Raw genomic sequence first — 72,089 nt, 5'->3', positions numbered from 1 at the left:
TATGAGCGTGCATGTGTGTGTGCATGTGTGTGTATGAGTATATGAAAATAGGGGGATTAGTGAGTGGGACTCTACATGTTAGAGGCTTTTGATTAACGAGCAGAATTAATTATGTCTAAGGAAATGCATTAATATGTGGCAAACCTCTGCAACAGCGTAATCTAAAATTGTCCACAAAACCATGGCATTTCTCCGCAAAATTCAGAAGGTTGCACTTTCTTTCACTCATAAGAAAACATATATGTTATAGATAGATAGATAGATAGATAGATAGATCACTTTATTAACCCCAACAATAAATACATGGCACCAGTCATAGACACTGGAAAAGTGCAATACCACAGTGTCCAAAAGGTGCATGCAAAATGCAATATGCAATATACAGTATGTTCAGAGATAGCCTGAAATACTTTTTACTTTTCAAACTGGGCGTAGCCCACCTACAGCATGTCAGGAGGTGCAAAGATTCTTTGCCATTTGTCAATTTCTACAGGAACTTTCATCACTTAGTTTTGTGTAAGCAACCTGGCCACGCCACTCACCGCACTCTTTGCTAAGACACCTGCCTCCCATGCCCGAGGCGGGCACTGGCCAGGTCGGGACCGGGCTTGTCTACTCACCACAGGTTGCCCTGATGCCATAGACCGAGGGCTGAGTCTAATGATTATCGGGAGGTGCAGTGCTTTGCGGTGAGTAAACTTATATTTGCATTTAGTCTATTGTTATGCAATCAATTGTCATAATTTACTCTAGGCTACATATTTGAGGAATGTTATACCTAGAGGGAAGGAATTCAAAATGGGATATCTCCGTTGTCTAGCTTGTATTCCGAGGCGGACATCCCGGGTTCAGAAAGTAAATTTAGCCATTTAGTAAACCAGCTTATCCTAATTAGCAGCCAGGTACATCAGATAATTAGTGATATCAGCTGTGTTAAGTATACAGGTAGACAGAATAGGCTTATATGGCCTTTTACTTTCTGGATCTGGGATGTCCACCTCTGCTTGTCTGCTTGACATAATTGAGCTCAATTTATATTTTGTTTCAACTGCTTAAACACTACATTTTTGCATTTCACACAATTCTCTAAACATGTCTGTAAAATCTGCAAAACTATACACTAATTCAGTGTTTGACTCAGTTTTCAATATCCTAACACACATTTTGCAAAACACACAATTCTCTACCTAACACACAGAAATCTAACAGGAAGTAGCTTGATTTCGTTTTTCATACACAACAAATGCCACACTTATTTGCCAGTTATTCACACTCAGTCCTAACCTCATTCCTTACTGAAAACCATTCGGCCACTGCCTTATAGAGGCCTATGAACAGCATAACAATCATACCGATGGGCGAACTAGTGAATTGGACTTTAGTGTAATGTTCTACAAAAAGTGGACTTTATTTTTGTCCCCACGTAACCAGTATGTGTTGTTATGCCTCCGGAAATGCCTTAGGAATGCCAATGGTTGTCTCTGTAGTTGAAAGGGTCTATAGACCTATGCATAGCCTATACACGCCCACTGCACAGCACCCCCCCACCCACACACTATTTCTGGTTTTACAGTAATATTGCTTACATCTTTTCTGTGTATTTCAGTTGTTTCAGTGAGATGACTCACTCTTGTATGGAAACATCAACCCACGAAAGACAGAAGAGCTTTAGGTTTTGAACAACAGTGTGTACATACAGTAATGTATCCAAAATGTCACATTATCACAAACGTATTTATAATGCGAGGTGAATGATTGCTTTAGACATTTTCAATATTGTGTGTCGTTTTGCTCAAGATTTGAGGCATTTTGCATTTTCTGTGAGATTTTGTGGGTTTCTGTGTGAGTTTTGAAAAATAGACAGAGTTTTGAAAATATGTGTAAACAGTTGTAAAAAACTGTAACATCAGTATACAGTATGACATTTTGGGTAATTCTTCCATATTTTCTAAATTCTAATCCTCAGAAACAGGTCTCCTATCTCAGCCCAAGTCCATTTTAATTTAATTTAAACTAATTTGATCAGATCTCAAAATAGCCTTCTAAAAATACCTCTTTGGTTGGTTTAGGAGAAACAGGCCAGGATAAGAGCAATTTATTTATTTTGATAAGAAGATTGACCAATTTTCTTTTGTCATCAGGCTAGTCAGTGTTAAAGGTTTTAATTCTGAGGCTATCAATACAGATAGGCTACAATACAGTGGTGCTTGTTTACATTAAAACCAAGGTAAGCAGGGTCTCATCGAACCCTCAAGCTCCTCCACTGTTACAGTAATGTGTCCCTGACTTAAGGCAGTTTCATTTCCAGTAAATTTGAGCCTTGCCGATACACATGATTTCATGTTAAACACAGCCATTTTTGATCTTGGGGTCCTGACTAAATGTGAACAGCATTCAGTGATTCCGTAAATGCCAGGATGTTAATTAGAACTTTTACAGATGCCCAACATTATCTAGCTGGAAGGATGTGTTGATTATCAGTCAGATGGTCAGTCATACTTGGCACTTAGTTGGCCTAACAATATGTCCTCATTTTGACATTGACATCTGATGATCCAGAAATGGAGTTAGACGTCATAAGTGAGCAGTAGTGGAGTCAGACAAAGGTGGGGTAAGCAGCAAGCATGGCTGTTGGCCTGGTGCTTCACTGTCTACAAGGTTACACAAGCTGAATCGAACACTTCACTACACAGTACAAATATTTATCATCCATATACAGGGGTGTAGTGGTAAAATAAGAGGTGGGTAAACTATGAATTCTGTGATCACAGTATGGTAGACTGTGTGATATGGTATTGGATTTTTTCAAGGACATGTTTGATGATAGTGGAGGTTATTATCCAATGTCTACAACAGTGGCATTAAATGGCCAGAGTTTATGTGTGATGAGGGTCGTATTATGAATGTGGATACATGTTAACAGTTGCAATTGGTGAATAAACTCTTTTGAGAGGTGGATAAACCCTATTTCTGAAATGTTAATAATACAAAATAAAACATCATCCTCATCATCATTATTACAGTGCATGAAAATGCACTGTACTGTTCTTCCTAGACTTCTTATTATTATTCTGCTTACCACTTTTTCTGCCCGCAATTCCTCTTCAACCGTTTAACTTAGAAACTTCATTCAAACTCTGTAACGTAGGTCTTCTAATGGATCGGGTTGCTATAATTTTTCAACTTTGTAACTTTTATACTTTTTAAACTATAAATTAAAAACTATTAAAAATTACCCCATAGACTTAACATTGGCCTCTATGACATCACAATCGGGTCGTTGAGCAATTAGAATCTTATGCCAGGTGGCCAGCCCCACCTGCAGCAGCCCTCTCTCTCTCAGGCTATTAAGCAGACAATCTCTCTGTGAAGACTACATATCCTGTTAACTGTTTCCTCTGTCCACAACTGTTTCAAAATAAAAGTCCTCGCTGCAATAATACACTATTAAATCATTTAACCATTGAAACTACTCATCTATTGAACTGTTCAACGATTCCAACTGTCAGTTATCATCAACTATGCTTCCATTCAACTACATGAAACCTCCATGTACCTAGCAACCAACATAGCAACCATTAAAATTAAGCGTTTTTGACAGTTTCCATAGCAACCAACATGATTATACTTTCGTAGCTTCTTTATTCCTGATAGTGGGCACCATGGATACCCTAGCAACTACTGTTTCAAAATAAAAGTCCTCACTAGCAAGTTAGCATTGTTAGCATGGTTAGCATTGTTAGCATAGTTAGCATTTTTAGCATAACTGCTAAAAATGATTAGCTAAGTTAGCTAATCAACCTGGTTAGCATTGTTAGCATAGTTAACATTGTTAGCATAGTTAGCATGTTTAGCACAACTGCTAAAATGATTAGCTAAGTTAGCTAATCAACCTGGTTAGCATTGTTAACATAGTTAGCAATGTTAGCATAGTTAGCATTTTTAACATTACTGCTAGAAATTATCAGCTAAGTTAACTTATCAACCTGGTTAGCATTGTTAGCATAGTTAACATTTTAGAATACCTGTTAGAAATTATTAGTTAAGTTAGAACAGGAATGTTTAAGCTTTAAAATGTCTACCTTAACACTATCAACTCTCTTTAAACTATGCAACCACCATGTTTACCCTAGCTACACCTTAGTAGCCATATCTACATTTTTTTGCATTTTCATGCACTGGTAATTCCTTGGAATTGCATTTCTAGTTATCATTATTATTATTATTACTATTATTATTTTATAAAAACGTAACCCCTATATGTAATACAGAATGTTCGCTAGCTAGTGACAGCTGTGAACCAACACATTGAAAAAATTATACAGAAACAAAAGAAAGTCATAAATTCCCAGTGGTAACTGGTAACATAAGTGATGTCATCAAACCTCTCCACATTAGCTACTGTTCAGGCATGATGTATAAAGGTGAATGACTGTAAAAGTAGACAGATACAGTATATACTGACCATGGCGAATGATCACTCACAAAGACAGACAGACCCTACAATATGAAAGGACATTGCCTATAATGTAGAGAAAAGGTCACAGGAGTGAAGGCGATGTGGCCATGACGGCACTTCATGGATTCCTCGTGGTCATGGTGGACCGTTGCAGTGATGCAGCAGGACACTTGCTGAGTCACGGACTAAATATATTAGACTACGGGTGCACACTAGACATTACCAATTGTACAGATATGGTATGTTATCTTACTGCCGTGGCTTTGAGCGGGAGCACAGGAAATGACCCAAGACTAACCATAAATGAGCTGAACAGATGGACAGATGAAGGAAACAGAACCCCTCACCCCTCCACCCCCCAAACTGCACACGCACACGCACACGCACACACACACACACACACACACACACACACACACACACACACACAACAATGTTAAAGAATTTCCTGATATTTCTCAACTTTCCCATCACTGACATACTATTTTCTGGCACTGTCATTTGTCATTATAGTTTACCAGGAAAAAAACACTGAACAGAAAGTGAAATTAAACCAATTCCCTTTTCCCTTCTGCATAATCACTACCAAATGTAACCATTTGGTTAAATTGCATGATTTCAAATAAATACACATTGTCAAAAGTTGTCATCATGTCCATTTATTGTGAAACAGACATTTTTTCTAAAAAAAAAAGGTTCTCACTATATTGCTTTTGCAGGGGGGGGGGTGGGGGGGGGGCGGGCACACACACACACACACACACACACACACAACAATGTTAAAGAATTTCCTGAAATTTCTCAACTTTCCCATCACTGACATACTATTTTCTGGCACTGTCATTTGTCATTATAGTTTCCTATATAGTATATAGGGAAAAAAAACACTGCACAGAAGGTGAAATTAAACCAATTCCCGTGAGCTTTATCTGCATAATCACTACCACATTTAACCATTTGGCTTCAGCACAGATGGACATGTTCACCCTAAACCTAAAATGATGACTCAGACTACAAGAGCTCCAGAAGAAAGGAATGAGTGAGAGTGTGGGGTGAGATATGGAGAAAGCATGTGCCTGGAGTATTGTTGTAGAGTGGGACCGCTTGGAATTTCCTGTGATGTGAGAATTTGGGGCGAGGGGGGCACGTCCGTGAATAACGCTCCGCGGTCAGAAGGAGAGTCCCCTGAGAGCTGGAGTGTGTGTGTTCAGTGGAAGGAATTAGAAAATGATTCAAAATGGCTACATGCCTGTGGGTTGAGGACATGTTGGATGTGGGGTGGATGGTGAGTTGCTGCATGCACGGTGTAGACACGTGTGCGTGCTCCGATAGATAGACACACCCACACACAACCACACACAGCACTCACAGCCTTCGTTTTTTACAGCCCAAGTCACACAACATTCAAATCACATTTCCGGTTAGTCTGTGTCTTTCAGAGATAAGACTTGTACCACAATTGATTTCGTTCATTTACGACTTGACTGTATTCGTTCAGATTTCTGTGACCTCACTACCAGAGGTGGGCACAAATACATCAAAAACTATTTTGCTACAAACTACAAATACTGGTTCACAAAATGTAACAAAATAAAATACAAAATACAGATGTGAAACACTAATCAATAATCATGGTATACCAACTTTTAAAAGAAACTGTAGGGCATATTATTGAAAAGTATACCCCAAAAAGACAAGAAATACTTTTTTATGATTGGCTGGCAAAGGGCTATTACCTCTGTACAATGGGGCTCAAGATCTGGTAAAACAAATGTAATCAGCGTCCCATATCAATGTAAACCATGACTGAACTGACAACAAGCAGACTTTGCAACAGTGGAATCAACTGTAACATTGCAAACTGCCCAACACGTCCAGTACCAATGAATGTAGAACGTCAAATTGAACAGGTCGGCTGATTTTCTCATCACCCATGCTGACCTAAGGTGACTTTTTTTTTCATTTTTTCTACCTTCAGACATGACAAGAAGAAGAAATAACTACCAAGACGTGTCATGCATAGCTGATGGTTAGATAGTATATTTAAGTGAGTGATGAAATTTGTATTTGTTTTTTAGAGAAAAAAGGAAAAATTATTTTTAAGTATTTAAAATACTCCAAATAGAATCCCTGAAAGTATTTTTTGCTACTAACAACATTAGATTTGTTCCAATCCTGCAAAATACAAATTACAATTATTGATTAAATCTAACAGGTGGTTAAACTGGCAGTGCAAACCACAATTCAAGAAAGGCACCGAATATATGGGGACACTGGACAAAAACTCTATTCAACCACCAGGAGGTGCAAAGGCTTTAATTCTAAGCGAAAGTGCCTGTTACTGTAATGGTACCAACAAATCGCGAACCTATTGAGAGCCACAGAATGTGAGCATAAAGCAACCCAGTTCAGTTCTATCACCTAAATGAGACTCAATTCTCTGACATTATCAATGCATGCTCAGAATAATTGATATTGCACTGTGTAACGCTGTTGATCATGGTAGGATCATGACCCTTTAAGTTGTTTTTACTGTAACTAACTGAGTGTAGGCCCAACACACTAAATGGGGTTACATTGACACCAAGGGGCATAACTATGGACTTTCCATCGTGTTGTTTTGGGTAATATATGAGACAGGCAACTTTATGAACACTTTGTTGCAGGGGAACCACTCAGTTTTTGATGATGAAAAAGTACAAAATAAAGGACAAGTCTGGACAAGAAAGTCAGCTCCACTCAGAGGCAATTCTATCATCTCATCACATGACTAATTGTTTAACCAAAAATATTTTGATTCAAAATACGAAGCCATTTTCTTCAACTCAATACAGTTTTTTCCAATTGCTAAAACACAATTTTGAAAACTCATACACAATTTTGAATAGCCTACTCATACACAATTTTGAAAATCCACAAACAATTCACAAAACAACACCCCAAATTGCAAAATACCTCAATCTACCTGTCAAAATGAAGCACAGCAACCAAAACTACATAGGCCTATAGCATTATCAAAATCAAACTTTTGCACCACATGGCACACACTTGCCCTGATGAACAAAATGTGCTATATAAATAAAGTTGCCTTGCGTCACCTTACCTGTGGTCTTTTAAGTGCTTACTTTCTGATTGAAGTGGTATAAATTAAACATTGAGGTGTTTGGCTAGGTGGCACAGGTATTTACCGACAATTAGCTCATGTGTGTTATCTTGGACGGCATTGTTTTGAAACTGCAAACACGTTACTTTATGTCAGATTTTTGTGTCTTACACAGAGAACCGTGTTCAGTGCATGCAAAAAGTGCCATTTTGAATTGCTAAATGTGTGTAAAGCTGAGTATGTGTTTAGACATTTGGAGACTTGAGAGGATGTGTTGCTCTCTCTGTGTCAGTTTGAATAATTGTGCTTTGAATGCCATTTTAGTGTGTTAGCAATTGGAAAAACTGTAAAATACAAATAACAAAATACTATTTTGATACGTATTTTAAATACAGTATCATGTATACTGCTTATCCCAGAGTTAAGTTACGCTGGAATCATGGGAAAGCCAAAGTAGGCTATTTTCATGTTGCATTGATCCTCAGCAGCAAATAAATTGCATGATTTCCAATAAATACACAGTGGCAAAGCTGTCATCATGTCCATTTATTGTGAAACAGACATAAAAAAAAAAAAAAAAAAGTTGTCACTACAGTATTGCTTTTGCAGCATATCCAACATGTAATTTTGACTTATTACTGTTCTGGTGGTGGTGTTCCTTCATCCAAGCGGATATAACAGAGAGACAATCTCGAGATCACATTTTTTTTAAGTTAAATATGCTGCTGTGTTTCCCGCATATGTCAGTAAGGTGTCTGGCCAGAGAGGGAGAGGCAATTGGGCTAAGTAGTCTGTAATATTGTTATACTATTTATATTATATTATTATTTTGTTTTGTTCTAAACTACTAAAACAACTGTTAGTTGAAGCCAAGAAATATTGCAAACAAAGAAGGCCTAGCCTAATTGGCTTTGGTTGTTTATCATATTCTAGTGGTTGGACTGTTCAGTTTCCCCTGGTGGAATGTTTGGACAACGTAGTTGCATCGTCATTAGTTTTTTTCTCAACCGGTTGTAATTTAGCCGTTTTGCTGGAGAGGCAACTTTCGTAGCCGGACTGGTCAGGATCAAGACGGTCATTCCCCGAGAGAAATTCTGTGATTTGTTTGGAAGCCCTTTCTAAAGCCTTAGAGCAGTCAGACTGCAGCATGTAGGGTTTTCTTTTGTTGTTGTTGCACTCTAACAAGGTAGGCCTACTGTAGGTTGTGACTGCTTGGTTCAAGGAACTAACTACTGATGGCTGAAGATTGAAGCAAAGATGGCAGCTTTGAGGTTGGTAGCTGGTGGAAGAGGTGGAGGATTGAATAGTTTTGAAGGTGGAAAAGAGTTTCCAGGTGTGAAGGACAGTAGCAACAGGTAGCATGAGAGATAAGTAGGTGTATTAGCTTTGCACAATTTCCTCTCAGTAGCCCTGAGGCAAACATGCAGTATTCAAGATCTACAATTCATTTTATAACTGGTCATAATTCAATTTCAGATATCAGAAAAGGAATTTCCACTAGTCAACGTGCTGGACATGTAACATGTTTCTACATTTCATTTACAAAATGTACATGCTATATGCAAATATTCCAACTGCAAAACCAAAACATTTTCCTATGAACAGTTTTATTATGGCAGCATTTCATTACCTCACTCTATTGAGATGCCTTTGTTTAGTTCATAGGAAAAGGTGGGGCGGCCATGTTTTGGGAAGAGGCAGCCCCAGCTGTGAGCATTGTGCAATCCATTCCTTCTGCCTGAGCACTGGGCAGCAAAGGGTTGCCTCATTATGAGAACATGTTAGAAACCCACAGAGCTCAGTCAACTGATAACTGTTTATAGAACTCGTGACTTGGGAACACCACAATTCACAAACATTTCCAACAGACCCCAGAAAGGTAAGGGCAATCAGCAAAGAGAGGGGATGATGCTATAGTTTCGAAAGTCTCTGTGGTAAATGATAGTAGCAAACATCAAAAATTGCAGTCGGAATAAATGTGTAGATTTATTTACAGCAAAGGTTAATAATTAATAGGCTACAAAATTAATTTGAAGATGATCCCAAAATTAGTTGCCTGACCAGTTTACTTAAAGGAAAACTCTGCGGAGCTTCCCCTACAGCTTTAGCGTGTATATTTTACAAAACTCCTCAATCGGTCAGTCTGCCGTGCCTTTTCATGAGACTTTACATGACACTTCCTGGAGTAGAGCATGGGTGCATGCCCGATGGCTCCTGAAATTGCAAGCGTGGTTCTACCGCTACAGACCACTAGGGTGGCCGAAAAAAAACATAGTTCGACTGGTAATGACTCATTTAATCATATATAACAGTATGGAACAAATTGATTAACTGAAAAACGTTGCATAGTTTACCTTTAAAGAGCCAAACTAGCATTTATGCTAGTGGTTTGGGAAGAGACTGTCCCTGTGGGCCTTGCACTGTCCACTCCTTCTCATTGAGCACTCTGTAGTTGTAGGTCTTGTAGTTGAGCATGTCCTTGGAGCGGAACACCCTGTTGGACTCGTACAGGTTGCTCCAGTACGGAGGAAGTGGCTCAAACCCACCGAGACCAGCCAGCTCGTCGTTGTAGGCCCACTGCTCTGAGTCAAGCTTCAAGATATGACGCGTGGCAATGCCCCTGGCGCGGCGAGCGGCTTCATCGAGCTCCATGTCCTTCTCCATCTCCTCTTGTGAGGGGAGTGTGAAAGAACCATCCAGCACAGACATGATGAACTGTGTCTGAAGGATTGATGACGGAGAGAGATGAAGAACGCCAACAAAATGACGAACGAAACAAAATCATTGGAGACATACAATATTACTGTGTGTTACTCAACAATATAAACGCATCTGCAAAGGTGTGGAACTGCTTATATGTGTGGGTTCAAAGCTCTTACCTGGATGTGGAAATGTGGGAAGGGGCAGATGGCTCTGCAGATGCCCACGATGAACAGCGATGGATACGCTGGGGGCATCAGGAACTTATAGAGTGGGCTGACCAGGTGCTCCTTCACCTTCACGCCTACTTGCGGATCCAGGAATGGAAAGGTGAAGTTGTACCCAGTGCAGAACAGAAACACATCAGGTCGGGCTTGCTTCCCGTCCCCAAACTCCAGGGTGCCGTCATCGAGGACTTTAGACACGGGAGGCGACTGCCGCACACCAGGAGGAAGGGGGCCTTTCAGGGGCTTCTGGCCGTGACTTAACACCACCTTTTGGTCGATCAACCCAACGAACAGAGGTGTATTAGTTACAGTAATGAACAGAAGTGCACTGTTTAATGAACAGAGGAATATTAACATCGCAATAAAAACACTTTCTAATGAGTCTAATATAATTCAACAGTAATGAAGAAAACTTGTTATGCTTGTAATTCAATAGCCACACCACACACATGTCCAACGCCCTGCCATAGAGGCACATCCTCTGTGGGTTCAACAGTGTGTGTTTTTTTTTTTTTTTTTGCAAGGCTCCTTTCTCTTCAACTCAGGACCTTGCTGTTTGACATTACTACAAAGTAGCAACCAGCTGTCTGTATCACCAACCTCTGCGTTGACGCTGGACAGCTCCATGGCGATGTCCAGTCCAGAAAGGCCAGCTCCCAGCAGCACCACTGACTTCCCAGCAAAAGGCTCAGCGCTGCGATAGGTATGGCTGTGCATCACAGTTCCTGGGCACAAAATTTAAAAAGAAAAATAAAAAAAAATAGAATGTCTGCACACTGGAGTATCCTGCACACAGGATTTTGTCAGGCAAACTATTCTGTCATTTGCCTGAAGGAGACCATGTTGGTTCAAAACATTGTCATTTTTAAATTGTCTTCCACTTTTGTTCCACCTTATTGTATACAGTGCCTTGTCCTGCAACAGGTCTAAACATGGGTCGAATGTGTGCCTACACAGCCAAACTATCAAATATAAACTGTAAACTGTTTACTGCCAAACTGTAAGAGACAGCAGCCAAGAGAAACTCTTGTGCTTTGAAAAAGCATTTTTCTATTTGCAATCAAATAGATTACAGGAACAATGCCAATAAATAGGCTACTCTTTTAATCTCGTTTATGGTTTAAGAGTCCAGTATATGACTCTTTTATGACTCAGTACGTGACTCACTACTCTCTTTTATTATATATATATATGATCTTGTGACATGATTGGGGCTCAGAGGAGTGGAACATCTCCAGAAACTTTCCATGGAGAATTTTTGACATTTTCTGTACAATTTGGCTAGCTACTGTATAAACACATTTCCATATAGTATTTGTTAAATACACTTTAATACCATAGATCAAATATATTTGTCCCAGTAATATCATCAAAACGTGTTGCATATCCAGGTCACAACAGCTTAAACATGATCACAAAGAATAATATTCAAAACAGATCTGCCTATAAGCAGAAATGCTGTTGCAATCAGCAATTCACCTGAATACATTTTGAAAATCTGGCTTGTGCGACATGCAAAACGTACCCACCTGTAAATTTGTCCAGACCAGGGATGGATGGAAAATAAGGGTCAAAGAAGTGCCTGATAAAATTAAACAAGTGGAATCATTTTATCCCATTTCATTTCTCAAAGACATATTTTTCTTTTATAAACAGAAATCCATGCACTAACCCATTACACACTATGACAGCATCAAAGCCTCTCTCGACTGCAGTGCTGGGATCAATGCCATTGCTGGTGGTGACATCCCAAGCTAGGCCATGCCATCCATTTTCTACCTTCACTGGTTTGACAGCATCCACTGTTGTCTCAAACTATAAAAAAAGGAAGAAGGAATCTGATTGGGTAGGCTAAAACTTCACAAGGTTACTTGTGCATATTGCATATATCAAATATTGAGAAAAACTGAAGCATACAATGAAGCAAATTGAGCAGAACCAATGAATGGACAAAGGCAAGCATACTGTAGCAATGGTTAAACTATAAAGGGGTAGACTACTTTTTTCAGCAATCTCTTCATATCATTCCATAGCATTTGGACCAATGAAGTCACGCCTTCTGTCATCTCATTGGTTGCCTCACTGATGTGACAACATCATTCCATGAGCAAAGATCACTCGTTGTTGCTATTTGGCTGATTTTGATTATTATATGATACCATTGTTGCCACACTTGCATTGGATTATTTTGACAGATACCAAGGTCATCCATTATCCCTTACCTAACATACACTTACCATGCCAATCCCTATCTTCAATCCTCCACCTCCTTCTACCAATATCTCCTTTGACTATACTTTGACTAGCACTTATTCTGCACTCTCTTTCTCTGGCAATATTACTCATTTGTTGTGGTATTAATTGTGAGCAAAGGTCTCCTCTGCAATGCTACTTGATGTTAGCCCTCATTTTAGGATAAAATAGATAGAAACACCTTTGGATAAAAGTATCTGCTGAATGAATTAACACACATTGGTAAATGTAAATGATATGATAAACATTACAACACAGTGGATGGTGTCTGAGGACAATCAGATGGCAGTGCAACAAGTTTGTGTAATGAATGACGGGAATGAATGTTGAGCAAAGTGCTCTAGAATCTTTCATTGCATCTGCATCACTTACAACCTTGCCTGGACCCACATTAGTCTGTCCAGTCATCATGTGCTGCTCCATTTGCAGACTGGAGTCATTAGTTCACCTTGGTTACATTTTCAGGAACTAGACCAATAGTACATCATGTCCCACTACCAAATCAAAGGCCAATTCAAGTCATTTTGAAATCACTTTGGAAATGTTTATGAAAATACCTATTTGTACTCAAAGAGTTAAACTTTACAGTATACATTCTGTACATTGTCAGTGTCATGGCATCTTCAGCCATATGAAAGATACTGGACACCAAATGTCAATGGCAAATAAATTCAAAGGAGTTTAGTGTGCTCAAAAAATCCAAAATCCCCTTGCACAGCCAATTAAGTTGAGTCGTTGGGTGCTGATGACCAGGTTTACGATTAATAAAAAAGAAAAAAGGATCACCGCACACCATTGGACTACACTTTTTAAACTTTTATTTTCTGAGCAACGCGTTTCGCCATGCACTTCCTCAGGCTCAGGAGTTTAGTGTGCTTTTAATGTGTTTGTCTTAATGCATTAGGCCTATATCCATAGATGATTAAACACCATTACCTTTATATGATTCCTGATTTTAAAGTGATCACAGTATTTCTCCAAATACCTTCGGACCTCTGTGTGATGGACAAACGAGGAGAGGTGCTTTTCGAAGGGGAAATCAGGAAACGACATCACCTCTTTTGGGATATTTGTTCTGTTGCATGAAGGGAAATAATTGGGTCATACCTCCTCATGATATACTATAGAGTTGTTAAAACATGCAAGCAGGTGTCACACACACACACACACACACACACACACACACACATACACACACACACACACACATATATACATATACATATATATATATATATATATATATTACCTTATTAAACATACATTACATTTTACTGCAGACGTTAAAAACACAACACAAACAAAATACCAAGATATATTTAACAATTTAAGAAAAGTGGCTGATTTAATAATAATACATACAAACATCCAATATATGTGAACCCTTTCCCTTTCACTTTGGGGCCTTTTTGAACCAAATATACAGCAGGTCTGCTCTCTAACTTGGCAAATTAAGAATGCAAATCTTGTTTTCCTCCGACATTCTTTGAGAATTGTTGGAATGTTTTAGTTCATTATCACTGTCAGCCTCGGCATGACATAATGGCATGACACTATCTATTCATGCATTTCTTGATAGAACTTCTCAGAATTCATGTTTCTCTTGATCATGTAAAGGTCATCCAGGTCCCAAAGAGAAGAAACCAGCCCTGGATCACATTCTCATTCCAATTACTATACTGCACTACAGGAATTGGGCCATGAAACTGAAATACTGGCCAATAACATGTTTAGCTTTCAGTTCTAATAGCTGTGTGGCCTGATACCTTGTTTCCATTCATAAGCAGAAAGTGAAGGTTGTATTAAAGGAGCAATTGGCTAAAATGTTGCAATCCACAGAACATACATGGGGGTCAAAAGGGGACACATCGTTGCAGCACGTCTTACTGGGAAATCTGTGACCAGGACGCCAAGGGTTTGTGGTGTACCAAGAGCCACGGTATCCTGGGTGATGGCGTCATTCAATGACAAAGGACAAACCACATCCAACAGGAGTAACTGCTGATGCAAGAGGAAGCTGTCTGAAGGGATGTCTGGGTACTAACTATACTATAAGACCACAGCTACCCAACCGCAGAACTATGTGTACCCTGGCTCCACCAAAACTGTTCTTTTGGAGCTCCACAGGTCAACAATCAAGTTCCGGCTGCTATAGCCAAATTGTCACTCGTGGGTCGTGGCCTTTGGCCAAACGTTACTGAGACGTTATTGTGTTTTAGGGGGAATGAATAAGGGAACGATTTGCATCATGTGGTGACCTGGCCACTGTTCTGGTGTTGCTAAGATGAATCGATGCTGCATGGCCGTTAAGAGGAGGCCTTACTCCATAGGCCCACTAATAAATTCGTCTATAACCAGGTGGTGTTTCAGTTTCAAAGGCCATTCCCTGTAGGAGGAGGCTCTTTGAAATGTTACAGAGATTTGTTCTCATCTGTTTAATGGTCACCCAGAAACCTGTGTGTATCAGAATCCGAATCAGCTTTATTGGCCAGGTTTGCGTAAACAAACAAGGAATTTGACTCTTGATCCTATAATACTATTCTAAAGTATCGCCAACAAACATAATAAATCAGGTAAAAACCAATCCAAACATAATATTTAGACTATGCTTGCTGCATTTGGGATATTTGCTCATGCTTCAACAATGGAATCAGGATGCATGACAATGTGTCCATAATTTGGAATGTCTACAAAATTGAGATTTGGATACCTACAGCCTATGTTTAATATGTTTAGGCTACTTCTATATTTCACTAAATGGATGACCACCCTATCTTTAGGATTCACAATGTAGCCTATATGATGAATAACCATGCACAAAAGTGTTTTTCTGGCAGGTCCTCGGTTCTTACCTGAGATCACGGTACATACTGCTGTGGATTGGCACGCCAGTAGTATAGCTGCCCACCCGTTCCTCGTACACCCACGTTCCCCCAACATGTTTGGTCTGCTCATACACTACCGGCGGTGCAAAAATCTTTGGACGGGACAGAAGGTGCCGGGCAGCGCATAATCCGGCACCACCTGCCCCAATAACGGCGACGCGTAATCCTGACATTTTGCTGCAACAGTTCAAGGCCACCATCAACACTCAATTGTGTGTGATCTGAAAAGCCAAAGAAAAATCGATGAAGATGTTAGAGTTGACTTTTCATTTAAAAATCACGTCAGAGTCTATGGGCTACGTGCACTTTTATTAACTAGCCTAGTTGTAGACAACGGCATAATTTCAAAACATTGTCTCCTCTAGGCTAAGAGCACGGAAGGCTGCTCAAGTAGGCTACCGCATTTGTTTCCAGTGGAGTGGAGTCGTGTGTTTGAACCTGCCGCTATTGTTATTGTGTCTACAGGGACCTGCTAGAATCAGCACATACGATACAATGATGCGTGTGTTAAAATTGTTATTATTGGTCAAACCATACCATTCATCGCACACGGCTACATTGCAATTACCCACCTGAGTAATTCTGAGAAGGGTGATGATGCTAACAGTTTTCTGATTTCGCCATAGGATTAGCTCTCCCCTTGCTCGTGCAGGCTATGTTGTAACTGCAGCTGGCTACTTGCAACAAAACGGGCCCTTATAGCCTTCTGCGTGTCAATTGTATCCCAGTACCATCCAATACAGTAGACCTATGCCCCGCCCATTGTAACAGCTTGACTTCAAGCCAAGTGAACTTAGGCCCACTTCTCACTTAATTTAAATGGCTAATAACTATATGGTAACTGGAAGCTGGATCTCAAATACATGTATGTACATTATTCTACAATTTGTCCTTACACAGGACTATAGTCTGGCAGAATAATAAATTAGGCCTATGTCCTTTCCTCAGTCAATTTGTCCTGATATGAGATTATTTGTGTGCTATCCATGAACTTTTCTGTGTAGCTAACACACACACACACACACACACACACACACACACACACACACACACACAATAGTGACACAACACAGATGAACACTCTGGCTGGGTGAACCCTGTCTGATGATGGTCTGTTGGTCTGATTGGTTGAAGGACTATCCAACAGCGTACAGAGTCATTTGATCTATGCCTCTCATGCAATAAAAATAGAGCGCAGACTCCCCAGACTAATGTCCGATCTTAAAAGATTGAGTCTGGTGATAACATAACCAGACTAAAGTAGGCTATACTTGCATACAAGGAATTTGGTCTCTGCATTTATCCCATCCGTGAATTAGTAAGCACACACAGCACACAGTGAAGTGAGGCACACTAACCAGGAGCAGAGAGCTGCCTTCATACAGCGGCGCTTGGGGAGCGGTGAGGGGTTTAACCAGCTGGCCATGGCTGCATTGGCTGCCCCTTATGCCAGTAAACAATGGAAATGCAAAAATCCCACTAAGTAATTAAAATACAAAATAGTATTTTGTCCTTTCTATGTTATTGAGTAGAAAAAAATGTATTCTAGTGCAAGACGAGTAACATCTAGGTTGCTCAGCAATGCTCTTTTTTTATTTGATTTGATTTATTTTGGATTAGACAGACAACATAATCCAAAGGATGGCATGTTAAAGTGTGAACACTTATTTCCAACATGGTCCTTGGTGGTTGAGACACATATAAGACATATTACAGAACAAAAGAATAACATATAACACAGAATCATCCGATATTGGGAGAATTCTAAAAAACAAAAAAAATCACAGATCACATAAAATTATTCACCTATATTTAAAAAGCTAATTTACTCTATTCCATAAAAATGACTTCACCTGACGTCTAAAACTCCCTCTGGAGTTTAGAATTTTGAGGGAAAGTGGCAAATTGTGCCACAATATGATGCCTGTATAGAAAGCACTTCTAGCTGCACTGTTAACCCTGGGTACTTTACAAGAACGGACACTGGCCCTATTATTATGATTGTGTTGTGTATGGACCATTTCTATGTGAGAGTGTAAATATTTGGGAGCAGAGCCATTTATGACATTAAACATGTGGTTCAGCTTTAACTGCTCAACTCTAACATGTACTGGCAGCAGCCCTACCGCTCACACACACAATACTCCCCGCGCCCCAAACACAAACCTCAGGTTTCATGAGGACTTTGATGATCTGTTGTTTCCTGAGAACTTTAATCATCGGAACACATGGATTCATGGAACCAGTCATTCCCCCACAACATTTCTCAAAGAGTTGCCCCATGTATTACCTAAAACAGCACGGTGTAAAATCCATAGTTATGCCCCCTTTGGTCAATAGCTGAAGTTCAGTTGATCTGTTGAATTCTGTTTTTGCAGATTGTCGGCCTATGTCTTACAGATGTATGGCACGTAGAAAAAAACTGTTGCTCACTGTCCACAGAATCAGTGTAGGGAAGAAGGAATAGATTAAATAGACAGATGTGGAAGGTTTACAAAGTGATGTCGTGCTCCCTACCTTTCAAAATACAAAAATACAGTATTTTATTTTGATATATGGCGTGGCTACTGTATTTTTTAGTTTATTTTGATACACTTACAATAAGGGTCTTTGATATTATATGTATTTTTACCCATCCCATACAGTAATACCGGAATTAATCATCAAAGCCCACTGTCAATAAATATGGTGTCAATGGATTTTGCCACCTTTAAAGGGATATTCCGCCATTTTTGGAAATAAGATCATTTTCCACCTCCCCTCGAGCAAAACAATTGATATTTACCTTTTTCCCGATCATCCAGCCATTCTGTGAGTCTGGCAATACAACTTTTAGCTACAGCCTATATCATTGAATCGGATTAGACCAGTAGCATCTCGCCTGCTAGCATCATGTTTCAAAGTGACTAAGATTTCCGGTAATTTTCCCATTTAAAACGTGTCTCTTCTCAAGTTAGAAAGGGCAATAAGACCAACTGAAAATAAAGGCTGATTTGACATGGAACTACACTCTCATCTGGCGTAATAATCAAGGCAAGTTGCAAACGTACCATGGGCGCAGTGATATCACGCAGCATCTGAAAATAGTCCCCATAGTCAATCTAAACCATTATTGGGTCAAAAGGACAAACTCATATTCTGGGTCACTGTAACCCAACATCCTTGTCAGAATAACCCAATTTTTGGTTGATTTTCTTACCCATATATTGGGTTAAATAACCAACCCATCATGCTAGGTCATTCTAACCCAGTAGGCTATGTTTGCTGTCCAATAGTGACCCAGGCCCTGGGTGAGAAACAACCCAATTTGGGTCGCATTAGAGTGCATAGACAACAAGCAGTGCCTGATATCACTGTTTACTGACTTTGAATGTTGCAGTGCTGTCGTCATCAATTTAGCTTGCCTCTGGCCCGCCTATATCAGATACACCGATGTGATTGGTTTCCCTCAATGGCTGGGGTAAAAGTAACATGCATCATTGCCAGAGTATCTTGCAGACACAATTAAAATTGTGCTCTCGCGAGAACTCTGGATTTCCAGGGTATGTGCCAAGCCCAATGAATAGCTGAATACGAAATTATTGTTTGTGAAAGAATTTGGTCTTGAGAACAAGAGATATTTGCTTGGTGTGCCTGAATATTCATAAGCAGACATCTTGGCATCTGGATGAATAATAATAATAAAATCACGATTGCTAAAGAGTAATAGTCAATAAAATCATAAATTCAGTTTTCATTACTTTAGAGCTCATTTATGTAATGAAGTAATTTAAGCCCTTAAAGTAAATGATTAATTAAAAACTCTCTTGACTTCTCCCGAATCATTTCGGGTCACTGAGGGCACAATTATGTTCTCTTCAGACCTTTCAAGAATTCCCTTTGTCTGTTCAATAAGTAACTGGTAACATATTACAACACCGGCGCAGTCCAGGAATTGTTCACATAAAGTACAAGCTGCCACATCTGGGCCTGTGGTAGTTTTCCATAAGCTGTGTACATAATGCTACTGACACATAATCACTGATAAGAAATAATAAAGGAGTTCTATTGCGCCATAAATCCTCATCTACCTCTCTTAAAAAAACACCTAAGAAATGACTAGCAGATTTCAGGGTGCTATGCTCACCGGTGAACTTTTCCAGACCAGGGATTGATGGAATGTAAGGGTCAAAGAAGTGTACACAAACAGATGACATCAATAATATACCCACAAGAACCTGAAAAACTTTCCCCACTCAACATTTCTGACATTTGTTACATGTGTCTTTTACACTATGAAACTAACCCATTGTACACCATGACGGCATCAAAGCCTCTCTTGACTGCTGTGCTGGGATCAATGCCATTGCTGATTGTGACATCCCAAGCTAGGCCATGCCATCCATTTTCGACCTTCTCTGGTTTGACAGCATCCACTGTTGCTCTAATGTCTTAGAGAGCATGTTTCAACTTCTGTATTTCCCCCATGCTGCAACATCAGAGACAGTCCATAGTTGACACAGACCCTGACCTATAACATAAGCCAACTGGCGAATCATCAATACACAGTGATGATAATCAGGGTGATGTCATTTATGAATCAAGAAGAGTCATTTCAATTGCTGGACATCTTACCAGAGGTTTTACTTAGAGAGATCAGTATTATTGACCATGCACGGTAATGTTTTAAAACCATGTTGGCATTTACTCCATGTTACCTGGATGTGATTCCTTATTTTAAAGCCCCGATCAGGGCTCAATCAAGATTAATTGAAATACGGTTCCTTTAAATGTTTCAGATCATCCAAACTAAGACAAAGACAATGTGAGTAAACACAACATGCAGCTTTTAAATGATAATTTCATTTATTACAAGTAATAGTATTCAAAACCTATATCACCCATGTGAAAAAGCAATTGCCCCCTAAACCTAATAACTGGTTGAGCCATCGTTGGTGGCAACAACAGCAATCAAATGTTTCAAAGTCTAACATCGCTGCAGAGGAATGATGGTTACAAGAACTGCAGTAGGTAGCACAGAACAGCAACAAACATGTTCAGTGACATTTTGAATGGATGGATCAGGGGACACTCAAACAAGAGTTGCAAACACAGAGTTCAATGACATTGGCCACTGACAGGGGATGATGTAGTGCTGATGGTCGATTCTTGAAAAGCAGTCTTTTGGATGGAAGTTCAGGAAACCAGACAGGCCTCAGTTCAGTCTAAAGGCACAGACTCTCTATCCTGGATGATGGGTTCAGGCAACTTCATAGGCACATGAGTTAAAGACAAGATCAGTGTCAGTTGAAGGATAACTATGGCTGCAGTGTGAACAATCATAATGAACCGAGGTGTAGTTTGATATTCGATATTCTACAGATTTTTGTTTTATTTTGTTTTAATGCGGCCGGTTTCACCAGGTTTCACCCAGTGTTTGCAGACAGTGTACAAGCAGATGGCCCAACTACTTGCTCCTAGCCAACCTACTTAGGGACCGTCTGTAAAGTACCTTCTGAATTACCTTCATAGTCTTTTTTTTCTCAATAGCTTTGACATCATGTGACCTAGTGACTCCAAACCAGCGCAGAATAGTAATCCTATATGGGACTAATTTAGGGTGACCAGATTTCTCTGAGCTACAACCGGGACACTTTTGTGCGTGATCAAATGTAACGTCAACATGCGACAGCTAGGTGAAACCTTTTTTTTGTAGCCGTCCTTAAGCCCAAACGGTAGTGGGGGTTCGGGGGTGTCACCCCCGAGAAAATGTCTTAAAGGAACTGTATGTAGGATTTTGGCCAAAACGAGTACTGCAATTACTTTCAAAATACTGTAGAGCGGTGCGTCGCCTCCCCCTCCCCTCTGAGTCGCGGTTGCCAGCTAGCTGCAGCAGGAACGTAGGCTGCTAGCTTTCAATGGCAAGTGCTGTTTTCCTCAGCATAATGACAGAGAAACGAACTCTGATAATGCATTGCTAACGTTAGCAATGACTAGGCCTACTAGCTGCTTTTATTTCCCAAACAATTAGCCTACCTTTTCAATTCAATGACCCACCTCCTCCATATGGCCAACATAACGTTACTTTGCATGAACATGCATAATTTGTTCAACTGTCATGAATAGGCTATTTATGAAATGTCCATTTACAGTAGCCTACAAGTAAGTTAGCCAAACTGATGAATCTTTACCTGTCCAGGAGCAAATTAACAACACGTCTGTCTTCAAATTCTTCTCCGTTTTCAGCCGTCTCAATCTCCTAAATCCTTGTTTTATTTAGACGTATTTCGGATTCATAACAAGGTCTTTTAGGTTCCATAACGTTAGACATTTTTTATCTGACACGTTTGTAGCAGCAGCTGTCTATGGTGGTAACTAGCATAGCTGGCAACCCGGATGGCGAAATACTACTGACTTCGTGATTCGTAGATAAGTGTAGGGCGGCGCATCAAACCAAAACACAACATAACAACATCAACATCAGTTGAGGGCTGCAACTCCACTTTTAAATGACAATATCTTGGCCGGACTACTGTTGTCAGTGATATAAGTATTTGAAATTAGCATGATTTCTAAATGTCTAGTGACATATCAGGGCCATTGTATGATTAAAGGAGCATTTCACCCATTTACATTAAGCTTTTTATTGTTAGAAACCCAGTCATATTTTCGAATGGTCCTGCATCATTCCCTCATTTTCCCCTGAGATGGGAGAAAAAAGCAGAAAATGTATTTTTGGGTCATGTGGATAAAATCCAACAACTCCCAGAATTCCCTGCCTTTCACTGCCTTACCAGCACCCACCAGGAAGTAGACAAGTACACAGAAGGACTCATTAAAGGTAGGGTATGGAATTAGCTTTTTTGGTCATTTTTGCAAAATCACTTGAATACAGCCACTGAGTTGGAAGTACTGAAATGGAAATTAAACATGTCAATCATCTGTGGAACGGGCAGGGCTCGAAAAACTCCAGCCAATAGAATTCTAAACCCCATACCATCATTTCACAGCTCATTTGTCAATCTAACGGTCTTCCTCTTCCTCCTCCTCCTCCCCCTCCCCCCCGCACATAGCACGAAAGCTGTTGACCGCGAGTCAGTGCTGAAACGAAAGTAACTAGGCCTGCTACACGTCCCATAATGTTCCCCTCAAATTGTATGTGTCACTTCATTTCTATACATACTAAGGCAGCGGATACCTACGGAAACTCAATCACCCACGCAATAAATAAGCTATGTAGCAAAAATTACATTTTACCGTGACTCGAAGAGTGTTGTAAACATGAAATCGAAACTTAACCGCTTGGAGCTACAGTGGAATAGGCGAACCAGCGGGCCAGCACTAAACTCGGATATTTCAGAAGATAAACGCCCTGGTAAGAACCAAACCAGATTCTGTTCAAATATACACACCTATGGCTACTGAAAGATGTAAGGTAGCCTATATCAAATGTTATTTTGGTGTATTAAAATGCATTGTTGTTTTAGAATTTCCGAACGAAAGGGCTGGTAGACTAAGGTGCTTTTACCATAATGTAGGCTATAAAATCATCTACCTTGTCTGATTTGTGGAACTATTACCTACAACCCTTTGGAGGTGAATAAAGAATGTAATTGGGGAAGTTGATGTGGGCGATTGTATGGAGACTAGAGCTCATAGTGCTGTAGACGCCAGGCTGGCATTTCATTTAGCCTGGCTCGCTCTCGTGCATAATTTTCGTTGGTGCATGGAGGGCGGGACTTGAGGTTGTATGTATTCAAAATCTGCCGGCCGTTTTGCGAATTCCGTACCCAACCTTTAATGTAACATTTTGGCATTAATGACGATTCTAAAATTAAAACGATCATTGTTTTATGTTGTACTCAATCTTGTGGCCATATATCAATGTTGCTGGTCTTCGAAAGGAATTAGCGGAAGAAAAAAAAAAACGTTAATTAACATACAGTATTTCCATGTCGAATGTCCCGCAAATTAACAGCATATGCTAGAACAGGGTTTCTCAAACTTCTTTGCTCTGGGGCCCTGTGATGTTAGGCCTTGGTGTTCCAAGGCCTGCATAGGCGTCTGCACACCCTCTGAACACCCGTCCATGCCCCCAACTTCCACCGCCCGCCACCATGTACGCCTTCAGATAGCAGGCTTGTGCACAATTCCGAATTTTAGAATTCAATTCATGAATTGGAATTTGAATCGAATTGGCCCCACCCCACAGGAAGTGGAATTCAATTCATGGCAATTCAAGACAATTCCACAGTCACATAACAGGAAGAATGTGTTGAATCTGCATTCAGTTTTGGGAAGGTTACTTTGGAAATGTAATTGATTACTGTTTTCAATAAATTGTGTGTTTGTTGCGATCATATCTGACATTTTGTGAAACTTAATTGTTCAACACTACCCTTAAATTATGTAGGCCTATATGAATTTCTTTGAATTTCAATTCTTCTGTAGGCCTAATTCAAATTTGAATTCTACATCCTGTTTTTGACCTCAATTCAATTAAATTCAAACCCTAGAATTGAATTGGAATTTAGGAGTCATTCTCAATTCAATTCTGAATTTTGCACAAGCCTGATAGATAGATGGATAATTTATCATTATTATTAGGCTATTATTATTATTAGTAGTAGGCCAACGTATAACATTTCAATCTATTGCCATTTTGGGTCCTGAAATGGCATATCAAGCATCTGCCATATCATAAACAGGGGTCTGAAAACTTCTGTTATGAAAAATACATTATTTTGAAGTGGGGGAAATGGGGAGGTATGAAAAAAGGCAGAAATTTAATGTGATTTCAAAAAGGGATTTCTCGTGATTACCGCTAATTATACAGATACATTCTATATGCCATTGGAATCAGTAGGATCTCCTGTTTATTTTGATATTTCACAGAGAAGAATCTGTATGACGCAGAACTGAGTGTGACATTTTATTTTTGTATGTAATTTTCAACGCTAATTATCTCGCGAACCGTTCGTCGTAGAAACTAGTAGCTAGCGTCATTAGAAAGGTCAGGTTATGCAGTTTCATATGATATGCCTGTTATTTCTGTGTGAAAATATCTCGCACCAATATGACCGAGAAGAACGGGTGCGGCCGCATGGTGCGTCTTGAAGGCGGCAGAGAGGGTCGGCCGGCGGCCCGATGGTAATCTTCTCGCGGCCCGGTACTGGTCCGCGGCCCATAGTTTGAGAAACACTGTGCTAGAATACCCGACCTTTAACAAGTATTAGTATCGCTAATACTATTTGTGCAATAACTTGTGAATAACATTAGGATAACTGACCTTGTGAGAGCTAGTCCATTCTAGTTTGAGCTAGCCGGAGCTAGCCCAGGCAAAGGCTAATCGACAGCCAATGATCCTAATCGACGTCCAGGCTTGCTGCAGGCCTTGATGGAGGCATTGATGTTCTGTGCTGTATTACAGCTCGTACAGGTCATCTCGTGCATCAAATTCACATACCAGATCTTCAGAATTCCCATTTGCCATATCAGTTTCAATATCAGCATTCAATGAATTAGTATTTAATATTAAATCGTAGTTACTTATCAGCTTCCTCCACAGACCTATAGCTTCCAAAAAAGATGGCGGCTATATATTTTAGTTTCTGCAAGTGAAGTCCCACCGCTAGCGCCCCCTCTTGGAAAAATGAGGAAAGTGTTAGTAGTTTCATCTACTCGTCAAAGATATAGGACTTCCTGCTTTCAATGATGTAAAATGACGATTTTTACATCATTGAAAGCAGGAAGTCCAACATTGAAAACCGTATTTCTCCCGTCTCAAGGCAAACTGAGGGAATGTTGCACGGCCATTCAAAAACATGACTGGTTTTCTAAAGATACAAAGCTTAATGCTAATCGGTGAAGTGTCCCTTTAATTGAAATACATTTCCTACATACGGTTCCTTTAAATATTGCTGTGTAAATGCACAAATTCTGTGCACTTTCAGTCAGAGATAAGGGCCTGCACTGTCTGACTCCTAAACATTCCTTACCTATTATCTAGCCTATGCATGAAAACATTTTTTTGAAAATTCCAGAATTCCAGGCTTTCAGTAAGGTATGGTTTGCCTTTTTGGTAACGACCCACCCCTCTGGCTCACGGACTAATGATGACTTTCTCTTCAGCATTGTCGTAGCGTAACCTGCTAGCCATTAAAACGAGGCAATGAAACAATATACGTTGACTGCAAATATTGTGCAGACTGTTGCGACTGACTGGCACACGATCACACACACAAATCATACGTCGGACGCTTTATGCTAGTTTCTACATGGGTTTAGGTAGTGATCGGGCTATATTAAAATCACACTTCAATAGTGGTTGGTGAAAACCGGGACATATTAGCGTCCCGACAGGCTTTTGTCAGGACTCGGGACACGCCACTCAAAATCGGGACTGTCCCAGGAAAACCGGGACGTCTGGTCACCCTAGACCAAAGCCATCGATATCTCAAAGTTGCGACACTACCATTGACTCCCGTGTACAAATAATGGCGGCACATCCGGGAACTATTCCATTGAGAATATATGAATATCTCAGGTGTTATAATAAGACTTTTCTACATGACTTATATAGTCGTGTGCATAATAATGCATTTTCATTGAGTAATTTATGTATGTGGAAGTGCAGTTTATAGTAATTTTCATCAAGTATTTACCGTAAATATTAATGCGATCGCTGCTGTCAATCCCGTAGTAAACCAGGGACCGAGGGAACTACTGAGTCTACCCACTATACCACGTGACCGCTCTAATCTGGCTTTAACATGGAAGTCAACGGCTGTCGCAACTTTGAGATATCGATGGCTTTGCCCTAGAGACTAATCAGACACACCTCTTATTATAGCCACTGTATACACGCTGTATTTTATATCAAATTTTAAAGAAAATACATTATTTCCTATATGAATGGTCTCCTTTTTTCAATACCTCCCAAGCCGTGTGACCTAGTGACTCCAAACCAATGCAGAATAGTTATTCTAAATGGGACTCATCAGACACACCTCTTCATATAGCCAGTTGGGGAGCAGTTCCGCCACCTCAGATAAATTAATAATAAATATATTCTTTGATACCAATGATATAGCATAATGATATTGTTAAAATAAATGGTGAGTTAATTTTCCGCGTGTATAGGTGACCAAGAAGCTAGCAATTCTTGTCCAAAAAGTATTGCTACACCACAACACTCAATATGTGAGTCATTGTTCCCCATTGCACTGACACTGGATTATAGGGTTCCCCCACCAAATCCCGGGGACGAACCATTGGTCCGACATCCCATTCGTCCGACATCCCATTCGTCCGAAAATGAACCATTCAATAGAGATCCCATTAGTCCGACATCTCATTAGTCCAAAAAAAAGAGAACCATTGGTCCGACTTCCCATTAGTCCGACCATACACAGTATGATGCTGATGCATGGATGACTTGAAACTGAAAGATGCAAAATTCGTGGAAAATAGGAGACGTCTTTTTTGCAGCATCGTGTGTCTAACAACAGGTGGAAGCCTATCCGTTTACCTTCGGCTGTGTTAATTAAACGCACAAGGTTTTTTTAATGACTAAATATGAAAGACAATAATAAACAGATAATTCTGAGAATGAGGTTCAACGTAGACTACACATCTGAGTGCGTCTCTTGATTAGGCTATACCAATGAAACAATGTCGCTTCCTTCGGTTTAACAGTAAAGAAAGACACACCAAACAATAACCCAGGTCGTGCACAGCGGCGCTTTATTCACACACAATTAAATGTCCCAAACAATCCCAAGCGTTGCAATTCCCCCTTTCATTCAGCCCCGAAAATAGACCTATAAGTCCAAACTAAACGAAAGATGTCCTGTATTTTGCCAGGACCGCGCACAAGAGTCAATAATCCAATCCAGGAAAACGAAAGGGCCGCTGTCGACAAAACGTCCCGGGATGTAGCAAACAAAAAATATAATGCTCAGAAAAAAGGGAAAATGTGATTGCTGTCTCTCTGCTAGACCAAGCAATATGAAAAAACCGAAAAGCAATCGATCTCACCAAATCTGGTGAATGCACCAGCAGGGTATCCGCCGTTCATTCCGACATACCAGCACTCCGACATTGACGTCCAATTGTCGTAGTGGAGGCATGTCTCCTTATGGGAAAAAGTCCCACCACTCCGACATTTTTTTTTTTCATGGTCGCAGTGGCGGTATTTCACTTTTTTTTCAAACAACGTGCCATTCCGACATGAGGTAATTAATAGGCTATTAATGTTACAGTTATTATTTTGCTGTCACTTCGTCTTTTTTATGGCCTAGAAGGTTGTATTTGGTATCTGTGGATAGCTCTAGCTCTCCTCTTTTATCTGACATGCAAGTCATATATTTTTGACCAGGCGTTTCACGAGTAAATCAAACGAAAGTAGCGAGCCGAAGCTATATGACATTCTTATTTGTTTGTCACTTCGTCTGTTTTTATAACACAAAAGGATCGATGTGTTTGGTATCAACGGAAAGCTCTGTTTCTCCTCTTTCATTTGATATGCTTGTCATGTCTGTGCGATGCCTGGTCCCGGAGTAATCCAAGCGAGAGCAGTGGCTGTGTGCGTGAACGCAGAGCAATATAGACTGTATATGATATACTTTGATTTAAATTCATGATTTTATTTTATACTTTATACTTGATCGTACAGACACGTGTCTAGTCTCGTTGGAAAGCCCCGGTTCTGCTCTTTCATGCAATATAGGTCTCATCTCGCTGTGACTAATAATCACGGAGCAATGTAACAGAGAAGAATGGGTGTGTTTTTTGACGCACTTTGCATCCGTCGGGTCTAGGGTCCGTTAAATTGACTTGGAAAAAAATAGGATTTGTAAACTGTCGGAATGGGGGTACTAAAATGTGTCGGATTGGCAGCATGTCTAAATAGCAGCATGTCGAAATAGAGGCATGTCTAAATGGAAGCATGTCGTAGTGGTGGCATGTCTGAGTGGCAGCATGTAACCCACCAGCAGTCTGCGAAGGCTTTTTATCTTCGTGCGTCCTCTGTTTGGTATAACGCACCGGTCCAAACTGCGCACAGTGTTTAACTAATGTGAAAATGCGTTTCCTCCGTAGTCTTTTATTGTTGTTAGTTTCAAACTCGCAGGAAAACATTTACAAACACTCGTTGCCGCAGCACTGAGTACTAGGCTAGGCCTACTGGCGCCACAGATTCAAAATCTCACACACGGACTTGCTACCCTCTTCAGACCGCCCCATCACCTAGCGCATTCGGGTAAGTGCGCGTGCTAATAAAAAATACAAATAAGTACATACAATGATATTACATGAGAACTGCAAAGATATTATATGCAATTAAACAATGTAATATTTAAGAAATGGCACCTAAACCATTGTGGCAGCGACAGTGTGTTGTGCAACATTTTTGGGAAGCCAGGACAACCAAATTAAAACGACATGTTTCTGGAGTGAAACTTTGAATTTAGTCAGACCTGTGTGATAGAAGAATATGGCAAAACTCTATTTCTAGCTCATAGAAGAATGCACGATGGAAATCATTGTGGATAACTTGTAGCCCAGACCATAAAGGTAAGAGTGCATTGTCCTTACGTTTAGCTATGTTGGAATGTAGGCTAATTTGTGGTTTTGTCGTGTGAAAGTTTAGAAGACTGAAACACGTTAGCTTCGATGTTGCAAAAATATAAAATACATCTAATGCTAGATGATGTTCATCGCGGGATGCGAGCCTGGGTCACCTGCGTGACAGTCACGCACCCACCCACTCCACTAGGCCTATCTTTGCTATTGAAATCAAACTAGCGTCAGATCGGTCTAACTGTAAACAGTGGCAGACAGAGTTTTTAGGAAATAGACCAAATTCTGGATTTGTTTATATTCATTGTATGGTCGGACTAATGAGCTGTCGGACCAATGGGCCTCTTTTTTTCGGACCAATGGGATGTCGGACTAACGGGATCTCTGGTCAATGGTTCATTTTCGGACTAATGAGATGTCGGACTAATGGGATGTCGGACCAATGATACGGAACCCCAAATCCCACGTTAACCACTGACTATAGGCGCTTTCCATTAAGCTGGGCATACACTGTGCGATTTTTGGCCTATTTTGCCACGATTTTTGAGTCGTGCTACTATTTTGGGGATCAGGCCGAATTTTGGCTCAGTCGTGCGTCTCACATCGTGTAGTATACATGGGGTAACGAGAAGCAATTACCACCTCACGACCACCTCCCGATCGATCGGGAGAATATCAAACCTGTTTGAAATCCTGGTCGCCCCTCGTGAGTCTATCGCACTGTTGAGGCACTGTTACGAGCCGATTTACCTCAACCTGTCACGCTACACATGCGCGAACACAGATACGGACAACAAAACAAACGGTGTTGCCATAGTCTGCTTATTTTAAGTGACTTTGGGCTTGATTTTGTGTGAAATTGCTGGTTGCACGCAGCGACACCGAGGGCATTTTGAACCTAGGCTATGCAGCTGCGTCGACTCTACACTGTAGGCTAACTGTAGGCTCCTCTATGACCAGCCCAGAAATGTAACAGGGGTTCGGGGAGGGGATGCTATACCTTTTTGGGGTTGTGTCTTTATTATGGCTTATTTTCAGAGACCTGCTGCTTATTTCTCCTCACGTGACCTGCCAACACTGAAAGCAATTAGACAACACGAGCCGCATGGCAGCACAGCTGATAAAGTTCCAGATAAAAGAGTCCGACGAGTTGGATATGGACGTACAGTGTGAGCAGTCAAATCGCATCCGACCATCGGATCGTGTAGTGTGAGAACAGGAATCGTGAGCTGCCCCTGCGAATTCACTCGTACAGTATGAGCAGCAGCTGAATATCGTGATTGAAAAAATCAGTGTATGCCCAGCTTTAGCGAGTTCAGGGTAAAACCGAGGGGGCGGGAACTTTTACAGGAACCTGCTTTCAGCAGTCCTCTCAGTCCTTTGCCTTTCCATTAGAATTGGAGGACCCTGGTCGAGCTCGCCAGCCTCTGGAAGTTACAGGACACTGCTTCACGGTTGCGGCACTAATTAGATTAAAGGAGTCCTAGAATTCAAAACCACATTCACCTTGTTCCTGTTGAATTTAGGCTGCGAGCAGTGTCCAAAGGACAACACCAAAGACTTTACCGCGTCCCCCGCCTGCTTTCGTATGCAAATTGGGAAATAGAAACAGCCGTGTTGAAATGCTCCAATCTGAACAGAGCTCAGATAACACGTAATAGGCGCCCATCCCCCTTTAGATACACCCCCTCTCATTTGCATACCTTCGATTAATAATTCTTGTTAAACTGCTCTTACGATGCTACTATCTAGATATGTGGTCTATGGCAGAGACGTTGTAATGCTAGCGTTATTACAGCTAACTTTGGAGAGTTACTATACTAAGAAATGTACTGATAAAATTTACCAATCTAACACATTCATTCTGTTGGGGAATCTGCTGCACTTCATCTTCGTCAGAACCTTCTTCTGACTCGGTTTATACATGTACGGTTGTATTCCTTATTTAAATCCATTGTTGATAGCTTTATCAAAGACTTTGGCTTTATTTACCAGCAGTAAACGTAGTTTCACTTTGCTCTAGCTTCAGACCGGTGGATTGAGCCAATCAACTTTCAGGACATATCGGCCAATAGACCAATCAGCGCGCATCTCATTTGAATATTCATGAACTTGCTGAGTGGGCGGGAAAAACAAACTGTTTCATTGCAAGGCTTATTTATGACCTTGTATTAGGCGATCTAGCAGTGCTCCTGGGGCGTTTTCAGCCCCACAAATTTACATATGACATTATTTAGGCTCAAAGATCAATTTGTAATGGTCAAAAAATGCGTTCTATGACTCCTTTAACTAAAATTGCATAGCAGCTGCAGAGATATCACACCGATACACCTTGGCTAAGTCTTTATTGTCTTTTACTTACGTGCGGAGACAATAACTTAAATATTCTTACTCCGTAAGAGTATTTACTCCGTAAGAATATTTAGAGGCGAAAAACAAACATTTTTTAATCAGTTTACCCTATCTAACGCATATGCACTAATGTAGCACGTAAGCTCACGCATAGTCTTATTTATCTTAAGCATAGAGCTAGCGCATTAGTGTCTGTTGCCTGGTGGACTAGTGGCTAGCTTACCATATGATAAGGCCTAGGCTACGTGTTGACACTTTTCAAGAATGGGCAAAGCTATGAAGGACAATGCTGAAACAGCACAGGACGGGAGTGCCTCTAGCCTGGGCCTTGCTTCGACTCTCACAACATGAATTTCTGTCAATTAAACCACACACGTCTTAAGGCTGGCTTACATTGCACGATTTTGGTCTGTTTTAACAGTCGGCGACTAAATTTCCAAAATCGGGCGGAAATCTTGGGAGTTGTACTGAAATCGCAGCGCGCTCCCGTCATCTAAATCGTTTAGTGTAAGGTGCCAATCTTAGCGGTTTTAAGTCCGTCGGAGGCAGTCTTTTTCTAGTTTTGCCGTTACGACAATATCAAACATGTTTGATATTATCGGAAGTCTTTTCAGTCGTGGCTCATGCAAATAGTGACGTGAACATTAAAAACCAATAGTAACCTTGCGCGAACATGAAACAGGAAGGGGCAAAATAGGCGACAGCTGTAGCCTTTATGATTATTTGTTATTTCATTTCTTATAATTTATTAGTCGGTTGTTCTACGTGACAGAACAGCTCTATATCTGTTAGTGATGTCACACATCAAACAATGCTGCAGAAACGCGAAAAAATTACTTTGATATGAGTAGGCTATCATGTGATTTCCTGTGAATGATGACGTGTAGCCTATTGCACGATGGAAATAATTTGAAGGAATCTAGCAGCAGTCTTGTAAATAGTGACCCACAGTCTTTGCAAAATCCTAATCTGAGACTGGCCTGTGACTAGACTGTGACTAAAACCTCAATGAATTGTCTTTAGATGTGAGAGGGTCTGAGACAGTAGTTTTTCAAAAATCTTTTCCAAATCTTTGCAAAGTCTGGCAATGTAAGGTAGGCTTTAGCAATACAGATTTATTGATGGGTAGCCTCATGAAAGCCTATTGTGATGTCCAAGTACTATGTTACGGGTTCTTCTTCCACGCATGCAGTGAATTGATTTGGATGAGTCAGACAACAGTTGCCTGTGTTGAGATTAACAATAAATGAATACAATCGCAATTCTAACCAGTAGGCAAAATGCCTATTTTTAGCAGACATTCGTTCATCCAGTCTTGGCTACCTCAACTCAACAAGCTAACATCCTAACTTGTAATGAATTCAGCTGTAACTGTTATCTGCCTTGTTGAAGTGTTTAAAAGAAATGTGCTTTTCGTCTTCCGCTCACACATCGTTTACACCTCGAGTTCTTTCAGGGCCGGCCCTGAAGTACCTACCCCGGGGCAGGTACTCCGTTCGGCCCTGTAAAAGTTCCCGGAACGTTGTGTTACGGGGCCGTTCCTGTAATGGAAACGCGAACAAAAGTTACGAACGTCCCGAAAATCAAGTTCCAGTTCCGATAGTGGAAACGCGCCTAATGTCAGCCCTAAAGACTAGGACTAAGGACTCACAGACTTATTGATCGTAGGTGCTAAGTGAGTGAGTGTGTGAGGCCACATGGGCTCAGATCGGTATTTTGGGATTGGGACAGCACTTCACGAGATCACATGTACCCTGGCGTTGTTTACTAACAAAGACGTTGCTAACATTTGCACCATGCACGTGTGTGTCGTGCGTGCTGTTGTTTACCTGCATTTCCGGATTTTTCTATGATCTCCGCAGTAAACGTCACAAAACTTTGAACTGTGGGTAATTCCCTTAGGTTAAGTCTGCACCGATGCAGACTCACGGAAAGGAAATTCGAATTGAAGTCATGGATTCAGCGGAGTTAAAGCGACTGAAGATCAAGCATGGTGTGGTCTGTACTGCGACAACAAAGCTAACTCAGAAGATCGACAGTGAGTTCGATAAAGAAGAATTATGCTTTGAGAGACTGGAAGAATTACTCGTACAGGTGAAAAACAAAGAACAGATTTTCATTGAGTTTGATAAATATGTTGAAGTGGAAACGGAAGAAGATGGTTTGGAACATACATGGGCAACATACGGCCCGCGGGCTTTCCCTGACCGGCCCGCGTAAGGTCTGTAAAAAAACATCAGTCAAGCGCCTAGCATAGAGATAATGCACGCAAATCACCATCGCTGCTTTTATTTTGAAAGTGACTGCTATTTTTACACCCATACGTCTGTGCGTGCATGGATGCATACGACGTAAACACCCTCACAGATGTGCTGGTGAATAAAGTTTTGCGTCGATAAATGCAATTGCTTTTACATCGGTGCAATAACCCTCCGAGTTGTGTCTCCGGTGTCTGCGTCGCCGACCACCGCAACAGTCAGGATGCTGTGGCTGATTGGTGGCGATAGGAAGTGTTGATTTTAAAACGGTACTGAGAGATAGACAGTTTACAATCGGATAACAACGTCATTGTAACCAAAATATGTTTGAGTTTATCTGCAAAGCTTATGTCAGCGAATTAGTAGCCTAGTATATGGCTACTACCCACAGGTTGCTTGAAGCAGCCGGCTGAACACACAGGGCGAGTTTGACCAATCAGTCGTTTGTATAAAGTTAAAGCAAACACATAGCCTTCTCAAAATTCGTTTGTGAATGTTGATTAACTAGCCTACTATTTTCTGCTCCACATTTTCATAGTCTAATTCTGTAGAGTTCATTTAAATTATGGTCTTTGAAATATTGCTTGAAATAATGGTGGCACAGGGATAAGTTTGTAGGCTACTGCATTTTCATGGCCTAGCATAGAAGCTTTTTTTTTTACATTTGTATACTGAAAAACAACAACATGTCAATGTCAAACAATTACTTTATTTTAAATACTGGACATATAGGCTATGATTGCTGTTTTTACTTGGTCTCCTTCACATTTTCATCTCTACTCTTAATAGTAGGCCTAGTAACCAAAACCATACGATTTCCTGAATGATGTACAAGAACAGAATAGAATTGAACAGAACTGAGTTCAGACTTGAGTTTGGCGTTTTGAGTTTGGCGTTTTGGGTCCGGCCCTCCGCAACAGTTCCAGTGTCTCATGTGGCCCCTTGGGTAAATTAGTTGCCCACCCCTGGTTTGGAAGCTGAGATGACTACAGCATTGGAGTATTTGGATCCAATAAGTGTGCGGAGAACAAGTTTGAGACGCGCATTGCGCACCGAAGGTGGAGACAGTGAGTCCGAACAGAGTGCACGTGGATCAGGATCTGAGCCTAGAATGACCACCGTCAAACTTCCCAAGTTGGTGATTCAGAAGTTTTCTGGGGAGATTTGCGAGTGGCAAGGATTTTGGAGTCAGTACAAAATGACAATTCACGATAAAGAACATTTGAGGAAGACTGATAAATTCAGTTATTTAAAATCATTTCTATGTGGCACCGTAGCGAGTGCAGTAGCAGGCCTCGCTTTGACTGATGTTAATTACGACACTGCCATTGATCTGCTCAAAAAGAGATTTGGTCGTAAAGATTTAGTGATAAACGCTCATATGAATAAGTTACTAAATATGATTAAGAATATGATAAGATTTAATTACCGGAGCAGATAATGTGAAAAATGCACTCAAATTGTCTCAAAGAGCTAAAGAAATAATGTCAAGCGCAAGCATGAAACTATGCAAATGGGACACAAATTCATCAGAGTTGCAAAACGAATGGAAGCAACGAAGCACTGAAGAAATCGTGGAAATCAAAGGTCCAAATCCACTCAAGGTACTCCGGGTTTTTTTTCAGTATTCACTGGGAAGAAGGCGGGACGGTGCCTTTTCGGACGGACGCGAGTCACATTTGACAAAGTCATGGGCAAATGGTCATGTCTGTGCAGCAGCACCAAGAAAGCCCACCGCTGCATCCACATATATTTGTCTTTAAGGAACAGAGACACTGATGACTTCATGTTTGAAACTAACGAATTGCTTGACTTTTTATAGAACAAAAGAGACAAGAAACGAGTCCTACAGGCGGCTGCACGCATTTTCGATCCTATTGGATTTTTGTCACCATTTACAATTAGAGTCAAATGTCTTTTCCTGGAAATGTGGGAGAGAGGAATATCATGGGATGAAGACCTTCCCTTTGATCTCACGCAAACCTGGCATCAATGGTGCTCAGAGATACCATACTTGAAAAGGATAACTATACCACGTCGTTATGATGTTGACAATGATATCGAAACGAAATGTGATGAAACAAGTGTCAGTGCAACAGTTATGCGTGAAATTTGTGTGTTTACAGATACCAGTGAGAGCCTACTGCGCCGTGGCCTGCCTGCGGTGCGTGAAACGAAACAGAGAGTGTACAACCAGCCTGATCGCTTCTAAAACTAAAGTTCCTCCATTAAAGAAAATGACAATTCCGAGACTATAGTTAGTGGGAGTGCTTATCGGAGGGAGACTGGGAAAATTCATATCGAACAATCTGAATGTGAATGACAATGAAATGTATTTCTAGACTGACTCGATGATACCTTTTCATTGGGATTAGAAATAGTTCCAAACAGTGGAAACCGTTTGTGCAGAATCGTGTAAGTGAAATTCAGAGTCTGACATCGCCGGAAAATTGGAAACACTGCTCTGGAAAGGAGAACCCAGCTGACCGCGGGACTCGCGGAACAAGTGCTCAAGCGCTCCAGGAGGAGGCGGTCTGGTGGCACGGGCCGGAGTGGCTGGAAGACGGCCCGCAGACACATCAAACCGAACCTCAGGTGATCAATGAAAATAATGAAGTGATGGAATATGTCGTTCAAAATACAATGACTGACCCAGACTGTAAATGTAACAGGACTAGGTCCACGCCCCTTAGTTAGCTCTGCAGTGTGAGCCAATCCATAGATGGAAGCGGCTATAAAGTCTACTTTTATTTTGATAGCTAACGTCCTAGTCGAACAACGTTGGTTGTCTACCTGACTCTGGCCTCCACCGCAGGATTTCCGTGCGCTATGTGGCCTCCTGCGAGTTGGTTATCCAGTGACTGCTGGTGGGTAATTGCAATAGCCTATATGCGTTAATAGTGACATGTCCTGTGTTTGTTGTAACTTAAACTTTGGGGTTTTAGGACCATAACATGGGCAACATTGCAAGACGTGGGCCTCATGTGGCAAAGTGGATGGTTTGCTAAATTGACACATGTCGACTACGCCATCTGAGGCCCTTCCCCTCAGAATATAAATTCTTAGAAACTTGTTAATGGGTTAAGCTACCAGGCAACACAGGTTCGGGATCATAGAAAACCAGAGAGGCATGTGTTCCAAAAAATAAACTCTTATTTATTTACATTAAAAACATGAGTGAATTCTCTCCAGTGTGGGTTTGCTAAAGTCAGTATATTCTCCAGTGTGGGTTCGCTAGTACTCTCCAGAGTGGATTCGCTAACAGCAGTAGTACTCTCCAGAGTGAGTTCGCTAAAGTCAGTAGAGGTGACTATTCAGGGAATGAGACACTCGTGAATAAAATAGCACTCTAATGCACAGCACTCAGTTGTCACAGCAAATAGTAAAATCATCACAATCACTCACGCAGGCTTATGGTGACAAATCATGATGACACACAGTGCAACAAGCTAAAGAATAGCCTCCACAACCGAACTGAATTCGTTGTCACTCGTGAGCAAACAGCAGCACACCTGTCGTCACTTCAGTTAATCAATGAGGGCTGAGTTTGTGGTGGCTAAACACAGCCAATCTAGCACACAGAATGAAACAGACAAAACCAACACAAAAAACAAGACAAAAATATAGCCGCAAGCGGCGATGGCGGGCCCGAGCACCAGCGGTGCGGAGACCTGTGACATTTCGGAATCTAACAAAGCAACATGTGCGTGTTGGTGGGCATGTGTATAAGCAACACACATGTCCACCAAATGTGGCCAATTTTCCTGAATGTATGTGTCAACCACAACAGACAACACGCTAGGTGGCGCTATAGAGTCCCTAAGCCACACCCTACGCCAGAGCTCTATCTCTGACTATCGATAGCAATAACGCATAAGCCCACCAAATTTGGCTCATTTTCATGAATGTGTGTGTCAACCACAACAGACAATGCGCTAGGTGGCGCTATACAGTCCCTAAGCCACACCCTAGGCCAGAGCTCTATCCCTGACTAGCGGTAGCAATAATGCACATGCCCACCAAATTTGGTTCATTTTCATGAATGTATGTGTCAACCACAACAGACAATAAGCTAGGTGGCGCTATAGAGTCCCTAAGCCACACCCGAGGCCAGAGCTCTGTCTTTGACTAGCGGTAGCAATAACACAGAAGCCCCCCAAATTTGGTTCATTTTCGTGAATGTATGTGTCAACCACAACAGACAATTCGCTGCTAGGTGGCGCTATAGAGTCCTTAAGCCACACCCTAGGCCAGAGCTCTATCTTTCAGTAGCGGCAGCAATAACACACAAAACCACAAAATTTGGTTCATTTTCGTGAATGTATGCGTCAACCACAACACACAATCTGCTAGGTGGCGCTATAGAGTCCCTAAGCCACACCCTAGGCCAGAGCTCTGTCTCTGACTAGCAATAGCAATAACACACAAGCCCAGCAAATTTGGTTAATTTTCGTGAATGTTTGTGTCAACCACAACAGACAACGCACTAGGTGGCGCTATAGAGTCCCTACGCCACACCCTCTGCCAAAGCTCTGTCTCTGACTAGCCATAGCAATAACACACAAGTCCACCAAATTTGGTTCATTTTGGTGAATGTACGTGTCAACCACAAAAGATAACGTGCTGCTAGGTGGCGCTATAGAGTCCCAAAGCCACACCTTAGGCCAGAGCTCTCTCTCTGACTAGCAGAAGCAATTCCACATGTAGCTGCCAAATTACATCCAATTCATAACCTTTTTTCTGCCTATAACATCAACTTCCTGTTTCTTAATAAAACGCCATAATTCAAACCTTCGCCATTTCGATATACTTTTGAAATTCAAAAATCTGGTCGCAATTCCTCTCGGGCAACCCCTCAAGATCATTTTAGTGCTTATATGACATGATTTCGATAAACCGTCTAGGAGAAGTGTTTCAAAGTACGTGATGTGCAAAAATCATAATCATAATCATAACTCAAATTCTTTTAAGATTCACTATATAGTTCAAATGTAAAACTTGTTCAGATTCATACAACACACATGTCCACCAAATTTGGTTCATTTCCGTGAATGTATGTGTCAACCACAAGAGACAGCGCGCTAGGTGGCGCTATAGAGTCCCTGAGCCACACCCTAGGCCAGAGGTCTGTCTCTCAGTAGAGGCATCAATTCCACAGGTGGCTGCAAAATTTCAAGAGTTTTAGAGCATGCCAAGTTGGTGAAAAGGGCAAAACATGTCCGGTAAGAGGAAAATACTATAATAAGAATAAATATAGCCGCAAGCGGCGATGGCGGGCCCGAGCACCAGCGGTGCGGAGACCTGTGAGATTTTGGAATCTAACAAAGCAACATGTGCGTGTTGGTGGGCATGTGCATGAGCAACACACATGCCCACCAAATTTGGTCAATTTTCCCGAATGTATGTGTCAGCCACAACAGACAATATGCTAGGTAGCGCTATAGAGTCCCTAAGCCACACCCTAGGCCAGAGCTCTATCTCTGACTATCGATAGCAATAACGCTAGACAGACACAGACAGAGGGGGTAGAGACAAATGGATCAATAGAATAGAATATACACTTTTTTGATCCCGTGAGGGAAATTTATTTCTCTGCATGTAACCCAATTTAACCAAATTAGTGAACACACACAGCACATAGTGAACACACAGTGAGGTGAATCACGCACTGACCCAGAGCAGTGAGCTGCCTGCCCAACCAGCGGTGCTGGGGGAGCAGTGAGGGGTTAGGTGCCTTGCTCAAGGGCACTTTAGTGGTGGACTGGGTGGGGATTGAACCGGCAACCTTCCAGTTACAAGCCCCAAGCCCTAACCAGTAGGCCACGGCTGCCCAGAGGGAAGGAGGGAGGGAGGAAAGAGGGAGGGAGGGAGGGAGGGAGGGAGGGAGGGAGGGTGTGTGTGTGTGTGTGTGTGTGTGTGTGTGTGTGTGTGTGTGTGTGTGTGTGTGTGTGTGTGTGTGTGTGTGTGTGTGTGTGTGTGTGTGTGTGTGTGTGTGTGTGTGTGTGTGTGTGTGTGTGTGTGTGTGTGTGTGTGTGCGTTTGTGTGTGTGTGTGTGTGTGTGTGTGCGCGCGCGTGCGTGCGTGAGAGAGAGAGAGAATGACGGGGGAGGGGTGAGAGAGTGTCTGTGAGTCTGTGTAGAGAATTAGCAGGGGACGAGAGAGACATGCAGCTGAGAGAGAGAGCACCTACTCCTGCTCAGCTAAATGGATGGAGTATATGACACATGCAAACACAAATAAACCTAAATACTCACTTACTGTGAACATGGCTAAAGTCAAAATTTCAAAATTGCAGCATAGGTTGATATGATTATAATTATTCGTCAACTCGCTTCAAAATATTTTAGCTAAAACTGTGTCCACCACAATCATTAATGCACTTTTAAAAAACACAAACAACACCAAATTCAAAACTTTGCATATGACTGTCACTACAAACACACTAACTAATACTCCATCAAATTTCATCCAAATTAGTCACTGTTTTCTACCTATAACACCAACTTTTTGTTTCTTTTACAAGACACCTAGATTCAAACCTTCGCCATTTCAGTATACTTTTGTATACTTTTTAATATACTATACTCAGAGCAGTGAGCTGCCTGCCCAACCAGCGGCGCTCAGGGAGCAGTCAGGGGTTAGGTGCCTTGCTCAAGGGCACTTCAGCTGTGGACTGGTCAGGGATCGAGCCGGCAATCCTCCGGCTACAAGCCCCAAGCCCTAACCAGTAGGCCACGGTTGCCCAAAGTGTGTGTGTGTGTGTGTGTGTGTGTGTGTGTGTGTGTGTGTGTGTGTGTGTGTGTGTGTGTGTGTGTGTGTGTGTGTGTGTGTGTGTGTGTGTGTGTGTGTGTGTGTGTGTGTGTGTGTGTGTGTGTCTCTCTCTCTCTCTCTCTGTGTCTCTAGAAAGCCGCGCGTGTGTCAATGTGTGTGTGTTAGTTAGGGAGGACCCGAGAAGGGGGGTGACAGAGTGCGTGCGTGTGTCTGTTAGTTGCAACAGAGAGAGAGGCAGAGAAGGACAAAGAGGAGGGGCTGTGTGATTGGGCAAATATGAAATTAAAAATAACTCACTTTCTGTTAACATGGTTAAAATCAAAATTGCAGCATAGCTTGATATGATTATAATCATTCATCAACTCGCTTCAAAATATTTTAGCTAAAACTGTGTCCACCACAATCATTAATGCACTTTTAAAAATCACAAACAACACCAAATTCAAAACTTTGTATATGACTGTCACTACAAACACACTAACTAATACGCCATCAAATTTCATCCAAATTAGTCACTGTTTTCTGCCTATAACACCAACTTTTTGTTTCTTTTATAAGACACCTAGTTTCAAACCTTCGCCATTTCAATATACTTTTGAAATTCAAAAATCTGGTCGCAATACCTCTCGGGCAACCCCTCAAGATCATTTTAGTGCTTAAATGACATGATTTCGATAAACCGTCTAGGAGAAGTATTTCAAAATACATGATGTGCAAAAATCAGAAAATCTCACATAATTCAAATTCTTCTAAGATTCACTATATAGTTTGAATGTAAAACTTGTTCAGAATAATACAACACACATGTCCACCAAATTTGGTTCATTTCCGTGAATGTATGTGTCAACCACAGTAGACGGCGCGCTAGGTGGCGCTGTAGAGTCCCTGAGCCACACCCTAGGCCACAGCTCTGTGTCTGAGTATCAAATGCAATTCTACATATGCCAGCTAAATTGCAAGAGTTTTAGAGCATGCCAAGTTGGTGAAAAATGTTACTGGTAAGATAATTATACTATAATAATAATAAGAAATATAGCCGCAAGCGGCGATGGCGGGCCCGAGCACCTGCAGTGCGGAGACCTGTGACATTTCGGAATCTAACAAAGCAACATGTGCGTGGTGGTGGGCATGTGCATGAGCAACACACATGCCCACCAAATTTGGTCAATTTTCCTGAATGTATGTGTCAACCACAACAGACAACACGCTAGGTGGCGCTATAGAGTCCCTGAGCCACACCCTAGGCCAGAGCTCTATCTGTGACTATCGATAGCAATAACGCACAAGCCCACCAAATTTGGTTCATTTTCGTGAATGAGTGTGTCAACCACAACAGACAATGCGCTAGGTGGCGCTATACAGTCTCTAAGACACCCTTGGCCAAAGCGCTGTCTCTGAATAGCTATAGCAATAACACACATGCCCACCAAATTTGGTTCATTTTCCTGAATGTATGCGTCAACAACAACACACAATCTGCTAGGTGGCGCTATAGTCCCTAAGCCACACTCTAGGCCAGAGCTCTGTTTCTGACTAGCGACAGTAATAACAAACAAGCTCACTAAATTTGATTCATTTTCGTGAATGTATGTCAACCACAACAGGTAACACACTAGGTGGCGCTATAGAGTCCCTAAGCCACACCCTCGGCCAGAGCTCTGTCTCTGAATAGCTATAACAAAACACATGCCCACCAAATTTGGTTCATTTTTGTGAATGTTTGTGTCAACCACAACAGACAATGTGCTAGGTGGCGCTATAGAGTCCTTAAGCCACACCCTAGTCCAGAGCTCTGTCTCTAACTAGCAAAAACAATAACAAACGAGCCCACCAAATTTGGTTAATTTTCGTGAATGTTTGTGTCAACCACAACAGACAATGCTCTAGGTGGCGCTGTATAGTCCCTATGCCACACCCTAGGCCAAAGCTCTGTCTCTGACTAGCCATAGCAATAAGACACAAGTCCACCAAATTTGGTTCATTTTCGTGAATGTTTGTGTCAACCACAACAGATAACATGCTTCTAGGTGGCGCTATAGAGTCCCGAAGCCACACCTTAGGCCAGAGCTCTGTCTCTGACTAGCGATAGCAATAACACACAAGCACACCAAATTTGGTTCATTTTCATCAATGTTTGTGTCAACCACAACAGACTATGTGCTAGGTGGCGCTATAGAGTTCCTAAGCCACACCCTAGGCCAAAGCTCTGTCTCTGACTAGTAGTAGCAATAACACACAAGTCCACCAAATTTGGTTCATTTTCGTGAATGTTTGTGTCAACCACAACAGATAACATGCTGCTAGGTGGCGCTATAGAGTCCCAAAGCCACACCTTAGGCCAGAGCTCTGTCTCTGACTAGCAGAAGCAATTCCACATGTAGCTGCCAAATTACATCCAATTCCTAACCTTCTTTCTGCCTATAACACCAACTTCCTGTTTCTTAATAAAATGCCATAATTCAAACCTTCGCCATTTCAATATACTTCAATAATTCAAAAATCTGGTCGCAATTCCTCTCGGGCAACCCCTCAAGATCATTTTAGTGCTGATATGACATGATTTCGATAAACCGTCTAGGAGAAGTATTTCAAAATACGTGATGTGCAAAAATCATAATCATAATCATAACTCAAATTCCTCTAAGATTCACTATATAGTTTAAATGTAAAACTTGTTCAGAATAATACAACACACATGTCCACCAAATTTGGTTCATTTCCGTGAATGTATGTGTCAACCACAGTAGACGGCGCGCTAGGTGGCGCTATAGAGTCCCTGAGCCACACCCTAGGCCACAGCTCTGTGTCTGAGTATCAAATGCAATTCTACATATGCCAGCTAAATTGCAAGAGTTTTAGAGCATGCCAAGTTGGTGAAAAATGTTACTGGTAAGATAATTATACTATAATAATAATAATAAGAATAATCTGAGCAAAAACAATAGGGCCTTGCACCTCCGGTGCAGCCACTTTCAGTGGCCGCACCTCGGTGCTCGGGCCCTAAATATAGCCGCAAGCGGCGATGGCGGGCCCGAGCACCTGCGGTGCGGAGACCTGTGACATTTCGGAATCTAATAAAGCACCATGTGCATGTTGATGGGCATGTGCTTGAGCAACACACATGCCCACCAAATTTGGTCAATTTTCCTGAATGTATGTGTCAACCACAACAGACGCACTAGGTGGCGCTATAGAGTCCCTAAGGCCACACACCCTAGGCCAGAACTCTAAATCTGACTATCGATAGCAATAACGCACAAGCCCACCAAATTTGGTTCATTTTCGTGAATGTGTGTGTCAACCACAACAGACAAAGCGCTAGGTGGCGCTATAGAGTCCTTCAGCCACACCCTAGGCCAGAGCCCTGTCTCTGACTAGCCAAAGCAACAACACACAAGTCCACCAAATTTGGTTCATTTTCGTGAATGTTTGTGTCAACCACAACAGATAACATGCTGCTAGGTGGCGCTGTAGAGTCCCGAAGCCACACCCTTGGCCAGAGCTCTGTCTCTGACTAGCCATAGCAATAACACACATGCCCACCAAATTTGGTCAATTTTCCTGAATGTATGTGTCAACCACAACAGACAACAAACTAGGTGGCGCTATAGAGTCCCTAAGCCACACCCTAGGCCAGAACTCTAAATCTGACTATGGATAGCAATAACGCACAAGCCCACCAAATTTGGTTCATTTTCGTGAATGTGTGTGTCAACCACAACAGACAATGCGCTAGGTGGCGCTATAGAGTCCTTAAGCCACACCCTAGGCCAGAGCCCTGTCTCTGACTAGCCAAAGCAATAACACACAAGTCCACCAAATTTGGTTCATTTTCGTGAATGTTTGTGTCAACCACAACAGATAACATGCTGCTAGGTGGCGCTGTAGAGTCCCGAAGACACACCCTTGGCCAGAGCTCTGTCTCTGACTAGCCATAGCAATAACACACAAGTCCACCAAATTTGGTTCATTTTCGTTAATGTATGTGTCAACCACAACAGACAATGCACTGCTAGGTGGCGCTATAGAGTCCCTAAGCCACACCTTAGGCCAACGCTCTGTCTCTGAGTAGCAGTAGCAATTCCACATGTAGCTGCCAAATTACATCCAAATTAGTCACTGCTTTCTGCCTATAACACCAACTTCCTGTTTCTTTAATAATACGCCATAATTCAAACCTTCGCCATTTCAATATACTTTTGAAATTCAAAAATCTGGTCGCAATTTCTCTTGGGCAACCCCTCAAGATCATTTTACTGCTGAAATGACATGATTTCGATAAACCGTCTAGGTGAAGTGTTTCAAAATACATGACGTGCAAAAATCATAATCATAATCATAACTCAAATTCTTCTAAGATTCACTGTGTAGTTTCAATGTAAAAGTTGTTCAGATTAATACAACACATATGCCCACCAAATTTGGTTCATTTTCGTGCATTTATATGTCAACCACAAAAGACACCGTGCTAGGTGGCGCTATAGAGTCCCTGAGCCACACCCTTGGCCAGAGCTCTGTCTCTGAGTAGCGTTACCAATTCCACATCTAACTGCTAAATTTCAAGAGTTTTAGAGCATGCCAAGTTGGTGAAAAAAGGCCAAACATGACCTGTAAGAGGAATCCACAGACATAATAATAATAAATATAGCCGCAAGCGGCGATGGCGGGCCCGAGCACCTGCGGTGCGGACCCGTGACATTTCGGAATCTATCAAAGCAACATGTGTGGGTTGGTGTGCATGTGCATGAGCAACACACATGCCCACTAAATGTGGTTAATTTTCGTGAATGTATGTGTCAACCACAACAGACAACACGCTAGGTGGCGCTATAGAGTCCCTAAGCCACACCCTAGGCCTGAGCTCCGTCTCTGACTAGCGATAGCAATACGAAAAAAGTCCACTAAATTTGGTTCATTTTCGTGAATTATGTGTCAACCTCAACAAACTATACACTAGGTGGCGCTATAGAATCCCTAAGCCACACCCTAGGCCAGAGCTCTGTCTCTGACTAGTGATAGCAATAACACACAAGCCCACCAAATTTGGTTCATTTTCTTCAATGTACTGTATGTGTCAACCACAACAAACAATGTGCTAGGTGGCGCTATAGAGTCCCTAAGCCACACCTTGGGCCAAAGCTCTGTCTGACTGGCAGTAGCAATAACACACAAGTCCACCAAATTTGGTTCATTTTCGTGGATGTATGTGTCAACCACAACAGACAACGTGCTGCTAGGTGGCGCTATAGAGTCCTTAAGCCACACCTTAGGCCAGCGCTCTGTCTCAGAGTAGCAGTAGCAATTCCACATGTAGCTGCCAAATTACAACCAAATTAGTCACTGTTTTCTGCCTATAACACCAACTTCCTGTTTCTTTAATAAGACGCCATAATTCAAACCTTCGCCATTTCAATATACTTTTGAAATTCAAAAATCTGGTCGCAATTTCTCTTGGGCAACCCCTCAAGATCATTTTACTGCTGAAAGGACATGATTTCGATAAACCGTCTAGGAGGAGTGTTTCAAAATACATGATGTGCAAAAATCATAATCATAATCATAACTCAAATTCTTCTAATATTTACTATAGAGTATAAATGTAAAAGTTGTTCAGATTAATAGAACACACATGCCCACCAAATCTGGGCCATTTTCGTGAATGCGTGTGTCAACCACAACAGACAGCGTGATAGGTGGCGCTATAGAGTCCCTGAGCCACACCCTAGGCCAGAGCTCAGTCTCTGAGTAGTTTTACCAATTCCACACGTATCTGCCAAAATTCAAGAGTTTTAGAGCATGCCAAGTTGGTGAAAAAGGGCCAAAAGGCCGTGGGACAGGTAAGGAGGAAAAAACTATAATAATAATAATAAATATAGCCGCAAGCGGCGATGGCGGGCCCGAGCACCTGCGGTGCGGAGACCTGTGAAATTTCGGAATCTAACAAAGCAACATGTGCCTGTTGGTGGGCATGTGCATGAGCAACACACATGCCCACCAAATTTGGTCAATTTTCCTGAATGTATGTGTCAACCACAACAGACAACCCACTAAGTGGCGCTATAGAGTCCCTACGCGACACCCTAGGCCAAAGCTCTGTCTCTGACTAGCCATAGCAATAACACACAAGCCCACCAAATTGGGTTCATTTTCGTGAATGTATGTGTCAACCACAACAGACAACGCATTAGGTGGCGCTATACAGTCCCTAAGCCACACCCTAGACCAAAGCTCTGTCTCTGACTAGCCATAGCAATAACACACAAGTCCACCAAATTTGGTTCATTTTCGTGAATGTTTGTGTCAACCACAACAGATAACGTGCTGCAAGGTGGCGCTATAGAGTCCCAAAGCCACACCTTAGGCCAGAGCTCTGTCTCTGACTACCGATTGCAATAACACACAAGCCCACCAAATTTGGTTCATTTTCGTGAATGTATGTGTCAACCACAACAGACAACCCACTAGGTGGCGCTATAGAGTCCCTACGCCACACCCTAGGCCAAAGCTCTGTCTCTGACTAGCCATAGCAATAACACACAAGCCCACCAAATTTGGTTCATTTTCGTGAATGTATGTGTCAACCACAACAGACAACGCACTAGGTGGCGCTATAGAGTCCCTACGCCACACCCTAGACCAAAGCCATACTAGCCATAGCAATAACACACAAGTCCACCAAATTTGGTTCATTTTCGTGAATGTTTGTGTCAACCACAACAGATAACGTGCTGCTAGGTGGCGCTATAGAGTCTCAAAGCCACACCTTAGGCCAGAGCTCTGTCTCTGACTAGCAGAAGCAATTCCACATGTAGCTGCCAAATTACATCCAATTCATAACCTTTTTTCTGCCTATAACACCAACTTCCTGTTTCTTAATAAACGCCATAATTCAAACGTTCGCCATTTCAATATACTTTTGAAATTCAAAAATCTGGTCGCAATTCCTCTCGGGCAACCCCTCAAGATCATTTTAGTGCTTATATGACATGATTTCGATAAACCGTCTAGGAGAAGTGTTTCAAAATACGTGATGTGCAAAAATCATAATCATAATCATAACTCAAATTCTTATAAGATTCACTATATAGTTTCAATGTAAAACTTGTTCAGATTTATACAACACACATGTCCACCAAATTTGGTTCATTTCCGTGAATGTATGTGTCAACCACAATAGACGGCGCGCTAGGTGGCGCTATAGAGTCCCTGAGCCACACCCTAGGCCAGAGGTCTGTCTCTCAGTAGAGGCATCAATTCCACAGGTAGCTGCCAAATTTCAAGAGTTTTAGAGCATGCCAAGTTGCTGAAAAAGGGCAAAACATGTCCGGTAAGAGGAAAATACTATAATAAGAATAATAATAATAAATATAGCCGCAAGCGGCGATGGCGGGCCCGAGCACCTGCGGTGCGGAGACCTGTGAAATTTCGGAATCTAACAAAGCAACATGTGCGTGTTGGTGGGCATGTGCATGAGCAACACACATGCCCAACAAATTTGGTCAATTTTCCTGAATGTATGTGTCAACCACAACAGACAACTCGCTAGGTGGCGCTATAGAGTCCCTAAGCCACACCCTAGGCCAGAGCTCTATCTGTGACTATCGATAGCAATAACGCACAAGCCCACCAAATTTGGTTCATTTTCGTGAATGAGTGTGTCAACCACAACAGACAATGCGCTAGGTGGCGCTATACAGTCTCTAAGACACCCTTGGCCAAAGCGCTGTCTCTGAATAGCTATAGCAATAACACACATGCCCACCAAATTTGGTTCATTTTCCTGAATGTATGTGTCAACCACAACAGACAATGCACTAGGTGGCGCTATAGAGTCCCTAAGCCACACCCGAGGCCAGAGCTCTGTCTCTGAATAACTATAGCAATAACACACATGCCCACCAAATTTGGTTAATTTGGGTGAACGTACACAGACAATGCGCTAGGTGGCGCTATAGAGTCCCTAAGCCACACCCTAGGGCAGAGCTCTATCTCTGACTATCGATAGCAATAACGCACAAGCCCATCAAATTTGGTTCATTTTCGTGAATGTGTGTGTCAACCACAACAAACAATGCGCTAGGTGGCGTTATACAGTCCCGAAGACACCCTTGGCCAGAGTGCTGTCTCTGAATAGCTATAGCAATAACACACATGCCAACCAAATTTGGTTCATTTTTGTGAATGTATGTGTCAACCACAACAGACAATGCACTAGGTGGCGCTATAGAGTCCTTAAGCCACACCCGAGGCCAGAGCTCTGTCTCTGAATAACTATAGCAATAACACACATGCCCATAAAATTTGGTTCATTTTGGTGAATGTACGTGTCAACCACAACAGACAATGCATTAGGTGGCGCTCTAGAGTCCCTAAGCCACACTCTAGGCCAGAGCTCTGTCTCTGACTACCGATAGCAATAACACACAAGCCCACTAAATTTGGTTAATTTTGGTGAATGTTTGTGTCAACCACAACAGACAACGCACTAGGTGGCGCTATAGAGTCCCTACGCCACACCCTCTGCCAAAGCTCTGTCTCTGACTAGCCATAGCAATAACACACAAGTCCACCAAATTTGGTTGATTTTGGTGAATGTACGTGTCAACCACAAAATATGATGTGCTGCTAGGTGGCGCTATAGAGTCCCAAAGCCACACCTTAGGCCAGAGCTCTGTCTCTGACTAGCTGAAGCAATTCCACATGTAGCTGCCAAATTACATCCAATTCATAATCTTTTTTCTGCCTATAACACCAACTTCCTGTTTCTCAATAAAACACCATAATTCAAACCTTCGCCATTTCGATATACTTTTGAAATTCAAAAATCTGGTCGCAATTCCTCTCGGGCAACCCCTCAAGATCTTTTTAGTGCTTATATGACATGATTTCGATAAACCGTCTAGGAGAAGTGTTTCAAAATACATGATGTGCAAAATTCATAATCATAACCATAACTCAAATTCTTCGAATATTTGCTATAGAGTGTAAATGTAAAAATTGTTTAGATTAATACAACACACATGCCCACCAAATCTGGGCCATTTTCGTGAATGCATGTGTCAACCACAACAGACAGCGTGATAGGTGGCGCTATAGAGTCCCTGAGCCACGCCCTAGGCCAAAGCTCTGTCTCTGAGTTTCGATTGCAATTCTACAAATGGCTGCCAAATTACAAGAGTTTTAGAGCATGCCAAGTTGGTGAAAAAAAAAAAACAGGTAAGACGGAAAAAGAATAATAATAATAATAATCTGAGCAGAAACAATAGGGCCTTGCACCTACGGTGCAGCCACTTTCAGTGGCCGCACCTCGGTGCTCGGGCCCTAATAATCTGAGCAAAAACAATAGGGCCTTGCACCTACGGTGCAGCCACTTTCAGTGGCCGCACCTCGGTGCTCGGGCCCTAATAATAATAATCTGAGCAGAAGCAATAGGGCCTTGCACCTACGGTGCAGCCGCTGCTTCAGCGGCCGCACCTCGGTGCTCGGGCCCTAATAATCTGAGCAAAAACAATAGGGCCTTGCACCTACGGTGCAGCCACTTTCAGTGGCCGCACCTCGGTGCTCGGGCCCTAATAATCTGAGCAAAAACAATAGGGCCTTGCACCTACGGTGCAGCCACTTTCAGTGGCCGCACCTCGGTGCTCGGGCCCTAACAAAACAGCAGCGTTCGTCGGAACTGGGACCAAGACGCCTTGATGTTGCCGCCCCCTGTTACGCCCGAGATCTGCTACACAAAGAACATACGATTAAACCCACACAAGTTTACATATTACTTTAAAAACGTTTAACGTGACCTACCGCTCTGCTGTGGTCGGTCATAAGGCCCATGTTCAGCGACTAGCTGCACTCCTAAACCCCAATGTTTGAGTTAGCCCACTGAATGATACAAACGTAGCCAACAACAAACACAATACTTCAATCACCTACCGAGAAGTCGGCGGACACACGGAACCGGCCAGAGGTGAAGCCAATACGGGGAGCGGCTACGACGCTAGCCTTCAACATAAAAGCTAAAACCTTATAGAGAGCCGAAGTCCCGCCCTTCTACTTCCGGTCTATGGGACCTATTTTACGATTTTTAATGCATGGGAGTCAATGGAGAGATAACAATTATTTTTTGGTCCCGTTCGAGTTGGACCGTGCATTTCACATATGATGTGTGGGAATTTAAAAGATAATTTTCCACATTAATAAAGTTCTGTTTTTCGTTAGACTTTAAAAGTTATGTAGGTTTTGTGCGAATCCGTTCAGTGGACTACATCTCTTGTCTCAAGCGATGCACGTCACCAACTAGCAAACGAGAGGCTGGCTAGTTAGCTAGCTACTATGCTAGTTAACGGTTACATCTTGCTGCCAGCTAAGTCACTTAACAGCAGTGTTTGTACAGTCTATGAATGAAATACAACTTATCTGGTGTGTTTAATCCTCTGACTCATGATATTTTCATCGGCAAGGGGGAAGCTCAAATAAGACCAGCGTCATTAAAAAAAAATCCAAAGATAGGTCCCATGGAGGCAAACGGAAGGGGCGGGACTTCGGCTCTCTATAGAGAGCCGAAGTCCCGCCCCTTCCGTTTGCCTCCATGGGACCTATCTTTGGATTTTTTTTTAATGGCAGTCAATGGAGAAATATAAATTATTTTCTGGTCCCGATTGTCTTGTGCCTTGAATTACCCATATGATGTTTGTCAATTTTAATGACAATTTTTCATGTAAAGACATTTGAAAAGTATGTCGTAACTAGTGAATTACAACATTGTGAAAGATCGTGTTTCCAACGACTACAAACACATCAGTCGCGTTAGTGACGTTAGACCAATTCACAGCCACGGGAGCCAGCAACAGATCTTATTTGAGCTTACCCCTTGCCGATGAAAATATCATGAGTCAGAGGATTAAACACACCAGATAAGTTGTATTTCATTCATAGACTGTACAAGGACTACTGTTAAGTGACTTAACTGGCAGCAAGATGTAACGTTACCTAGCATAATAGCTAGCTAGCTAACTAGCCAGCCTCTCGCTCCATTAGTTGGTGACGTGTATGGTTTGAGACGAGACTTGTAGTCCACTGAACGGATTCACACAAAACTTACATAACTTTTAAAGTCTAGCGAACAACAGAACTTTATTAATGTGAAAAATTATCTTTTAAATTCCCACACATCATATGTGAAATGCACGGTCCAATTCGAACGGGACCAAAAAATAATTGTTATCTCTCCATTGACTCCCATGCATAAAAAATCGTGAAATAGGTCCCATAGACCGGAAGTAGAAGGGCGTGACTTCGGCTCTCTATAGCCGCTCCCACGCACTGATTGGCTCACCTCCAATTTCCCAGAGCCACTCAGAAGGGCACTGCTGAGCTGTCTAAAGGGGCGTGGACCTAGTCCTGCTACATTCACAACACAGCCGACGTCTGATTGCAGATCGCGGCGGTAACAGAGAGCGGCAACATCAAGGCATCTTGGTTCAAGTTACGAACGCTGCTGTTTTGTTTTGTTTGATTTTGTGTTGTTTCATTCTGTTTGTCGTATTGGCTAAGTGTTAGCCTCTGTAAGAGTATGTGTTTAGTGACCTGAATGTTTTATTCATGAACTGACCGACTCGAGTGTATGTGTATTGTTTGTAATAGGCCTAGTGGCTCACTCATGGATCCCCCCGTCTCTATCCTGGACAGGAGCTGCAAACTGACTGGGTGATGGGCTATTTCGGTGGTGGTGTGCCTTCACGTTTCCCGCTGTGGTGTCTCGGAGTATTTGATGCTGACATGTTCACGTGTGGTGTGTCGTGAGATGTGTCTGTTATACTCCTCAGCCCTGGGTAAGCTCCAGCCCTGTTCCTGGCTCTCCCTATCCCTTCCCATCAGCCATTAGTCCAGCACAGTCAGGTGTATCTGCGTGTATGTGTCATGTCTTCCATACTGGTATTGTTAAGTGAGATGGCTGGGACCTCTCCTTCGTGTTGTATGTATTTATGTCAGTCTATGTGTATATGTCAGTGCCTTTAGTGGCCAAGGTGTTGCCCGGAGAGAATCAACTCCCTGTGTTTTTATAATGATAATAAAGACCGTTTATTTTTGGACACATGCCTCTGGTTTTCTGTGACCACGAACCTGTGTTGCCGGGTAGCTTAATCTAGTAGTAACCAGTCTCAAAGAATTAATATTCTGAGGGGAAGGGCCTCAGATGGCGTAGTCGACAATGTTTCAATTTAGAGTGTACTAACCACTTTGTCACATTTGGCGTAGTTGGCAGAGGATCACATAGCAAAGCCAGAGACGTGTGTTCCAGTGTTTTTCTGTCTTTATTTTTGTGTCTTTGCTTTGTCATATTAGTATTGGTTTATCTTTATTTTATTTTTTTTCTCAAAGACAAAACAGCAGCTGTTTGTTGAACCAAGAAGGAGTCAGGTAGGTTTGGTTGGTGCATGGCCAGCTTCGGTTGGGTTGTGTGTTTGTCCCCCCCCTGCAGCATTGATTGGCTGCTACTCTCATTGTAATGTGTGTTGTCTGTTTGCAGATTGACCAGGAGTGGCTCCTACCTATTGGGACCTTCGGGGCATGGGCTGTGGTACCCATTAGCGGGGTCTGGGAGGCCTCTGTGTCGCGGGGTTCGGCCTACTGACCACCCGCGTAGTGTGTTTTGTTTTTTGTTTGTTTTGTCTGTTTCATTCCGTTTGCTAAATTGGCTGTGTTTAGCCACCACGAACTCTGCCCCAGTTGATTAACTGAAGTGACAACAGGTGTGTTGCTGGTTGCTTACCGAGTGCCTACGAACTCAGTTCGGTTGGAGGCTATTCCTTAATTATTTACACTGTGTGTCGTAAAGTGATTTTATGCTAACGCACTGTTTGCCGTGACATGAGTGCATTTGGAGTGCTGCTATTTATTCACGAGTATCTCATTCCCTGAATAGCCACCTCTGACTAGCGAACCCACACTGGAGAGTAGCCTACAACTACTGACTTTAGCGAATCCACACTGGAGAGTATTATACTGACCTTAGCAAACCCACACTGGAGAGAATTCACTCCCTATGTTTTTAAATGATAATAAAAAAAGAGTTTATTTTTGGACACACGCCTCTGCTTTTCTGTGACCCCGAACCTGTGTTGCCTAGTAGCTTAACCCATTAACAAGTCTCAAAGAATTTATATTCTGAGGGGAAGGGCCTCAGATGGCGTAGTCGAGATGTGTCAATTTATAGCAAACCATTCACTTTGCCACATTGTGATGATCAAAACCACTATATTGATCCAGGACGATCAGTCATACTCATTACTATAAATGGCCGCTATAACCTTTTCTTGCCAGTCATGAGATGCAGAAGCTGTTTGGCAACCTGGAAGCCTGAGGTGGAGGATCTTCCAAACAGTGGTTACTGGCCTGGCAGTATTGGTTTCCAGGCCATATTCCACATTGATCTTTTCCATTCCTTTGAGGAGTTTAAAATCACTGTGCCGGGGCTGTCGAGACAGGCATTTGTCAAGATGCTAGAACAACGTTCCCAACAGTTTGGAAGGAGTGGCACTATTTCCGGTGACGTCTTCCAAAAGGCTTTCCTTGAGTGGACATACTGCCGACATGAGAGAGAGAAACTGTTGAGCATTGACCAATTCTCTTGCCCGTCATGCACCCCAAAAACTATTGCAGTATCAGCAGATGGAAACCGCAAACTCTATCGTTTGAAAAGAGAAAAAGATGTTGATGAACAACCCTTTTTTGATGGCGTTATCCTCACCAAGGACGAGATGTTGAATCATTTGTTGACTGTTCGTGAAAAGATCAAGCCAGTGCAAGGAAGAGGGCTTTGTGGAAAATCAGCATGGGCTGCTGCTAGGGAGACCTCAAAGAAAAACCCCAAAGTTGATGAAGAGGGTTTGGAAGTGGCAGTGTGCCGGCATGACATTTTGCTGAAGGGGCTGAACATGTTCAGAGGCGAAATATTTGCCTACCCGATGTTTTTACAGAAGGAACTGGCTGCCAAAAACACCTGCACGTTCTTCTGCACGGACATAATGTGTCGCTACTGGCCTTACCTGGAGAAGGTTTCTCAGGTCTTGCCAGAGATCAAAAATCTGCTGGAGATGAAGCCGTTCCTCTCCGTTATGCATGCGAAAGGCCACACTACAAAATGTGAGGTACAATGGGGTGGAAAGAACCAATGTGGAGCTGGAACCACCATTGGAGAAGAAGTGGAGCAAGTCAATAGCTTCCTTTCCCGTGTAGCTTTGACTACAAAATACATGAGTACGGTACTGGATTAGACGAACTCAACGAGACAACTTTCCAAAGGAAATGGACACTCTGTTGAAGAATACTGATGTGGACAGACATTCGAAAATCCTTTCACTGAAACCATTCCTGGATGAGGGTGGACTTCTGTGCGTAGGAGGGAGATTCAGGAGACGAACTGGTCCTATACTCAGAAGCATCCATACATCTTGCCAGGTAACGACATGACACCTTTTCAGAACTTTTAATCAGGATGTGATGCATTCAGGCTTACAAGCCACATTGAACCAATTAAGAGAAACGTATTGGATATTGACAGATGACCAAGAGCTGTGTCAAGCGTTGTTTAATCTGCAGACGCGCAAGAGTAAAAGCAGTAACGGTGCAAATCAGTGCACCGTTACCAAAAGAGCGCATTAACGAGGCCCAAGCATTTGAAATCACTGGAGTTGATTTTGCTGGTCCAGTTTATGGGCCATAGTGTTCCATCAATATCCCACTGGCTTATGGAGTTCAAGAGGAGGCTGTCCCACATTACCAGGAGAAAAATTGCACAAATAGAGACTGATTACAGCTGGGCGTTGATGAACAGTGTGCTCATCTCTTTTAACCAAGAGGATGTCTTCGCATACCTTTGCAGAGCATTCCAGATTGTCTCGGGACAAAGCGAAGACACTCCAAATTTCACGGTGCTCCATTTGTGCCCTGCACATGTACTAAAGGCAGTCCCCCAGGCCTTTGGGAGAACAACCAGTGACCGAGGCATAAAGGAGTATGCAACATACAGTTTTGCATACCTGCTTAACTGTACAAGCATGCCAGAAGCCCTTGAGGTTTTCTATCACATGTGTGTGCTGTTTGACGCAGAACAGGCCACAGATTCAGTCAACATCAGTGAGAGATACCTGGATAATTGCATTCTGAAGAGTCGAGACATGGATATTGAATAAACACCAGAGGGGAGTAGGACCAGTGATTCCAGTGACCCTACCAAGGGTATTCTTGCAAGGTCCCCATTCACTCAGGCTTTTGACATAAGAAGGGAGCAATGTCCTGTCTGACGAAGCAGCAGACAAAAACAACCAGTATCACTGACCAGGGATAATTAATGTCTTGCTTAAGACATACATGGAGATCTTTCCCTTATGGAGTGGTGTACTACTTGGTGATCTCTCAAGGCACTGTCAAGGATCACAAGAGGAACATGCAAAACGCGGGACACCAATTATACTCTTCATAAGGGTGAGCTAGACCAATAATTTACATAAGCTTCAGTTTTATTAAGTTGGACATGTTTCTTGATATTGTTAACAGAGGATCAATGCAGGACCAGATGGAAGAACCTGAGGGACACTTTTATGAAAGAAAAGAAGAAAGAGAGACAGGAATAGAAGTGGCGCAGGGGGGTCATCCCTATGTTCCCCGGTTTTCTCAAAAAGGGTCCTTTGTTCCCCGGTCACCATACATAACGGGGAACATAGGACCCTTTCTAAAATTTAAGGAAAAAAGGGTCCTATGTTCCCCAGTCCCATACAAAGTGGGGAACATAGGTACGCTCCCGGGGCAGGAGCCTCATCACAAAGGCCATGGAAATACTGTACATGGCTGTGATGGGGTTCCTGTCCCCCTTCGTAGACTTTGTAGTTTCAGCCACCACAGACCGTGCCACCACTACAGACCCAGACAGTGCCACCACCACAGACCCAGACCGTGCCACCACCGCAACAGAATGATGAAAGTAGCTGAAGATGCTGAAAGTAGCAGCACCCCTTTCAGGCCTGGGAGGAAGCGCAAGGCAGGGCCGATGACACCCATCGAGCGCAATTTGATAGAGGCGTTGCAAGAGTCAAGCCCTGTGGCACCACCTACACTGCCACCTACACCTCCACCCTCTGCTGCCCCACCTGACGAGGACGAGCTCTTCCTTCAAAGCCTGCTACCCGCCATGAGAAGGCTCTCAGTTCTGAGAAGGGCAGAGCTCCGTTTCCATTTTCAGTGGATGGTTTTTGAGGCAACTGGAGAGGAGTTTGGCCAGCAGTAGATAAAAAAATGCCTAGTTTGTTGTTTGTTTGTTATGAATTCTGTTCTGTTTCTGTTTTCGCATAAGGGTGTTTGTGTTCTATTCAATACATTGTTAAACTGTTTATCCATAGTTCTTTTACTACAGTGAGCTGTTATCTTTATATATCCTAATGGGATTTTTATTAGTCAAAACAAAATGATAACATTAGCCTACAGGTGTGTTACTAGTGTCTGCACTAAATGTAATTTTCTTATGGTTCTGCAACTTCAATATTTACTTCTAACACTTAGAGGTTCGGGGGCCTTTCAGACCATTTTGACGCAGTCTGCTACAACTAGTGGTGGGCGATACTGTAAAATTTGGTATCGATCCGATACCAAGTACTTATAGGGTCAGTATTGCCGATACCGATACGATACTTTTTACTTATATTAAAATATATATATATATTTTACTTATAGGCTATAGCCTACAAATATATATTTATATATTGTGTAGGGGAAAACAGTAGCCTATGTCATTATGTATGAATGATCAATTCTTTAGGAAATATTTTTTATTAATGTATGAAATAGCCTACACAAAATTATTAGCACTTTATTTATTTATTTATCTCCTCAGCATAGGTCATATTATAGATTGGTCATTATTTGACCAGTGAGAATAATAAGAGTTCTTGAACGTTAATGTCACTAATGCTGATTATTCAATGATTCATTTGAATTGAAAAACGTAAAATACTTTCACAGCAAAGATTAGGGTCACTCTATATGTGATTAATTTAGATTTATTGATCACAGAGTATGTAATTCTGCAGTCTTTGATGAGAGTGTTGTTGATATGGTGAGATGATTCTGGAGAGGAGAGCAGGAACAGAACAAGATGGGAGAAAAGCAGAACGCTGAATAAACAGGATTTATGACTTCAGAGATTTGTGTTGTCACTGCCACATCACTGAGCTCATAGGTTCCCGACGAGACTAGACGAGCCGTGACGTTCGAAAACCTCGCGACTGCGATTAAACATGTTGAATGCTCTGCGACGGCTTGCAACTACGTGCAACTTCTAATTCACACCACTGCAACTCGATATGAGTAAAATATTATTAGCCTACTCTTACTATAAGCTACCTGGGTATTCTCTGCCTCTTTGAAATGACTCTGCCAACTAACTGTGCTGTAAAATGGCTCCACACAGCGCTTCTCTGCCTCTCGGCGTCTCTCATTCAAAGTGCTGCTGCTCCTCTACGTGTGGGGTTAGTGAGTCACGTGACGGCACGACAACGAATCACAGCAGAGCGGCAGGAGGCTCGTTCAAAGATGTGAAACAGCGTTTGCTCAGGATTGTAGTCGGAGACATGAGCAAAGAATAACGTAGAGGAGACATTTGAATTAAAATATCGATACTATTACAATTGGATCGATCAATACCAATACCAGCTTGGGCATCGATAGTATCGATTATTTATATCGATCCGCCCACCCCTAGCTACAACACCTTGAATGTTTTTACGTTTACACTAAAAGCATCTATGCAAAAGTGGCACATATGGTTATATTCTAGAAGATCTCAACAGTAATGATATGTGAGTAAGTGCATGTAATGAAATCAGTTTTTTTTTTTTAAATTATAATTCAGTGTAAACACAACTTTATAAGACAATATTTTTCAAAGACTTTAAGCCTTGTAAACAAACACACTATAAATATATCTACCCAAGACTTCAGAAGTTTGAACCTTGAAAACAAAGGTGTTTGCAACATAAAAGTAAAAAAGAACATTCAAAAATGTTATGTAGTTTTACTACAAATTGGAAAAAAGTAAAGACTAAATGAAGTGGCTCTATCAAATGCAAGTTAACTTGAATGGGCTTTATTAAAGGGCCTGCTGTAGGCGACTGTAGGACTAAAAATCTGGAAAAGGATTTTCTTTTGTTGTTTTTACAAACCATCAATATATGTGACTCTCCACGGCAAAACCAGTCACATTGTTCAAATTTTCAAAATTACAGTTAGTACGTTTTCATGAAAGGGCATAATCAACCTTCAAAACCATACCTATATCTAATTAATTGAACGTCATATTCCTGAAATATAGACATTCAAACTCATGACATTGAGTTCATCCTGTCATGCCAAGAGAGAAACGGAGAAATCTGCCTCTGAAGTTGACTGTCGGCACTCACGAACGATTTGTAAAGTCGCAGCTACTTCAATATTTACAGTACTTGCTTGTATTTACAACGGCACAACACGCGGATAGCAGCTTGGTGGTCGTCAATGGCTCCATTCGAATCGGGGAAAACTGCTGCCTTCTAAGATATCTTAACTAGAGAGCAAGGCAGCGAAGGCCGTTCGAAACCCGAAAAAACGATTTTCACTGCCTTCTAAGATATCTTAGATTTCCTTAATAACGGTCAATTTGAAGGCAGCATCGATGTACACTTCAAGCTGCCTTCTACCCATAATCCTTTGCGGCCACGTCTGAATCTAGCCTGACGACGTCATACTCAATTCTTAGGCGCGTTCAAGTTAAACTCCAAATGACCTCTTGCTGCCGGTGACAGCAGGGGAGGGGATACAAACGCTGCTATGAAGTTGTACACTCTCTACTTCCCGTAGTCTAGACTTGACCATGTGACGAAACATGAGGCACGGACCCGCATGGACCCTTGTGGATATCGAGGCATTTAAACACCTGCACATACGTCAGGGATGTAAAAGCCAATTAGGGCAAAGACCTTACGTCATGAAGGCAGGGTCTAGGCTCCGCAGCGCTCCGCAGTACCAAGAGGGCTGCTGCGCCGCTGCTCAGCAGCCGCCTTGCCATGCCTTGCTCCCGCGATAAGTTGAGGCCATGTGATACCGACTGCCGAGTCGAAAACACACCCATCTAGACCATCGTGGACAGATTTTTAACCACGTGCATCTTGTGCTGCACAGCCATCTTGAATTCGCCTCTTGTCAGAATATGAGTCTGAAACTGCTCCATTCAGCCGTGATTATGGGGCGTGATTCAACCGATACAGGGCGGGGGGGATAGCTCTGCACTCATTGGATAGACCAAACCAAACAGAACAAGTTATTGCGTGTCAGTATCTATCTTGTACAACACCTGATAGCGAAACAACAAAATATGTAGCAGGCTATATGGAAAATATTCTCCTTTGTAAATAATTCCTTCAACCTGTATGCAATGAACAGCTGGGGAAGTGTGTCGTTAACCCAACGAGCAAACAGACATTTTTAAACAAGCGGGAACAACATCATGCTGTTTTAACTTCGTGAAAGTGAAACTGAAGTTTTCCCACATATCCACGTTGGTCGAAATGTTCAGAAATAGTTGTGTGAATCCGTGATAAAACCTCCATTTCAATAGCTAAGCTAAACGAAAGGCCAAACTGCATGAACAAATTCTGCATTAGCCAGCGTTTCTGTTGGAAACAAAATCAACCTAAGCCAACACGGTCTCACACCCAACTCGTCGAACGAGGACGCATGCAGCCTGTGAACGTCACTGCTGTTCATCTGTCAATCATCACGTAAAGCCCGCCCTGACAATGTGATTGGTCCGAACAGATCTGTATCTCGAATAGTAGCAGCCGAACGGAGAAGTGCCAGACCGAAGTCAAAGCCATCGATATCTCAAAGTTGCGACAGCCGTTGACTTCCATGTTAAAGCCAGATTAGAGCGGTCACGTGGTTAGTGGGTAGCCTCAGTAGTTCCCTTGGTCGCTGGTTTACTACGGGATTGACAGCAGCCATTAATATTTACGGTAAATACTCAATGAAAATTACTATAAACTGCATTTCCACATACATATATTACTCAATAAAAATGCATTGTTATGCACATGACCATAAGTCATGTAGAAAAGTCTTATTTTAACACCTGAGATATTCATTCATTCTCCCATTGAGTAGTTCCTTTCAACGACCATGACATACCGGATGTGCCGCCATTGTTTGTACACGGGAGTCAATGGTAGTGTCGCAGCTTTGAGATATCGATGGCTTTGACCGAAGTTCCCTGCTGAAAAAGTATGTAGGCAGGGTTAAACTTCGGTCTGGCATCCAGGCTAGTCTGAATCAGCTGTGAAAACAAAACCAACATGGCTGCCGATATCTGTTAATGACTGCCGAATCTGTTGAAATGTCATTTGTGTTACGTTATTTAGCTTGGGTTTGTAGAAAGTAGATTGAAAATAAATTATTTACCACCTGGTTATACCATGTTGTACCCACTAATAACACCTGGTCTGATATATTAGTTGCCAGTGAAACTATTTTATACCGTTAGTCTGCTAGCTTACGTAGGCTAATTTAGTTTAACGCCAGGCTTTTGCTAACGTCATACCGTAGTGTTAACCAAAGATTCTAGAGTGCTACGATCATTTTTAAACAAAGTCATGTCTAGTTAGAGAGCTCTCTATTTAGGGAGGGAGACAGTATAGGCAGCTGCCCTCCGATTCGAACGGAGCCAATGAGTGCATTTACCGTAAACAGAGTAGAGGGGCAAAAACGAGACGGCGCTAACATTCTGCTGGAGTTAAATTTCTTACCTCAAGAAACTCACGTTTTTAGACTAGAAAAGGTACGTTTTTCAGCGAAATGTATTCACGGCCTTACAGTGTAGACCTCCCACTGTTTCAAAACACACACAAAAAATCCACGATTTTAGCACAAGTAACATAAATGGTCATTTTTCTCGGAAACGTCAGTTGCGACAAGCGACTGGTTTTACCGTGGAGAGTCACATATTTTAAGACATATACATTTGAAAACTTGAAGATTCAAGGTTTCTAGTGGTGTCACTTATGTTTCTAGGACAAAATCACGCAGAGATTCAGATGTGTGTTTGGAACAGTTTTTAAAAACCCCAGGGGGGATTTAGACTCCAGGGCCCTGTAACCCGAAAAATCAAACGTAACTTTACGTTACGCATGGCTTACGAACTCGTAAATCATATAACGATACGGGTGTAACTGAAACCTGTCGCAAGTCACACGTGAGATGCACACAACTTAAACTGTAACTCGAAAGAGAAACCACTGTAAATGTTTTAGTAACGAGGGAATCGGCATCCGTTTCCCCCTGACAACTTTAAAATGCTGTGCGTCCATGCTGAGGATAGCCTAATGAAATAACTGTCACTGAGGTAGGGGATTAAAAAAACAAACATTTTATTCTCAAGCTGACGAACACAACGATACATTCTAGAAAGAAGATTTGGGACATGAAAACAGAAAAAGTAAACAGCTGGGTGAGGAGCACACAAGACGCAACTATAAATGGCAGGAAACGAATGATTGCTAAAATAACGGAGGCGAAGAGAATGCAGGAGAGCAAGCACGAATGCAAGCGACAGTAGCCTAGGTTTAGGTTTTTCAGACACTTACGACAGCGTTGTGTGTGGTATGAAGCAATCGCAAGTTTTGTCTTAAGTTACGTTACACGTAGACTTGCGAATCATTTGAGTTACTTGAGTTATCTTTTTACGATAGGCTTAAGATGTGCGTAAGGTCTAAGAGCAGCTAACGTGTGCTTCGAGTTACAGGGCCCAGGCAGTTAAAGAATAATATACTGTGTCTGTGTGTAATGCTTTTGCAACTTTGGAACTTGGCTTTTCAGCCTTGTCTGTTATTTGCTGGATAAACAAATTGCGTGTGTGCGACAGAGGAAAAGTGCTTTAGTGTTGCTTTAAAAGAGCCTTTGGGTTATCTAGCTGCTGGGTTGGGCTACACCTGCCCCTGCCAGGGAACAGCACCCTCTTGGCTGAAATAACAGGCGAAGGTTCCTCTGAATCGGATGGCCTCTTGTGTGGCGTTGTTTGCTGCCATCCTGGCAACACCTCGAAGACCACCATCACCAACATCCTCCTGTCCGTGGAAACATGTAGATGCTCTCTGCCGTCGCCTCAGGGTCGTGATCCGCAGGTAATTGTGCAGAATGCAGGTGGCTTTGATACAGCTTTCAGAAGTGGAAGGGCTGACTCCCATCACACGTCGGTACATACGCCACTGTGAAGAGAGAATACCAAAGGCACACTCAACCACTAACCTGGCGCAGCTCAGCCGGTAGTTAAACACCCTCTGTTCTCTGGGGACATTTCTGCCAGGGAAAGGGCACATCAAATCTCGGCAGGGGGGGAAGGCCTCTTCTCCCACAAAAACAAACGACAGTGGTCTACGGTGCTCAGACCCCTGGATTGCAGCATCTTCTGGGAGGTCCAGGGTGCCGTCTCGGAGGCCCTCACCAAAGCCATCACTGGTCCTGCCATAACCACCAACATCAACCACCCCAAAGAGGTAGTTGTCATCTACCACTGCCAAGAGGACGATTGAGTATGTGCCCTGGTAGTTGAAGAATAGTGAGCCAGAGTTGTCTGGAGACTGTATGACGACATGCTTGCCATCCACAGCACCAACGCAGTTTGGGAAATTCCATCGATAGCTGAATCCTTCCGCGATGGCACCCCAGTCTTCCATGGATGGCACCGGCATGAAGTCTGACAGACAGACAGACAGACAGACAGACTAGGGTGCCTTAGAACCTCCACCACCACACACAGGCACGCACACAGACAGACAAGACACCCTCCCTCTTTTTTATGTTATAACTAAAGCTGAAAATGAATATTACTAGAGTCAAGTATGGGACAGATTTCATATTTCAAACCAATGCAACCAACGTTCGATGCTGTTGTAACATGCAGCACAAACATACACCTTGACAAAAGCTTGCCTGGAGAACGCTGGGGCAATAACTTTCAGCTGCTGAAATGATTTAAGGAGGTCTAGTGTGTAGAGTGTGGAAGAGCTGGCGGAGGCTGGCCAATAACCACTTTGCAGGAGGTCCATGAAGGTAGGAGACCATTGCTGCTGACATGTATTGCATGTGAACAGCGGCTGATACATGTCATAACGCCCTTGTTTTAAAAGAAAAGAGTTTAGAGTTCTTTTAATCATCATTGAGTAGAATCTCATGTGTTGAGTAGAATCAAACATATGATGCTAAGGACACTGCTGTAACAGTTATTTTTGACTTGCAGACAACTATATGTTCTGTTTTTATAATTTTGTTCTTATGTTTTGTTAATCACAATGCCATGTGATGCATTTTTACAATAGTACTGCAAATTCTGTTGCAAATACACCACACTCTTAAGTTGAAAAAAGAAAAACACAGTAGAAATGCAAAAGGTACAAAGTGTTACCATCGATGGAAATCAAAATAACAAGTTTGCCAGGTGACACTGTCAAGTTCGGAACGTCACAGGAACATTTTGGCTTCACTGTTGGCAAAATGCAAGCTAGCAAAAGAAAAAAAGATAGATTTCTTTAGACTATATTGTATTTGCTAGACAAACTCAACAAAATTAAGATTTCTGTGTGTGAGTACGTACCTTGCTCATGGGTGCAGTATCCACCCTCCCCTCTCACGATACATATACTTGGAGGAATGGCTTTAAAAAAAACCTTCAATAGTGGATTCCCTGTTGTGGAGTGGACGTTTTGTACATCACTACGCTACCATAACATACCAAGTGCCATGTCATGCCAGTGTCATGTCATGCTTATGTAGGTACCTTCAAGTAAAGTGTTACCCAAAGAGGTTTGTTGTAGCCTAGAAATCTAGATGCCCCTAGCGGCAGCAAATGTAATTTGGCTGGCGGGGCAGTCTAGGCACGATCCATAGAGCTTAGGAGCTGAGAGCTGGAAAATCAAGCGAGCCAATCACAGCGTGTATGAAGTCGGTGGGCGGCCTTAACATAATGGTGACTGACATGCGACCAGAAGTTGCGACGGTAAGGCATCCTGCTATTTGAAAACAAGAAGATGATTCGTTTAGCGTTATCCTATTGCGTGGAGAGGGAAGGTTACGCAGCCTGCTACTTGGAAATAAGAAGATGATTAGTTTAGCATTATCCTATTGCGGAGATGGAATTTGAAAGACAACTGTTTATCCCACCCCTCCGATTGAGTCCTGACTACGGTGAGTTCCCAGACCCTACATCTTGATGTGGGTCTGGCTCGTCAGGCTAGGTTTGATGGTTTACAGCTGCTACTCTGAATGAGTGGCGATGTCATGATAGGCCAACAATATAGGCCAGAATTAGATAGATAGATAGATAGATACTTTATTGATCCCCATGGGGAAATTCACCAAATTACATTACTCATTTCAGTGGCCAAAAAAAGTAGTTTGCATTCATATGACGATGCTGTGTGTGCTAATGTGTGTGTATGTTGTGTTAAAGGGATAATCCGGAGTGAAATGCACTTTAGATCAATTTTTGTACATACGTTGAGTTGACACCAAAATCATGTCATTCGGATGTATTTTGAGAAAGTTCGAGCTCACAGTTTTTAGCCAAAACTCGTTAGCCTGGAAGTGACCGGGGCGTGTCCTTTCGCCGCTACAAAACGCTATTTTTATACCTCTTCTACTGTTCAAAACAACACTACACTTACGTGGTAGTGAGTAGAGGTTCCCTAAAGCCAAACCGAAGTATCCGCACGTCTTTATGTGGTCGGATAGAGAGTCCAGAATGAATTTAATCGAGTCCGTACCTTTCCGGAAATGTTAGTAAAGTGTTGTGAAAACGTTGCTAGCTGCAGCAACGACATTTCCGGAAAGGTACTGACTCGATTAAATTCATTCTGGACTCTCTATCCGACCACATAAAGACGTGGGGATACTTCGGTTTGGCTTTAGGGACCCTCTACTCACTACCACGTAAGTGTAGTGTTGTTTGGAACAGTAGAAGAGGTATAAAAATAGCGTTTTGTAGCGGCGAAAGGACCTGCCCCGGTCACTTCCAGGCTAACGAGTTTTGGCTAAAAACGGTCAGCTCGAACTTTCTCAAAATACATCCGAATGACATGATTTTGGTGTCAACTCAACGTATGTACGCCCAATAGTCCGAAAAATTGATCTAAAGTACATTTCACTCCGGATTATCCCTTTAATCAAATAATTCATGAGTTGATGCATCTCAGTGCCTATACATATAATGTGGTGGACATCATCTACTTGATGGACCATTACACTGCAGGTGTAATTTTGTTTGGTGACAGAGCTACAATACGCCGACAAAGTCTACCTAAGGCAGGGGTGTCCAAAGTTATTTTAATGAGGGCCAAATACAGAAAAATAAACAAAGGGCCGGGCCACACATGACACATGAATGACATATTGACACATAAATACTGTGTTGTTACGACCTGGTTCATTACTCAAGGTCTCAACATAAAAAGGAACACGAACAAACAATTTAGGTCTTAAAAAAAAGAACTGTTTATTATTAAAGTACAGTAAAGTGTCGACAGGCCTGCAGATGGCTCAGGGGGTCGTATCAGTGTGATCTCTAGCTCACCTATAGTGTGAAGAACATTGCACTCAGTGGGAGCAGTGAAGCTGTCCTTTGGATTGAAGGATGGCTGACATGTCAGGAGACAGTTTGGTGGTTGAAACACGAAGGACTTCACAGAGATGGCTATCAGTCATTCTGGTTCTGAGTTTGCTTTTGTTCTGATTTAACAAAGAAAATGTTTGTTCACATATGTATGTTGAGCCGAACAGGCTCATCATTCTTTTTGCGTGGCGTCTCATCAGAGGGAACTTGGCACTATCCAAACTCTGATAGAAGTCAGGGAGGGAGAGAAGCTGATGTTGACTCTTCAGAGAATCATCACATTGCATTTCAATCAGTTCTAACTGCAGATTCTCTTCCACTTCCTCTGCATCCACCACGAAGGGGGTCGAGAACAGCTTGATTTGTTTTTCAATGACAGAAAAATCTTTGAAACGCTGGTTGAATTCTGTCACGAGCGATGCAATCACGGACACATATTTCTCGTTTTTAGCAGAAAGATCGGCCGTAGGATAAGCATCCTTGATTTCAGACAGCGCAGGGAAGTGTGCAGCATTAAAGCTTCGTAGTTGTGTCTCAAACAGGCGGAGCTTTACACAGAAGGCTTTGATGTGCGCATACAGGTGTGGCACCAGCTGATCTTTGCCTTGTAGGTTCTTATTCAGTGTATTCAGATGATGAGTGAGATCAACTAAAAATGCGAGGTCTGCCAGCCACAGAGGGTCACTCAGTTCAAGAAGAGGTCGGCCCTTCTCTTTCAAAAACTGGTCGATTTCTGATCTCAGCGAATAAAACCGCTGCAGCACATAGCCGCGGCTGAGCCAGCGCACCTCAGAGTGGTAGAGTACATCCCCGTATTCAGCATCCACATCAGAAAGGAAAGCTTGAAATTCTCTGTGGTACAGTCCTCTAGCTCGAATTATGTTGACACTTTTCACAACAATGTTCATCACATCGCCCAGCTGGACATTTTTGGCACACAGTGCTTCTTGGTGGATTATGCAATGCATCTTAACAGCCTCACCTCCGCTCTCCTTTACTTTGGCGCACACCATCGATGCCATTCCTTTGCGATCGCCTGTCATGGCCGGAGCTCCATCCGTTGTCACTCCACAGAGTTTGTCCCATTTAAGCCCAATCTTTTCCACGGCCTCTGACACAGCTCCAAAAATATCTTTACCCGTCGTTGTGCCTTTTAGGCTCATCATATCAAGCAGCTCCTCCGTACAACAAAAATTATCGTCTACTCCCCGCACAAAAATTAACAGCTGAGCGGTGTCTGTAGCATCAGTGCTCTCATCACATGCTATGGAGTAAAAGTCGAAACCACAAGCTTTGTCTTTCAGCTGAAGTTTCAAATTAGCTGACAAGTCCTCAATTCTCCGTGCCACTGTATTTCTGGATAAGCTGACGTTGTTGAAGTCCTGCACTTTCTCCGGGCACACTATTTCTGTGACTTTGATGAGGCACTGCTTTACGAAATCACCATCTGAGAATGGCTTTCCATGCTGGGCAATAAGCTTAGCAACTTCATAGCTTGCGGTTGTGGCATTTTCCTGAATTTTGTTTGCACGAAAAAACACCCGTTGCTGTGCTTGCAGGCTAGCTGCCATTTGCTTGACTTTCGCTGTTCGTTCGGCACCGGTGTAAGATGCGTAGCTGTGATGTTTGGTCTCATAGTGCCGACGAACATTATATTCTTTCATCACAGCAATATGTTCATTGCAAATCAAACAGACACACTTGCCGTTGATTTCTTTGAAAAAATAATCATCTTCCCACCGTGATTGAAAATGCCTACACTCATTAGGTAATTTGCGTTTCTTGGGTGCTGCCATTTCTGGTAACTCGCGCGGTAAAAGTTTTTCTTTGCTTAATTTTGTTTAGTAGTGGTTACCGTTGTTAAGCACCGTTTCCATTGGTGGCGCCATCTAGTGTTAACTGAGAAGTGCAACAGAATTGAGCTCAAACTTCTAGTGCGGGCCATTTTCAATTATATTTTCAGAATTGGCCGCGGGCCAATAAAAACTGGACCGCGGGCCGCAGTTGGCCCGCGGGCCGTAGTTTGGACACCCCTGACCTAAGGTAATATGTTCAGTTTCTGTTTGTGCATTTAATGGTATGTTGTGTGATCGGGATTTACTATAGTGCATGAAATAGCTGTGATGATAATCTTCAAGTTATTTTCATAAGGAAGCACTATGCATTTTCACGGTCTGAAAGCTTACTTGTCCAAGCCAACATTTCTATCAAAAAGATACGCAAGATATACGTACATCATGATACTGTACTTGTCATAGGTAAACAACTCCAGGTTTGCTGGTTGATCAGCTTGTTAACCAGCTTATTTGACCACCCTATGATGGTTAACCAGCTAGACCAGCAAACCTCTCGCGAAAACATACTTGCAGCTGGTTTACCCAGCTTACAATGGTAAATTCAGCTGGTTTTGATTGTCGTACCACCTTAAGCTGGTCATTTTAGTTGGTGTTGCTGGTCTACATTGCTGGTTTTTACTGGCCACGCCAGCTTATGTTGGTCATTCTAGAAAACCAGCTTGACCATCTTTATCAAGCTTGACAGGCTGGTCACCAGCATGACCATCTTAAACCAGCTATATCCCAAACGAGAGGCTGGTCACACCAGCACGACCAGCTTCCTCAGATGGTCACGCCAGCATGTCTAGCTGGTGGCCTAACCAGCTACACCAGCAAAGACCAGCAATAGCTGGAAGAAAACCATCAAAGACCAGTTATTACCAGCTAAAACCAGCTACCAGCCTTAGCTGGTTTCTTGCTATTTTCTTCAGCAGGGCTAACTAACCTGTTCATCAAATCATTAAACGTTGTTTTTTCATGCTGTTGGTAAACTTGGAAAAATATGACGCAATTACATTTGTTCACGTGAATAATAACCATTGGACCATGCTGGTTTGTTGCTTTCTTAATTTTCACTCATTCAGATGTATGTTTTCACATAGTGAAATAAAGTATTAATTACAGTGTACTCTCTCTTCTTTCACAGTACATTCGTGCAAAGTCTGCCACAGTGTTTCAATTGGATCCCTCACCAGCATCCTCTGAGCTTGAGGACTCCACACATGCTGCTCAGAGACTACAGTAAATATTCAAGCTAGAAAGCTAAACATTTAAAGTGAACCGTGTTTACTTTTATGCTATTCAACAATGGCAGCTGTTTGTAGGAAGTCAGACAGTGGTATTTTTGAACATCTGTCCATATGCCTTATGATTGAATAAACACTTTTAGTTCATTATTATTATTTATTTATTTTTGGGACAACGTTTTGGTAGCCCCTACATAAAAGTATCACATTTCTACAGGGAATACTTGAAGATGAGGAGAACACGTCATGGCTGAATGGATGTTCAGTGGAAACTGACTGACTTGAGTGGATGTTCAGTGGAAAGGAGGAGTGACGCCCCAGGGGGATTATCAACAAAAAAGGGCCTAATCGTTACGCGGCAGATAGAAGCACCAAATTTGGTACAGACACTCTTTTTGATGTATCTCATCATATCAGAAGGGGTGCCCCAAATTTCCGGTTCATTGAGGTCATTTTTTAAGGAAAATCCAAGATGGCTGCCAGAAACAACCCAAGGATAATAAAACATTGCATGGTTTGGGCATGATGATTTATTCTGCTACTTTATAATTTCACATTTACTATATAGAGATGGTTAACAAATAATATATGCAAGATAACCCATGTAAACAATCTTACATGTCTATTATACAGCTTTAAAGTGGAAAAACAGCCTTAAAACGGTTAGAATGACATGACTCCCTCAGTGAATCTTCACCTGAGTAGATAATTATTTATTTACGCATAACATTAATATTTTTAAAAACTTTTGGAAGAATCACTTAAAGGTTGGGTACGGAATTCGCAAAACGGCCGGCAGATTTTGAATACATACAACCTCAAGTCCCGCCCTCCATGCACCAACGAAAATTATGCGCGAGAGCGAGCCAGGCTAAATGAAATGCCAGCCTGGTGTCTACAGCACTATGAGCTCTAGTCTCAATACAATCGCCCACATCAACTTCCCCAATTACATTCTTTATTCACCTCCAAAGGGTTGTAGGTAATAGTTCCACAAATCAGACAAGGTAGATGATTTTATAGCCTACATTATGGTAAAAGCACCTTAGTCTACCAGCCCTTTCGTTCGGAAATTCTAAAACAACGATGCATTTTAATACACCAAAATAACATTTGATATACCTTACATATCTTTCAGTAGCCATAGGTGTGTATATTTGAACAGAATCTGGTTTGGTTCTTACCAGGGCGTTTATCTTCTGAAATATCCGAGTTTAGTGCTGGCCCGCTGGTTCGCCTATTCCACTGTAGCTCCAAGCGGTTAAGTTTCGATTTCATGTTTACAACACTCTTTGAGTCACGGTAAAATGTAATTTTTTCTACAGCTTATTTATTGCGTGGGTGATTGAGTTTCCGTAGGTATCCGCTGCCTTAGTATGTATAGAAATGAAGTGACACATACAACTTGAGGGGAACATTATGGGACGTGTAGCAGGCCTAGATAGTTTCGTTTCAGCACTGACTCGCGGTCAACAGCTTTCGTGCTACAGTATGTGCACGAACGGGTCGCGCGTGCGGAGGGGATGGGGATGGGGATGGGGATGGGGATGGGGATGGGGATGGGGATGGGGAGGAGGAAGAGGAAGACCGTTAGATTGACAAATGAGCTGTGAAATGATGGTATGGGGTTTGGAATTCTATTGGCTGGAGTTTTTCGAGCCCTGCCCGTTCCGCAGATGATTGACATGTTTAATTTCCATTTCAGTGCTTCCAACTCAGTGGCTGTAAGTGGGTTAGGAATAGGATTTCAAGTGATTTTGCAAAAATGACCAAAAAAGCTCATTCCTTACCCTACCTTTAATCATTTTCAAAACACAGCTTTGTTCACATGAGCAGAGATCAAGCCCTACATAGGAACACAGCTCATGTTGTGCTAACGTTAGCATAAGCATTAGCCAATAGACCCACTAGCTGGGTTGAGTTAAAGCTGGGCAAACAAAGGCTAATTGTGTCCCTGTTATCACTTGGGGGAGTTTGGAGCATGAAACATTCCAAAATATCTGGTTAATACTGAAGCATTCAGAGTTCCTTTCACTGGAACTAAGGGACCAATCCCTGTGCACCTGCACAAAGCAAGGTCCATAAAGGCATTGATGATGACAGAGATTGGTTTGGCTGAACTTGACTGGCCTGCACAGGGTCCTGATCTCAACCCAATAGCACCTTTGGGATGAATAGGAGACAGAGAGGCAGTCTACTCATCCAACATCAGTGTGTGTAGTGTTGTTTTTGGCGGCCTGTTTTGGTTTTAGTTTTAGTCTAGTCTTTGTGTCAAGCTGTCATTTTAGTTTTTATCAGTTTTAGTCATGTTCATACTCTTTTAGTCTAGTCAAGTTTTAGTCGACTAAAAGTATGAGCATTTTAGTCTTATTTTCGTCTTGTTTTAGTTGACGAAAACTAATGACTTTTAGTCTTGTTTTAGTCAATGAAAATTGGATTTTAGCATCTTTTTATTAATGCAATTCTATTTTAAGGGGTTGTTCCTCCATAGACTGGGTAAGACTGTTTTTAGTGGCAGGCACTATAGCACCAGCGAACTCTGAAACTATAGGACTGGATGAAATGTGCAGATAACGGTCTCCACTGATAAATATCACACTGGCTAACCTGGAAATGAGGTCCTATGTCCAAAATTCTGAACTACCCCTTTAATAGGAAATGATACATTTTGGTTAATTTTCATGGATTAAAAAATTACAAATAGTACAGGTTACATAAGGCACTGAACATTGACAGTGGAATCAGGTATGTTACACAGAGTT

At 42.2% G+C, this 72,089-nt stretch overlaps 1 protein-coding gene and 1 long non-coding RNA gene across 2 annotated transcripts; both read right to left on the bottom strand.

Annotated features, from left to right (window-relative positions):
- Positions 1-9,190: 9,190 nt before the first annotated feature.
- On the bottom strand, positions 9,191-16,320 carry zgc:77439 (uncharacterized protein LOC378987 homolog). Its single transcript, XM_062516441.1, has 8 exons — positions 16,200-16,320; positions 15,595-15,848; positions 13,679-13,817; positions 12,162-12,304; positions 12,019-12,071; positions 11,090-11,214; positions 10,442-10,756; positions 9,191-10,283 (listed from the first exon to the last, which is right to left on the bottom strand). Exons 2-8 carry the CDS (start codon positions 15,825-15,827, stop codon positions 9,939-9,941), a joined length of 1,353 nt encoding a protein of 450 aa, XP_062372425.1. The 5' UTR covers positions 15,828-15,848; positions 16,200-16,320; the 3' UTR covers positions 9,191-9,938.
- A 33,911-nt stretch (positions 16,321-50,231) lies between these two features.
- LOC134059738 (uncharacterized) lies at positions 50,232-50,551 on the bottom strand. The gene is made up of 3 exons (XR_009935069.1): positions 50,495-50,551; positions 50,366-50,416; positions 50,232-50,291 (listed from the first exon to the last, which is right to left on the bottom strand). It is a non-coding gene; the product is annotated as an uncharacterized LOC134059738 (long non-coding RNA).
- Between the last annotated feature and the right edge of the window lie 21,538 nt (positions 50,552-72,089).

Source organism: Sardina pilchardus, chromosome 16, assembly GCF_963854185.1.
Source record: "Sardina pilchardus chromosome 16, fSarPil1.1, whole genome shotgun sequence".
Classification (NCBI taxonomy): domain Eukaryota; kingdom Metazoa; phylum Chordata; class Actinopteri; order Clupeiformes; family Clupeidae; genus Sardina; species Sardina pilchardus.
The sequence above is the reverse complement of the archived record's forward strand: the minus strand, read 5'-3'. Positions and strand labels throughout refer to the sequence as shown.

Excerpts from the sequence above, each read along its gene's own strand:
- zgc:77439 (XM_062516441.1), bottom strand. The coding sequence starts at position 15,827 with ATGGTGGCCTTGAACTGTTGCAGCAAAATGTCAGGATTACGCGTCGCC. Across the intron at positions 12,305-13,678 it reads AAATCAGGAATCATATAAAG|TTTGAGACAACAGTGGATGC; the intron begins GTAATGGTGTTT and ends CTTTTTTTATAG. Across the intron at positions 12,072-12,161 it reads GCTGTCATAGTGTGTAATGG|GCACTTCTTTGACCCTTATT; the intron begins GTTAGTGCATGG and ends TAATTTTATCAG.